This window comes from Solea senegalensis, linkage group LG1 (genome assembly GCF_019176455.1).
Source record: "Solea senegalensis isolate Sse05_10M linkage group LG1, IFAPA_SoseM_1, whole genome shotgun sequence".
Taxonomy (NCBI): Eukaryota; Metazoa; Chordata; class Actinopteri; order Pleuronectiformes; family Soleidae; genus Solea; species Solea senegalensis.
The window spans coordinates 15,276,413-15,334,910 of NC_058021.1; the positions used below are offsets into that span (position 1 = coordinate 15,276,413).

The 58,498-nt window shown below is 40.2% G+C and overlaps 3 protein-coding genes across 3 annotated transcripts; 2 read left to right on the forward strand and 1 right to left on the reverse strand.

Annotated features, from left to right (window-relative positions):
* The first annotated feature begins 1,198 nt into the window (after positions 1-1,198).
* Positions 1,199-10,991, forward strand: mcm4 (minichromosome maintenance complex component 4). Its single transcript, XM_044042822.1, has 17 exons — positions 1,199-1,279; positions 3,043-3,120; positions 3,268-3,426; positions 3,543-3,706; positions 3,858-3,959; positions 4,060-4,155; positions 4,926-5,021; positions 5,880-6,018; positions 6,182-6,402; positions 6,546-6,666; positions 7,198-7,457; positions 7,896-8,261; positions 8,354-8,481; positions 8,672-8,879; positions 8,962-9,190; positions 9,901-10,034; positions 10,425-10,991. The coding sequence occupies exons 2-17, from the start codon at positions 3,057-3,059 to the stop codon at positions 10,518-10,520; spliced, it is 2,583 nt and encodes an 860-aa protein (XP_043898757.1). The 5' UTR covers positions 1,199-1,279; positions 3,043-3,056; the 3' UTR covers positions 10,521-10,991.
* A 958-nt stretch (positions 10,992-11,949) lies between these two features.
* On the forward strand, positions 11,950-20,450 carry ube2v2 (ubiquitin-conjugating enzyme E2 variant 2). The gene is made up of 4 exons (XM_044044230.1): positions 11,950-12,098; positions 19,056-19,204; positions 19,330-19,455; positions 19,610-20,450. The coding sequence occupies exons 1-4, from the start codon at positions 12,083-12,085 to the stop codon at positions 19,754-19,756; spliced, it is 438 nt and encodes a 145-aa protein (XP_043900165.1). The 5' UTR covers positions 11,950-12,082; the 3' UTR covers positions 19,757-20,450.
* Positions 20,451-32,823: 12,373 nt separating this feature from the next.
* wnt3a (wingless-type MMTV integration site family, member 3A) lies at positions 32,824-46,622 on the reverse strand. Its single transcript, XM_044052882.1, has 4 exons — positions 46,283-46,622; positions 41,427-41,668; positions 36,707-36,972; positions 32,824-36,617 (listed from the first exon to the last, which is right to left on the reverse strand). Exons 1-4 carry the CDS (start codon positions 46,351-46,353, stop codon positions 36,138-36,140), a joined length of 1,059 nt encoding a protein of 352 aa, XP_043908817.1. The 5' UTR covers positions 46,354-46,622; the 3' UTR covers positions 32,824-36,137.
* Between the last annotated feature and the right edge of the window lie 11,876 nt (positions 46,623-58,498).

Below are 58,498 nucleotides of genomic sequence, written 5' to 3' on the forward strand. Positions count from 1 at the left end.
TTAAGTACAATAAATGTCATAAACTTTAAGACTTTTACTTACATATTATTATTATTTTTTAAAGTGACTTCAAAGATACTTGTGCTTTCAAGTATCCATTTAAGGTACTTTATGCACTGAATCTTTATAGAACAAAATACATATATGGTCTGACATCACATTGAAAGTGGTTAAAATCTCCCCACAGTCATAACATTTTTGGTGCTGGTGATTGTTTCCCAAAATATTGTCCATTAGAAAACTCCCACCCTATAAGACACATGATGTACTGACATGTACTGACACACTTCTCGGAAATACTTGAAATTTTCCTCTTGGAATGCGAGCTGTACTTTTCCTCTTCACAGCCACGTCTTGAAGGGAAACTGCGTCACCTAGTGGCCAATTATCATACCTGCTGGCTGAAATCATAACACACTTGTCAATGACAATGTGGTCCTCTTATTCAGTTACATAATAACTATTATTGTTATTATTAAAGTTCCACTTTCCGATGGGAATAACTAAAGATGTAATTACCACAGTTGTATTTTGTGATATTAGATGTATATGAATGTACTGTTTTGATTGATTCCACAGTTAAGGCACACAACACAATATTTAAAAAACGTAATTAATATTAATATTAATAATATCGTAATTATTCAAAACAATAAGGGATGTATGTATATAAACAACAATAATCATAATAAAAACATTAGATATACTGAGGATTTGCCGATTTATTTATAATAATTTGCTAATCATTGAATTTAATTGAATTGAATGACTTTATTCATAATCATATAAAAACACCTAAGACATCAATAAAGATGTTGCAATTCAATATTAACGCTCATTCTCTATCTAAATATGCTGGTTGACTGGTTTATATCACATGAGGTTTCCTACGTTTTTGTTTTGTCAACTGTTACTGTTGTCAATAAAGACAGGAGGTGATGGGGAAACAACAGTTGGGCCAAACCAAATCAGCTGAGGGTAAAAGTGAATCTGAGATGGCGCAAAGCAAATACATATTTATTTAAATTATCATACAGAGAAACGTATATAGCTTTTTCTATTGTTTTAAAGTAATTACGCTCATTGAAAGACGTCATTATGTTAAATTAAAGTCGCATTGTTACAAATGCAACATGAATCTCCCCCTCTGCAGTCAACGAGTCACCGGGAAAGAGAGGCGACATTCTGGACTCCAATTGGTCCAACTTTCCCCGCGAAAATAACGTCACTCGCAGTTTCGCGCCAGATCTGCAGTTTTCGGACGCGTACCCAAGAAGAGGTAAGAGCATACTGACGTTAGGGACTTAAATTCTCATTAAACTGCGGCATATATGGTTGAATGTACGCGTAGGTTGAAGAACACGTTTACTCGCTTGTGTCTAAGCGTGTTGTTTTGGTATTCTGCTCAGCTGTTGGTGTTAAACCAGTGCTGGGAAGTCTGAGTCTGTTGTTTCCTTCTGCAGCCACATGTCAAATGGTGGAAAAGTTATTGTTAACTGACCGGCGGTTTTTGACAAAAGAAACACATGCGCTGTCGATCGATTGCGTAGAAGTAAACTGAGTTAAGTAAAAGCCAGGATAAACATAATTATGTAAATATTCTTATATAAACACGATTACACCTTTTGATATTGTTATAAATATTTGAGTGTTGATTTATGGCAGACAACCAGCATGTAATGAACTATAAGTATCTACAACTATAAACTACAGGTACAGACTAATGAAACTACTTACAATAAAAAGCTCTGAAGAAGGAAAACTAAATTGAATGTTTGTTTTGCATATTTATCAACATCCATAGACTCTGGGACTCTAGTATAAATCCTAACTCATCCTTTTCACATTTACTGAAGGGGTTTGCACTTTATATAGCCTACAGTGAGGAAGAGAATTAACATTAATATCATCTTATGCAGCAAAGTAGTAAATATCCCAATGCCCTTTTCATCTACAGGCCATATGAGCCACTAACCATGTAAAGGAAACAAACTCAGAAGCAGGACCAGTTTAACTGTCAGGAAACATACCATGAAACAAACTGTAATGGTTACAATTAAGTTGCTTCTATTAGTGTATGCAGATGCAATAATAAACTTTGTTTGTGCAGCACCTTTCATGCAAGGAGTGCCTCACAATAAAAGGAAAATCAAATTTAAAAAGCAAATACAACAGTAAAACACAACACAGGGTAGAATGAAAAGGAGCTAGTTGAAGGCGAGAGTAAAACAATAAGTTTTAAGTAACTCGTACATGTTAATATTGAGCGGCTAATGCAGTGAATCTGTTGGAAAGTCGAAATTGAACTGAACCTTGTCTTTGTATCACAAACCATCATAATGATATTAATAATACACTTGTAGAGCATATTTAAAAGTGAAACAAATCTTAGGCAAGTCAGTGTCAAATCAACATTATCTCAAGGCACTTTACATAGTAAGGTAGAGATGTTACAGTATTACAGAGGAGAGAAACCCACCAACTCACACAGTGAGCAAGCCCTTGGCATCACTGGAGTGAAACAACTTCCTTTTAACAGGAACACATCTCTGGCACAACCAGACTCAAAGATGTGCAGCAAATGATGTCAAATTATACTCAAGCAACTTTAATCATAGCATAATAATTATATCCATACTACTACTAATAATAATCGCCTCACAACTGGACCTGGATCCTCAGCCCGGCCATGTGTCATGGGTACTTATTAGGACTTGAGAGAGAGAGAGAGACCAAAGTGCTTGACATCAAGAGATACAACAAATAAGTCCTTAAAATCAGTGGAATAAATAAATAAAAATCTTCAGTTTTAAAAGAAACAGGTTAAAAGAATTTGGCACATAGAGTCAATATAGTGTCCAGGGGTATAAATGCAGACGTGAACTGTTGGCTTTTTGATAAAATGATCAAGTCTTTTCCACCAAGACAAGCAGCTAAATTCCTATAAATGTAGGGGAAACACTCGTACAGGGCAGTTTTACTTTAACCCTCAACAGCCTTCACTTTTGACAGCAGTTGATTTGAATCCCTTTGCTGTTTTAGGTATTTTGGCAACAATGTCTTCTCCAACGTCGACTCCTGGTGGCCGCAAGCGCGGCAGAAACACTAACCCCTCCACACGTAAGCTCATTGTGTTTTTATGAATTTAACATTTTGCTCCGTTTCCTTTTGATTTTCAACTGTTATACACCTGAGACGACTGTAATATTGTAATAGCTGTCTTTCTCTAATACTTGGATTAACTTGCGATGCGTTGTCTAACCTCAGCCAGCAGCGAGGGTCCCATCTCGCCTCCCTCTCAAAAGCGCAGAGGTCAGGACTCCTCTACCGGAGACCTAATGCAGATGCCCACGTCTCCTGCCACAGATGTCCTCAGTCCTTCAGCACCACAAGACACTTCTCTGTTCTCCAGCCCAAGACCATCAGGTACTAAAGACTGCAAATGTCTCCACCTTAACTTATTTCTACTTGTTTTATCTTAATCCAGCACAGGTGTAGGTGCATTTCAATCATCTACTTTAACATCTCCTCTTTTCAAACAGTCCCACCCAATGAAGTGGACATGAGCTCCCCTCTGATGTATGGAACTCCCAGCTCCAGAGTGGAAGGGACTCCTCGCAGTGGAGTGCGCGGCACCCCAGCAAGACAGCGCCCTGATCTAGGATCAGTGCGGAAGGCTCCACAAGTCGATCTTCAGTCTGAGCCGGTCAGTGAAGTAATCTCTGTTTATAACAATGTTTAGTCTCATTATTTTCGCACAAGCTAGGATAAATAAACCAGAACTGAACCGATGTCACTATAAAGAAATAGCAAGTCAAAGAAACAAACCACAGAAACTGTTCATGTTTGTTTTTCAGCCAAGTGCCGAGGGAGCAGCTGCCAGTGAAGCAAACGCCGGCCAGAGGCTGGTGATCTGGGGGACCGATGTCAATGTCGGCACCTGCAAGGAGAAGTTTCAGGTAAGAACGTAATTGCAGATTTAAGCTTTTACAAAACATTCCCTAGTCTTAGTCCACCAGACCTCATGTTTTGTTTTGTTTTGTTTTGTTTTGCTTGTAGAGGTTCCTGCAGAGGTTCATCGACCCATCCTCCACTGAAGACGAGAACGCTGGTCTGGATCTGAATGAGCCGCTGTACATGCAGAAGCTGGAAGAGGTAGTTTACTGACACAAGTGTTCTGTGTGACCTGTGACCTGGCCCACGGGTAGATGGGTTTTTATTGAAAACAGAGATTTTCTTTCTCCGGTTTTAAACACGCCAAGTTCTCAATAACATCTTTGTCCAAATGAAAACACCAAACCCCATGTTTAGTGCTGTCAGATGCAAGCATGCCAAGTGGTGGCGATATAACCATAATTGCGTTGCCTTGTGGGCCAATCACAAGACACAAAACATGTCTCTGTTTGTTCTGGCCGGCAAACAACAATAGCGCACCGCAGGAAAGGAGATTCGCTTGTTTGGACAGACGGTGAACTTGAGCTATTCCTCAACATCACGCGGGTAAATAAAGTTGATGGAGCGTGTGATGCCATGACACAACTCGCCTCATGTAAACAAAATGTGATAATGTTCCGCAGTGGTGTCAAACAGAGGAGACGCAGGAGACGCAGAGATACAAACCAGAAAACCTGTCTAAACGTTAACCCTGGTGTTGTGTTTTTTCCAAAATATGCATTTATTCCTCACTTTGCATGTGGATGAAAGGCTAAAACTCAAAGAATAAAGCTATGTTTTCCCAAATACCAAATAAGACGATTCCAGTCAAAACACTGGTTTATATCTGGATTCAGATCGTTTATTTATTTCACCTACTTTTTGGGCACTTGCCTTTTATTAGACAGAGCTGACAGGAAATAGTAGTGGAGAGGTATTTTAATATTTAGCTCCATTTTAACAAACAATGTTGCCTGTTTTGTGTCTCACAGATCAGTGTTGTTGGTGATCCAGTGCTGAATGTGAGCTGCCTGCATGTGCAGGCTTTCGATGCAGAACTTTACAGGCAGCTCATCAGTTACCCACAGGTAAGTCACATACGGTGCTTGAAAGTGTTGTTGCGTCACGGGAATTCATGCATTTTAGATCCAGTGTTCCTGTAGCACGTGTGTAGCATATACTGTGTCTCTGGCACGTCCACGGTGCGACTTTTTTCACTGCCGTGAAGGTCACAGGAACGTAAATAACGTTTCGTAAATAGCCACTGAATTGATGGAGCTTAAAATAATGTTCCTTTGTCCTCATACATGCATGAAATGTTGCAGTAAACCTTATCTACAGCATGATGCACGCATCAGTTTGAAGTAGGGGTGGGGGAAAAACATCAATTCTTAGATCCATTCACAAATGTCCAAATTTATTTGAATGTTAAATAATGTAAAACAGACAGTATGAAAAGGTGGACACTTTACGGGGAGCGCATAACAAAGAAGCAGGGAGCCAAGATACAGCAGCGCTATTTCACTGACACGGCGATCCCGACACTCGACAACAACACCAAATGTGGTGCTTGGACATCTGTTGCCACAGTATCGTACGTCACTATAACTGCGCTTAACAACACGATTCAGTTTATATTTGCTCTTAAATATGTGAATTGTTTTTCATGTTGTTTAACAGATGATAATGGAAATGAGTTAAACTCTTGTTTCTCATTACAAAAATTACAACTGGGTGAGTGATCTGAGGGAGACGAAGACTTTCGAAGGACTGATTGAAAGTGCATCGATATTTGTTTTCTAATCGAATCGTGAGGCACCTAAAGATTCCCATCCGTAGTTTAAAGCATCATTTGTCAATTTTGGAAAAGTTGAAATTAAACTCGTTCTTCAGTGACTTGTGTGACACACTGTTGCTGATAATCGACTCCTCCGTTTCCTTCGCAGGAAGTCATCCCGACCTTCGACATGGCAGTCAACGAGCTTTTCTTTGAACGTTTCCCAGACTCAATCCTGGAATTCCAGATCCAAGTCCGCCCCTACAACGCCCTAAAAACCAGGAACATGAGGAGCTTGAACCCAGAAGGTGTGTGGATACATTCACCTTCTCCATGTGACCAGATGCCTGCAAAGTCAAATCACACGTATTAGGGCCATGCTTCACATGTTATTCACACGTTCTTCGTTTTGATAAAATGTGAGGTATCGGCTTCAGGCTAACACTTGGATGTCTCGTGTCATCTCCACAGACATCGATCAGCTGATCACTATCAGTGGCATGGTGATCCGCACTTCTCAGCTCATCCCGGAGATGCAGGAGGCGTTCTTCCAGTGCCAGGTGTGCGCCTACAGCACACGTGTGGAGGTGGATCGTGGGCGCATCGCTGAGCCGGCTGTGTGTCGCCACTGCAACACCACCCACAGCTTGGCGCTCATTCACAATCGCTCCCTCTTTTCAGACAAGCAGATGGTGAGAGTTTGGCGGCGTTGGTAATGGGGCAGATTGCTTACTGTAGCTGACACCTAATGTCAGAATATGTCAAATGGTAATTGGTCACATGTTGCCGTTGAAGTCATGACATCAGCTCATTTGTGGATCCTCTTGTGCAACAGATCAAAATTCAGGAGTCTCCAGAAGACATGCCGGCTGGTCAGACACCTCACACAACTATTGTTTATGGTCATAATGACCTGGTTGACAAAGTGCAGCCGGGAGACAGAATAAACATCACCGGTAAGCTCTCCTTAATAACTGTGCTATGATGGCAACTCATCACTTTACCCTCACAATTTTCCAGAACCTAATGTTTTTGCTTTTATCTTGTCCAATCAAGTTTCCCCCAAATTAAATATTTGACACTTAATGACAGAAAAGGCTTCTTACAAATTAGGGGATAATTGTGTTTTCTTTATATATTGAAAGATTGCTGTAAAATAAAAAGTTATATTATTTTTAAATAAATTGTCAAAAATTCTATTTTTATTTTTTTTAACTACCTCCATCCTCCCTCTCTAATATTTCCTCCTTCAGTGTGGTTGTGGAACAATGGCTGTAACATGTTGGTGCCATTCACTTTTGTCACGCTTTTACATTATTTAGAAAGAAAAATGTATGTGGGTTTATTGTGAGTGCATAGCTTAGTTTAAGTATTTAAACATAAGTTATTTCTGATTTAATTGTTTGTACTGTTTGAACAACAAGTCAAGTGAGGTTGTTTTTAAAAGTACTGTAGAAATAAAAAAAATTCCTTCAAATGGACTGCAGGTATCTACAGAGCCGTCCCCATGCGCGCCAACCCGCGCCAGAGCAACGTCAAGTCCGTGTACAAGACGCACATAGACGCCATCCACTTCCGCAAGACGGACGAGAAGCGTCTCCACGGCCTGGACGAGGAGACCGAGCAGAAGCTCTTCACTGAAGACAGAGTGCAGACCCTGAAGGAGCTGGCGGCCAAGCCGGACGTCTACGAGCGCCTCTCCTCGGCCCTCGCGCCGAGCATCTATGAGCACGAGGACATCAAGAAGGTGTGTGAGAATGGACACGAGCCAAACTGTGTGTTGGTACATTAGATGTAGGGTATATACAGGAAGTTAGTAACAGGAACTGCTCCATTCATTAGGGTTTAATTTCACGTCCCTGGTACTGTACATGCACATTTCTTGGGCCAGTTTAATGTGATGTCACGAGGTTATTATGTAAATCTGTGTTGTCTGCCACAGCAAGTCAAAATAAAGTTGTCAAGTAGAAAATGTCACCTCATTTAGGTGAGAATGATCAAAAAAGGGTGATTTAAAATACAGCTTTTTAAAAACCCAAGAATTCCTCAAACATCTGCTCTTTATGATAACACTGCATTTTCATGTAAATCAAAGAATCTCAAATGACATAGAATAACACTCAATATCTTCAGTGTTGGCATTTAATCAGCATCTCTCATAATTCTTTCTCTGTCTTCCTCCCAGGGGATCTTGCTGCAGTTGTTCGGCGGCACCCGCAAGGACTTCAGTCAGACTGGCCGCGGTCACTTCCGTGCTGAGGTGAACATCTTGCTCTGTGGAGACCCTGGCACCAGCAAGTCCCAGCTGCTGCAGTACGTGTTCAACCTGGTGCCCCGCGGCCAGTACACGTCGGGGAAGGGCTCCAGCGCCGTGGGTCTCACCGCCTATGTGATGAAGGACCCGGAGACCAGGCAGCTGGTCCTGCAGACTGGAGCTCTGGTACTGAGCGACAACGGCATCTGCTGCATCGACGAGTTTGACAAGATGAGCGACAGCACGCGCTCGGTGCTGCACGAGGTCATGGAGCAGCAGACCCTCTCCATCGCTAAGGTACGTTTTGACACCTTTTTTTTTGTTAGGTGTGGAGAAAACCTCAACATGTGAATGCTGAATCTCAATCTGTTACATTTTTCTGTCTGTAGGCCGGAATTATTTGTCAGCTGAACGCACGCACTGCAGTGTTGGCCGCCGCCAACCCCGTCGAGTCTCAGTGGAACCCGAAGAAGACGACCATTGAGAACATCCAGCTGCCTCACACGCTGCTGTCCAGGTGAGTACGGTTACTCGGGACAATAACTAGTTTGTTAACAAGTTAATTTGTCGTCAAGAGAGACGTCACTATCCCCATGTAGCATCTACAGAATTATCTAATTGATCTAAAGACTTACTTGGACATCCTCATGTCGACCTGCTATCCCAATTTCCATGACCTTTAACCTCATGTTTTTGTGTTCTACTAGATTCGATCTAATCTTCCTGATGCTGGATCCCCAAGATGAGGCTTACGACCGCAGGCTGGCCCACCACCTGGTGTCCCTGTACTACCAGAGTGAGGAGCAGATGGAGGAGGAGTTCCTTGACATGGCAGTGCTGAGGGACTACATTGCATATGCGCGAACATACATTAATCCAAGATTGAGTGAGGAAGCCAGCCAGGCCCTCATTGAGGTTTGTTAGTTCTCCTCCTCCTTTTCCACACTTGATAAACATTATGTCAAACATTGCTGACCTCATACTTGTTGGTCCGCAGGCCTATGTGGACATGAGGAAGATAGGCAGTGGTCGAGGCATGGTGTCCGCCTACCCCAGACAACTGGAGTCCCTGATCCGTCTGGCAGAGGCCCACGCCAAAGTGCGCTTCTCTGAGAAGGTGGAGACCATCGATGTCGAGGAGGCCAAGCGGCTCCACCGCGAGGCCCTCAAACAGTCTGCAACAGACCCCAGGACAGGATTTGTTGACATCTCAATTCTCACAACAGGTATGTATATCAGGCAAAAGGGCCTACCTTCTGTGGAAAATATTTTGTTGTTCTCCAAACCTTGTGTGCTCGAAAAATATTAGTAGCTTTTATTGCTTGTTGTTATTAAGTCTGCAAATGACCATTTGTATTAATTGAGACGTGAAGCCCACGAAGCAGGACAGAAGTAGCAATAAGCCACCAGGGGGCGATTACGCTCTTTGAAAACCCAGTTTGAATGGGCCTGTGGGAAAATTAGCCTACTTCTCACTTGATTTCAGTAAATGGTCTCAATCAATAGTTTCAGGTCTGCACAGGATGTCAATTTTGTAAATAATGTTCCCATTTAGATAAAGATGGATGTACAGCATATAGTACAAAGGATATCACTGTGATTGTCAACTGCATTGTCCAATAGGAGCCTGGTTGTGGGTGTTGCTTGAATTTCTGGGTGAAAAGCTGTCATAGAGCCAGTCAAATTGCAAATCTCCTGGCTACAGAACAGGATTTTCTTTTTTTTTCATCCGGAATACTATTAACTTAATTTAGTCTATGGTTGTAGGAAAACAAGTCTGACAGTGGAGAAGTTAAAAGACATTAAATGGCTGCTAGTTGTGTTTACAAAATCCCTTGAATGATAACTTGATTTGTCGATTGATTATTCTATAGATTATCAACTCGTGTTGTCAGGTCTCGCTGGATCATGTCAGTGTGTTGATTTCTGTTCACAGGTATGAGCGCTACTGCCCGCAAGCGTAAAGAGGACGTTGCCCAAGCCTTGAAGAAACTGATCCAGGCCAAGGGAAAGACGCCTGCTATGAAGTACCAGCAGCTCCTCGATGATCTCAGAGGACAGTCTGAAACTGTGAGTATTTATGTAGCATTCCGTTGTACTGATCAAGAGAAATGATGACAATTTTTGACAAACAAAAGCAGAGTTGTTAAATGTTTTTTTCTATGACATTAATATAAAATACATGACTAAATCATGACATAACGGCTAGTTAACAGAAGTTCACATACACTATAAATGTATTAAATCTATTTAGCCCATGTGTAGAAAATAGAATAGATTTGGATGTTTTTGTATTAGTGGAAAATTAATTTACCACAACTGCTGTACAATTTAATTTAGTCTAACAAAAAAGGCTGTGAAAGTACTTGAACTTTTCAGCAGATGTTTTTTTTTAGCATTGCATGTTTCCATCGTCGTCACCACTTCCTCTAACGACTTCTTCTGTCACGTTGCTTTCAGGCAATCACTAAGGAGCTGTTTGATGAGGCTCTCCGAGCCTTAGCTGACGAGGATTACTTGACAGTTACTGGAAAGACTGTTCGTCTCCTTGCCTAAAGCCACACCCTGCAATTATGTACAGTCCTTAATTTTAAATACTGTCCTGAACTTTTTTTTTTCTTTGCTGTAAAAAGAAAAATTGTATTATTGAACCACCAAATGTTTTCTGGGTTTGTAAGACATTTAAACATCCTGGATGATTCAGTTACCACCAGATGACTCATTCAAACTTGACTGTTGGTTTGATTGGGGGAAAAAAAGATGGAAAAATTGAAACTTGCCTTGCTGTTAACTGAGGTGATATTTAACAGTGATTGTATGTCTGTTGTTGTTTTCAAATTAATGCTCTTGATGTTTTGTTGTCTGTGGAGGTAAAAAGCTCTTGTCATCTAAATTGTTTGTTTTCTGTGATGTGTTTAAAGAAAGCCTTTGTTTTTGTACCATATTTCTATGACCAGATTAGAAATGTCCTTATAGCTTGTATTGGCCATTTGTTTATAGAGAGAAAATAAAATGTTGCTCACTCAAGCTTGTTAAGTTTTTTTTTTTTTTTTTTTGTGTGTGTAAGTTGACTTGAAATCGGGTTCCTGTATCATTTCATGTCGTAACTTGTTGAAATCTAAATAATCTGCAGGATGGCACATCATATGGTTCTTCAAGCAGGTCATGGGTTTTGGCTTTGTCTGTTTACTCGTTTCAATAAGGGACTGATTTTTAATCGCAGATTTTGGTGATGAGGATGTCGGGAAACTGCAGCCTTGGTGGAAATTTATGCTCACCATGTTTCTCTGGTTGGAGCAATGTGGTGCTTTGACATGACTATTCTCAGTCTTTCATTCAGATTAATACATTTGTAGTGCCTTTGGATGTTACCCAATCTTCCATGGCCTATTCTGCAAGTTTTGTGTTTTCACAAAGGTCATTTTAATGTATTATTACTTCCCAGCAAGAAGACCTTCTTGCTGGGAAGGCAAGAGTGCTCATAATTCCAGAATTTAACTACACAGTAACATAGATTACTATTACATTTTAACTGAGTTGTTAATGTCAAAAAACAAAGTAAATCTAAAACCACCAATATCTAATAATTTCTTAATTGGGGCATTATCACATCCAAAGAAAATTTAGTCAAAGTCTGTCCTTTACTTTAAGTTATGCTGCTCATAGGCAGACGAAACAAAACAAGCAAAAAAAAAAAACATTCCCTGAGAAACGTTGCTGATTATGGAAATATATGATTTGTGTTTTGATAAAATAAAATTAGCAAATTGCGAATGAAGAAACTAGTACCGAAAAGGATTGATTAGAGCCACATTAAACGTTTTTGGAAACAATAAAATGCTACAATTCTGAGATTAAAGTCAGAATTCTTAGGAAAACAAAAGTCAGGGTTCTTAGGTTGAAGTTAGAATTCTGAGATTAAAGTCAGAAGGTTGGCACTTTCTGGGGAGGCAACTCAATTCCGCAAATTCGCAAAAAAAACATCTTTTTGCCATCATTAATTAAGGGTGTCGAGTGCAGCACCAGGCAGCTCGCAGTGCAGTGATCCGCAGCTTTGGTATCCACGTCTGTGACGTCACACCCGTGTGTGCTTCTTCTGGACTTGACTGAAGAAGAAGATGGCGGCCTCCTCAGGTTTGTGTGCCTCCAAACTAACATGTACCGAAACACGAAGCGCGAGCGAAGTCGAGGCCTCGTTTGCATCAGAACCGACGAGGGTGCCCGTTAACCCAAGTCAATGCGTTCACACAATTGCTCGGAGTTCTTTCATTTGTCGCAAATACGTGCTTTCGCTGCAGTGGCGATGGTCACAGGGAACGTGTTGTTGGCTAAGGCGTTGTGACTGCTAGCTTGTCTTTGTGAGCTAGCTGAAATACCTCAGTGTGTGTGCACAATAACATCTGCGCTGTTAGAGTCGCATTCGGCTTTGTGTTTTATAGCTAATCATGTGATCCTCTCAAAGCGACACGAACGTGTAATTAGCCGTTTAATAATGTTATTTGTATACTACTGAATGCGGTACTAGCTTTCTTTGCTACCAAAGCAAGTAGGCTAGTTGCTAGAATATTCCAGTGCGGCGCGGCAGCCACTGTCGATCACGCTGAAGCCCCGTATAGTTACTCATGTCTAAATAATATTTGAATCGGCATAAAAAATGTTTGTGCTTACTCTCAAGCTAATATGATAATAATAATAAAAATAATAGTAAAATGGCTTCTCTGTGGTGGCCACAACGATCGTGTTGAAATTGTCTCAATAGCACTAGAGCCCGCTGCTCTCATTAGCAACCAACTTGCTACGGCAATTTTCTAAACGCAGCTGAGTTTTGTCTCTTGTAATTGTAGAGTTGTACGTGTGCGAACTCGTCTTCTTTGTCCGAGGCAGGTGTCTGACATTGTTGGGCAGGGAACGGAGGAACGCACTCAACTGCTATAATGTTACAGCCAGAGTAATGTAGTTGCCATGCTTTGCTCAGCATATAGTACGAACTCGTGTCAGTCTAACTGCTCTGCAGGAAGCGTTGATATCTCAAATTAAACTTTAAGAAAAACATGTAAATGTATATTTCCGTCCGTATGAGTTAACAATACACGTCAGAGGATGTAACTGCACGAGCAAAAACGGGAAGTGTTTTTTCATCACAATCGAATCTCAGGACGGGTTGGTACGACCTGCTGCTGATTCATTTTTAACCTAGCATGGTTTAAGTTACTAGTACCACAGATAACATGAAGTGAAAGTAGGACCAGGAACTAAAAACAGTATGGCCCTGTAAATCTTGTGCATGTCAATATGTAATTCAATTTAACTTGCACTGTATGCCTCGTTCTGATGGAAATCCCAATTTGTACATGTTGTGCTCTTTTTAGTTCACTGTAGTAAGTAGAGAAAGGGCTTAGAGAGTGCAAAACTCTGCCAATGATGCTCAGTTTACCACACTGTCATCGATCATAACCTGCATCTCCTAAAAATGTAATCAAAATCCATCTTTTACTTTTTGAGTAATAATAAAACGCCAGTCCTTTGCATCTGAAACGGACATGTTTAACTTAAATGAAATGAAGAAAGGTAACTAACGTCAATTTTCTCAATCAAGTAATTGTTTGGTCCAGTAAATTCCAGGAAATGTATAAAAATAAAGAAGGAAACTTGACTGGTGTTTGCCAAATCTCAGATTGCCAGATAAAACACACCTTAAATTGCTCAAGAAAATGTCAAACTAAAATTTTAACTTGTACATATGTTCATTCAATAAGTTAGCCAGATTTAGTTTTCTTGGGTGAACCATAATAGTGGATGAATATATTAAAAAGCAGGAGTCAGCAATGATTTGGTCCAAAGGGAAACAAATGAAACCCCACAGGAAATGGGGACTCTTGATCACCGACAGACAATAGTACACAGCTGGTTCCTATGAATAGTAGACAGTAATTACATAGGCTGTGTTAGGCAGCGAATCCAACATGCTTTGGTTCATGTAAAATTCATATTTTAAAGCTTTTGTTATAGTTTTTATTTGTAACGTAGCTCAGTGTTAACAATGAACAATGGTACTCATAACACTCAGTCATAAAATATGTGCACTGTAATTAGATTATTAAATGCAATATTTTGGTTATCAAAGCAACAACAGTTAAAAGGAAGTCAAGGAAATATTATTATTTCCTTATCTCTTAGGAAACTGAATGATCAAATGAGAAAACTAAGCTGTTTATTTGATAATGTTAACAATTAGGGCTAAACAATTCATTATTTTCAAAACAAACTCGATTTGGAAAAGCATGCAATTAGTTAATTACAAAGGCTGCAATTTAATTCTATTTTTGACTGTTCTATCTTCTATGCAAATTTAAAATGTAATTCATTCATGCAGGAAACACTTCATATCTTTATCATCCTTGCAATACAATTTAGAATATTTAATTTTTTGGTGGTGACGTGTGTTAAAAGAATATTGCAAATAAATGAACTACTTAAATATATATATATATATATATATATATATATATATGACACAATTTCCTCAAAACATTCAGCCTCTTAAGAATTATTTGAGCTCCAGCATTACTAGCTTTCTTCACTACAGTTTTGCTGATTTTTTTTTTTTTTCTTCACAGATCATGCATATACTACAATGTGCTGAGCTAAACGAAATTGATAATCACTGTCTTTCTGTAGCGTTTGCATGAGAGGTCAAACTGAAAATTTAACACGCACACCAGATCATCTGAGAGGATTTTTGAGGGTTTTTGGATGTCAAGTTTGATTTAATGTTATGTGAAACTGGAAAATGTTAAATTAATACCCCACTGGCAAGGAAATGTGGCTTCAGGCAGCTTCAGGCAGCTTCAGGCGTGTGGCCTTCTTAAAATGCTCCCATCACTTCCCTCCCTGTGAATTTGACGGCATGATCATTATTACGAATAGCAGTAGCCTTAACTTAAGTGCTGTCCCCTCAGCTGCCACCACTCCTTCAGAGATGAGCTATAAGTGGTTCATCACTTAAACCACCGTGAGTGCCTGCCAAGCTGTGTCTTTATGCAACATTTGAATCATCTTCCATGAACATTTTTCCATTAGCTGAACATTTTAACTAGTTAAGAATTATGTCATTATCAACTCAGCTGTTACGACATTGGTCATAAGACAACTGGATCATTTGTTAAAAATCAGCAGTACGGGCCCATGTGCTTCAAATCTCATGACTGTTTTCAACCTGCTGTCAAGAGTGCAGAATTTCATTAAGCTGCAACATTCAGCAGCATCAGATGTCTTAAGGAAAGAATGTCCTGTGAGCAATATATCAAATTAGTCTTACAGCAGGTAGGTGAGAAGCTGATATATGCTGTTGCCACTAGTATATAATGCATTAATCCAGTTCATTGTTCCTGTCCTTTTTTTTTTTTGTTGCATAGATCATGATGTTGGTTGTTTGGATGCATTGGTTTTCTATGAATAGATAGATGAATGCGTGTCTGCATCAGTTTTCATGAAAGGGTGCACAGTTGGAGCACCAACAATGCCCGAAGGCCTGGATAATTATGCTGCAGTCCTGTTTCATGTAAAAAAAAAGAAAGAAAAAAAAGGCAATTTCATGCACAGTTGATGCGTGTACAAAGATGACGTCTAAGGCTATTGATTATTAATCAACTATTAAATTAATTGTCTACCATTTTGATAATCAATTTGATCATTTTTTAATCAGGCATTCTAGTTTTCTGGTTTTCTAATTTCTAGTAGTTCCATACAACAAATAACTCATTAAAACTGGTAATTTTTGGTTTGTAGACAAAACAAGACATTTGGGAACATAATTTGAGGTTTGGAAAACACTGATCAACATTTTCCAAAATGTTGTGACATTTTGTGGAATCAACAAGTACTCGAGTAATTAATTATGAAAACAGTTGTTGCTCCTGTTTACTGTCCTTTTCAATGTATTACATCACAGTCATTTACCCCACCTGTAATGACTCTTTCACTAAACAAGGATGGATTCTTTGTTCCAGAATCCCTAAATCATGAAGCCAGTGAATCTATGACTTTTTTTACAGTAGCAAAACAAGCTATATAACCAATTTTAAATGACTAAGGCACATACCTACTTGTTTATGGAAGAGGCAGATGAATAAGATGCACAGTATCAGGCCTGTAGGCCTCTGGTCAGCAGTCTAACCAGAAAATTGTTGGTTTTACACTTGAGGAATTTTAAATTTGCTGACAGATAAGTTTGGGTCCACCTCATCAAAACACTCTATAATCATTTAAGAGAGAAGAACATGATCTGATCTCTTGAAAGCATACAAGTTGAAACTGTTAGTAGTCAATAGTCTGCAGCTTTATAAATACCCTCACTCTGCCAACAGTGTGTCATTAATCGGCCTCTTTTAAAATTAAAATGACTGATTCCCAGATAGCTGGTTCCAGTTTATAATGTAATTAAAATGGCAGTTAACAGAAATGGTGGTGGACACGTTAAAGCCCTAAAAACCCAAGAAGACTTCTAAGGAAACTGCTCCATTTGAAAGAAAACCATAAACTGCATTTGATTACAGAAACCTTCAGAAAGATTAGCAGACTGCAGTGTTATCAGCTCACCTGTATGGACATGACCCTCATGGTAGAGTCTTTAAAATAATCCTCTGTTCTTGCTACATGTATTTGCTGGGGAAGCTTTAAACAAGCCTGACGTGTTAGAGAAACAAGTCCTGTGGACTAGTGAAGATATGTAAAGAACACTTGTTCTTATGTTAAAGGATATTACAGGTTTTTTCAATTGTAGTTGTATGAAGTATTAGCCCATCATGGACTCTTGACTCCACTGAGCTTGCCACGAATAACATGGCCGTGAGCAGAAAGGTTGGAGAAACAGATTTTAGCTGCTTTGCAAAGTGTTCACTGGAGAAAATCTGCACACAATAGGAGTTATTTTTGCACACACACACTAGTGATAGTGAATTAGTATAACCCATCCTTATATACCCAGGGAGCAATGGGGATTTGATACTTTGCTCAGGGCCACCCCCATCCTTGGCTTGACTCACTCCTGGGCTTGAACCGACAACCCCATGGTTACAAGCGCGATTATTTTCCTCTTGTGCACAGGCTACCCATCAATGTTTATGATACATTAAGAATACGCTGCTCTGTCTCACACATAGACAGCCTCCAATTGGAAACAAAAGATTCTAAACCACACTTTCCCTGCAACAAAGTCCATAGAGAAAATCTATCATTTTACATCACAGTACGCAGCAGTTGTTACTCCACTGCTTCCATTAGTAAGTTCAAATGTGTTATGTTTGGACTTGGGTGTTAAAAATGTACTGCTACAGATGAACCTAAAAGACACAAACTGACCAAACAAGGCAAGAGTAGACCAACAGTTCCAGTGTTTCCAGTGATTTTCTCCGTGGAGTTTGGTGCAGGAGAGTGAGCAAAATCGACCTTGATAATGTCTCATGCTTCAAAAAATTTAGAACATAAGCTTTGGGGGGTGAACCAATGTGTTTGTGGAGGTGCCAGGAGCTGGAACATTTCACTGGCAGAGAAGATAATGAATTCAGTTAAATACAAACTGAAGAAGCACACAAAGTATGAATCATCCATGTTAGGCTTAACGATCCTGAACACAGCTTAAGATAATTCATGACTGTACCAAAATCTGTTCGGGATCTTGCTGCTCTCAGTTCAGCGGAACCAAAGTTCCACCTGCCTTTGTCATCAACAGTGGGCATTACTCAATGAACTTGTAGAATTGTCTTGAGACCACTGCATGTGTTCCATTTCCTCCTCCTTCCCTTCTTCATTGATGTAATGGTTATTTTCTGTGTATACTGGCCTGTTCCAATCTTGATTGATTAAAGAATCAAAACTGTGAAGGAGCCATGCTACTCGCCACGGCACGCTTAGGTTGCATCGCCACTACAAAAAAGTACCTACTTAACGTGGCCGGAGTCATCACTGCACGGCTAAGTGAAACGTGTGTGCCGTTTTATACGTGTGACTAGACTTCTGTAGTTGTTGGAGATTAACCCACGTTTTTAGGATTGTTAAGTAGTTTTAACTTATCTACAGTTCGGCTTGATTTCTGTCCACATGTCTCCGGAGTACAGCCTCCTACTCCACAGACTACAGCGGCAGCAGTCGGTGATGCCGCTCGCGATCGCCGGCACTGTCCCTAAATACACCACTCCTGTTAAATATAGATGTTTCCCTGGTAGTTGTTGGAGATTAACCCACGTTTTTTAGGATTGTTAAGTAGTTTTAAGTGATCTACAGTTCGGCGCTGTTCGGCTTGATTTGTGTGTGGGACGTCTCTTCCTGTGACGGGACTCTGGCCAGTCAGCGGCCAGCAGTCTGACCAATCATCGCATAGTACAGGGGTGTCAAACTCATTTTTGTTCAGGGGCCACATACAGCACAATTTGATCTCAAGTGGGCCGGACTGGTAAAAATAGTAAAATAATAGCATAATAACCTATGAACAACAAGAACTCCTTGCTTTTTTTCTCCTTTGTTTTACAATTAATGAAGGATATTTTTACAAAACATTTTTACACATCACACTGGATCTAAAAAGGCACAAACATTTAGTCACAGGTATCTGGAAGAGATTTAGATTGTAATCGTAGTGTGAAATTTTTAACAAATTCATCCTGTGGGCCGGATTGGACCCTCTGACGGGCCGGTTCTGGCCCCCGGGCCGTACGTTTGACACCCCTGGCATAGTACCTACTTAGCACGGTTGGAACCTCACCAGAGCAGGTACTAAAACTAGTACCTGGTACCAGGTACTATTCTAGTGGAAACGCTACTTAAACCGTCCCGTCGCGTGGCGTGGCGAGGCAAGTACAGGTGGAAATGCGGCATAAGATAATCACTAACCTCAAAAAAGCAGTGCACCCCAGACAGCCAAAATATCTCAGAGAACTAGATTTATAGAAAGGACAAAACACTGAATTGAGTACGACACAAAGGCTTTACAAGTGTTTCCAAATGCCACGACCTATTTCATTTTCATTCTTTCTTTTTTTAGGTAATCATAGTTACATAGTGATCAATGTTTCTGGTTTGTTGTTTTAATTTTAGGAGTTAAAGTTCCACGCAATTTTCGCTTGTTGGAAGAGCTTGAGGAAGGGCAAAAGGGCGATGGTGATGGCACAGTCAGCTGGGGCCTGGAGGATGACGATGACATGACTCTCACACGGTGGACAGGCATGATCATTGGACCAGCAAGAGTAAGCAGAAATAACTGTGGTTTCGCCTTCCAGTACATGCATAGAATACTGTCACACCAATGTAGACGAACAGATACTAAAACTAATTTAAATGTGTTCCTCTGTTTCTCTTCTTGTGTTTTCAGTCCAATTACGAGAACAGGATATACAGTCTGAAAATGGAATGTGGACCTAAATACCCAGAGACAGCCCCGACTGTTAAATTTGTTACAAAGATTAGCATGAATGGGATAAATAATTCCAACGGGATGGTGAGTGTCAACCGCACAAACTGACAAGGTTGAATGTCGAGTTCAAAAATAGATTTGCACCGCAGTTCCCTGACATGTGCAATATGTCACTGTCAGTGGTCCTGTCACAGTGACTGATATGGTGACTCTGTTTTCTTCTCGTTTTGTCTCACAGGTGGATTCACGTAGCATACCAGTATTAGCAAAATGGCAGAATTCTTATAGCATTAAAATTGTTCTTCAAGAGTTAAGGCGTCTTATGATGTCCAAAGACAATTTCAAGCTTCCACAACCACCAGAAGGACTAAACTACAGCACTTAATCATAATGGATTGTGTCGACCCTCTGTCTTAAACCTTACTCTCTTAGAAATATTGTGTAAAATCATCAAGAGGCTCACTTCGCACATCAACAATATCATCTGCAAGAGCAAGATTGGACTTTCGTATTGCATAGCTCATTCAAAATTATGTCCCTGCAGTTAAGCACTGTAGGGTCCACAGTTATCTGCCTTTAATAAAGTTACTTTGACAATGACTTTTATGTTTGACCTGTTTCAGCTTTGAGTGGGCTTGAAGAAGGAAGCATGACACCACACTGAGGTTGTCCCAATAGTTTTTTGTCCAAACAACTGATCACTGAAGTAAATGGCAAGATGTGCATACGGAGGCATGTTCTGTAACTAATACCTAGTCAAAGAGAAGCCACTTTTTTGAGTTGTTCGTTAAATTTAGCAGGTTCATCGAAATACCACGCAGATTGCTGATCATTAAACTGTGGCTGTAGTCTAAAAGTAGTGTCACGGGGCGAGAAAGTTTTTTTTTTATAAATATAAAAATATATATATCTGTATTTGACACAATACCAATATGTTTCTGTTCTGCAGCTCTTTGACATGTAACAGACGTTGAAGCCTGTTCTGTTCTGAAACCCTTGCATTTAACTTCTAGTGAAAATGGCAGGTGTATGAACTTGTGATTTTCTGAAATTAAAATCACTGTCTGCGACAAAAGTAACCCAGCCGTTGGAAGTTTCTTTGACTCTAGCTGCACCTTCAGTTTCCTGCTTTCCCCACAGCAGGGCTTTAGCTGACAACTGAACGCACAACTCCTGCATCATGTCGTAGGGGAAAGCTGTCACAGAAACCAGGTTAATGACAATTCTGGCTGAAACCACAGTGCAGGTATTTGATGCAACATATAGTGCTGTTTATTGAACACTTCTGTTATTATATATTATTCAGAGTTATATTTTATAGTAGATGAACAAGCCCATTTCAGTCTGATTGATGGTTAACTCCGATCCATAAGCACTGATTCTTGATTTAGTTGTGATAAATGTTCAGCTCTTTGACATGTCATTAGTTTATTGGAGGGAAGAATGGATTCAATTTAATACAAGCAGATTAAAATGAATGGAAAGTTTAATTAACCAAATTGTTTTTAACTTGACTCCATTGAAGACGGCAGTGTTACCTCATCAGGTTTAAAGTGATGTCACAGAAGCACCTTTAAATTAAAGGTTTTTCCCATTTGGTACAATTATTGAGCATCACTGTTTTTTAATCAATACTATTCCATACATTTGAAGAGCAAACCCAACTGTACAAGACATGTTAGGTTTACATGGTTGTTCATTAATATTGCAACATCAGGCAGAATTTTTGAGTCGACATTTCAGTTAATCATCATTTTTCCGCCTACACAGAAGCTTGTGACATTGATCTGATAATGTGAATAACTTAACGATGGATGTTTGTGTTTGAAAGCCACTGGCTCTTAATAAGGAGGTCTATCACTTTACATCCTCAGTCCTAAAAAACAGTCAAGCCTCCAATGCTCACTATACAGTGAGTCAGTGTGTGGTGTGTAAAAAATGATGAACGGTGGTGGCATCTGCATTTGACCCATGTAACCTTTTGGGCAGTAGATCTGCCTCACTGCAGCAGAGCCCGTGTCCTAGCAACCCCGACGTCTGGGGGTCTGGGATATGCATATGACTGCCGGCCAATCTGTAACCTGAACTGTGACACCGTCACAGTGACATGGCAACAGTTCAGTGTGGTGATCGTTCAAACATGATCCCCGCCCCCCTTTTTTGACTGGGGTCACGTAATGTGCAACAGTCTCGAGGCAGCTGATAAACATAGAAATAACCACAAAGGCCTATTGTCCCATTATTTTTGACGTATTAAGGCAACATAGTTTAATTTATAGAGGTGCTGTATGCAAATATTTCAAAACAAAGTTATCAAAACTGAGGTAAGAAATACAATCAATAATCTATAGCTAAAAGTAAAAATGGTTGAAAACAAAATCATAAATAGTAAATGAAACAATTTAGCCAAAATTTGAATTAAATATTTAAAGGTTTTCTGTTGATTTAAAAATATACATTAAACAAATATGCCATATACTTTTATTTTGCTTACTATTTTCAAGCTGCATTTGCTAAATGTGGTCTTTTATGTATGTGTGTTCCCTGACACATCCTTTACTGCTCCTCATACACGATCAACTCATCCCTGCATCCCCTAGAGGGCGCTCCACGCTCACGTATGCCCTCGTCACTAATGTGTGCAGGGGCTGCTGTTTAGAGGACATGACTTGTCTGAAAAGGCAGTGCCACTGTGTCGCTTCCGGTGCTCTTGTGTTCGTGCTTGCTGTCATTACTGCTTCAGGAAAGTGACGTGCTTGGCAGTCAGCTGCAGGGAACTACAGCCTGTCTGTTTAGTAGGCCACTGTTCAGCTGGTGTCCCCGTGTGTCCTTAAACAAGACACAGAGGTTGTAGGTGTCTAGTGAGCACTACAGAGTTGTTGGATCTGTGGTAGATTTCCTATAAGAATTTCAGCGTGTGGGTGTGAGATGAGTCAGTGTGGCGCTGCCTTGGCGATGACCTCGATCTTCTTCACTTTGTGCATGACATGGTTCCACTTTGCTCATGTGACAGTTAGTGAATGGTCCAATCTCCTATCTGCCACTCTCTGCTTGCTTATTCTGCTCGTTTTCTTTACTCTCCAACTCTATTGGGATGTCATGAATATGAAATTAGATTTGCCTTGTGTTGCATCCAGTTCACTCGGCACACAGCAAAGTCATCCCCAAGTATGAAAGACACAGCTCCAGGTTACGCAGACATATTCTGTTATTTAGCACATGTACCTGCTGAGTTGTCTGCTCTGAACCTCTGCTCATGATGACTACACTTTTAAAATCTCATTTGAATTGAAGTAGGAAAGGTCACTTGTCTATTTAAAGGCCCAGTGCATAACATTTAGGAGAAATTGAAGGTAAAATCACCTGATTGTATGAATTGTTGTTTTGCCATTACCATAGAGTGAACCTTTTATGTTTATATCAAGTGTTGGGTCCACTCCATGGAGGCTTTGACCGCCCTTCTTGTGGACAAACTGGACATCCGTTGGGATTTTGATGCTAAATGAATGCTACATAGATTCTCCAACACACTTGGAATGGAAGCGCAAGGTGAATGCTGCTAAACTGTACACACTGTACCTTTAACATGCAGCTCCATTTGGCTAATATGAGTTTCAAACTCAGGTACCTGCATCAAAAAAGAAACAAAAAGCACCAGCTGAAGCCACGCTGAAAGCTCTATAACATACTACCCAGTCTATTTGTATGTGTTTTTTTGTATACGAGTAACACTGCTTTACGTTGGAGACAAATGTGGACAGAAAGCCAGAGAGAGGAATCTAAGAAGGGAAGGAATGTGGTGAGGGGGACATACGTCTGGACTGCCGGCAGACTGCTGGAACCAGGCTTCTGCTCCCAGACGCTCACCTTTTGCCCCGAGAGGCCAAAAGGCCATGCCACGCGTCTGTTGATACTGTAAAAGGCTTTGTCTTCCTTTATGGTCCCCGAGGGGAGAACTCGTGTGTCTTCCTGAGAAACTCCATTTGTTCCCATTCTCTAACCCTATAGTGTAACTTCCATTTTGAGAAGAGGATGCAACTATGGTTTCATTTTCTGAATCTTTTGGATACTTTTTATACCAAAAAATATGTGATGATGGTCCAGGGGACAGGATGACCTCAAACTAATGTCAACCCAACGTCATCTCCCACAAAAACTTTTAGAAGTCAAACAACCAAATCCACCACTATTATAAACTACAACTAGGACAACAACAAGTACACCTAGACTGTGCAGATTTTGGCTTATTTCATATGAACTCCATCAGTGTAGTATGATGCCAGTAACAAAAATATATGTATATTTATTTTTCAATTCACAAGTTCTTCGTGCTTTTATCCACTTTTCAAAATGAAACGTTCCTTAATCTAATCCAAAATATAAATCAGTCCAATGTAATTTTGACAGCCTGTAAACCAGGGACCTCAAACTCAACAGTGAACTTCTAGTCTGCCTGGAGGGGGCCGGCCAAAGTGGAAATAGTCACTGAACTGTTTAGTGATTTGAAATTAAAATGATATTTTGATAACCCATCATTCAGGATGATTTAAAAGTCTTTGTTTTGATATGTAGTTCACAAAAATGGCGACGATTCAAAAATACATTTGTAACAAAAAAACAGACCGGAATATAAAATAGAATCAAAAAAATAATGAATTTAATAATGTGATAATGTCTTATTGTAATTATAAAAATGCTGTTTGGTAAAGTTTTCATTCTGACTTTATAGTAAATTTAGGGCTGCAGGACATCGACTGGGGGCCCGAGATCCCTGTTGTAAACGGTAACATGAACTTCTTGCAGTAACTGAACGTAAATACACATGTTCCCATGTTGGTATTCGTTAGAGCTCCAGTCTGGCAGACATGACATTTTCTGATTCTGTGAAGGTCTTTGAGATCCTCATGGCCTTTTATACACATGTATAATTATATACAGGGCAAGAACTTGATCTGTCACTGATAGTGTACGTTTTTGCTTAATAGTCACACAAACCACAAGTACATTGTAAAAAAAAAGAAAAGGATGAAGAATCATTCAGCAATTCAACTTATTTAATCAATTAACCTAAATTACATTTTTGTCTAGCATTAAGACTAAATCATGTCCCAGATTATGTCAACAAGATTTTCTTTTCATATGTCATTGAGAAAGAAAATGTTTGAAATAACCTCAATTAGCCACACAGACAGTTTTGAGATAAATACAGCCGTGTTCCTGTATTTACAGTGAGATAAATGAATGGGCTCCCCTCTCTCTCTCTCTCTCTCTCTCTCTCTCTCTCTCTGTGTGTGAGAAAGGACACAGATTGGAACCACATGTCTGTTGCACCGCTGGCTCCCTGGGCTATTGACATGCTCTTCACAGAGCCATCCACATTAGGGTGTGTGGCTGCTGCTGCTGCTGCTGCTGCAGCAAGTGCTTGACTTCATTTTTATGCTCACTGATGTTGACAGACTATAAGATTCGCAAAGCGACAGACTGGAGTTATAGGAATGCCTTTGACTTGAATCTGCTGCTGGACGGCATATGATGTATGGATCCTTTTATCTGGGGCATGAATTTAAAAGTCAGCATGGCGCTTGTAACAGCACAGCCTCGTCCTGGGTTTAAGTGACACAGAGCGGTTCTTCTTACTAAATGTTGCACACAAAAAAAAAGGAAGAAGAAGGAAGAAGAAAAAAGTCAAAATCGCCTGTGTGTGTGTACTCACTACATTCCAGGTTATTTATATAGAGTGAAGAAAAAAAACTGTATAGACTTCATGTCTCTGCTTGGTGAGAACTATTAAATTACTGCTGGATGTTTTTAATTACTTCACATAAATGTTTGAGCACAACACTTCTCCAGTGTTTGGAGGAGGAGGGGGGGTCTATAATGTCTCACATGTTAAGGGAAGCACTGGCTTGCACTTAATCATGGTGGTCCCTGTGTAATTCTGGCGTTGGAAATGTGGCTTTGTGAGAGAAAAGTGAGCATTCCTTCTGCTGGCGCAAGGGAGAGGAAATGGGTAATAAAACCAGGAGAAAAAAAAAACCTCGGCGGCGTGCTGGAGCCACTGATTCTGGGATCCACTTAATTGCTCTTAAATGAAAAAGATTTTTGGCTTCCCAGTTGCTGTGTTTAAAGAAAAGTCAAGTCAAATCCCACATGTATACCAGCCAAGCAGTGACTTCTCATCCAGCACTATAAGCAGTAATCCCTCTCTTTCACTGGTGCCATTGGCGATATTATTATTAATATCGGGGAAGCTGCTGTTCACAAGCAGTAAATGCCAGAGGAGGTGGATGTTCAGCTCTTCTGCTCATTTACGAAGGCCAGAGAAGTCACTGGGGAAAGAAGATATCAATACTAGTGGGCTGAATGTTTTTATCTCTGTGGATTCTTTCTGATTAATGCTTTGCTTAGAAGAAGAGGCAAAAGTTAATTCTTGTCTTTGACACGTACACTTTCTGTCATATTAAAAAATGCTCCATATAGCCATGATCTGTGGTGGACGTGTCGTCAGCAAAACACACCGCACGCGCTCATTAGGCAGGAGAGTGGCCTCTGCAAGTGCCATAGTATTGGATCATTATTACTGATGTATTACTGCAGTATTGTTCAGCCGGTTGAGGTGAGACTTTAATTAAATAGTGAGTATATACTGCCGCACAGTTTAAGAGAACTGCTTCATATTTTATTAACGCCTCGTATATTTTGCTAATCGGCAAAGTAACCGCGAGCCGTAGCAGTCGTACGGGCTTAATGTAGTGGAGTCAAACAAATACATTATTTGCCCTTGACGTGTGGAGAGTTGCACAAATGAAATGTCAATAAATACCCTCAACACACACACCGACCGTGTGCTCTGAATGCACAGTACGAGGCTGGTGCGTCTCATCAGTCCTTCATTCGATTGTTGAATGTGTCTCACGATAGAGCGAGCAATTTTATGCTGCCATCATCGGCCATTTCATTTTTTGGGTGAGAAGATGCCACTCAGGGAGCCATTAAGGCCTGAAGTGCCATGTCGTGTCAGCCGTTCCTTTTGTACTCATTAATTGTCGAGAGAAGCGTGTCACATCCTGTCAGGCTGACTGCTGCTGTCCCTCCAGTCACCCCTCAGTGCCCAGTGCCCGCCGATGCTATTGTGGCAGCGGTGGCTGCAGAGGAGAGAAGAGCCGGGCCCTGCAGGATGTGAGACAATACTGGGAAGGAAGAGGAGGGAATCCCGGAGCTGTGTGCAGAAGCTGGGTCGACCGAGTGTCTCTGAGAGCGTTCCCCTGTGACCCTCCTCCCCCATTTTCCCCCTGAGGATAGACTTTATCATCCTTCTCACCTACAGTGTGTCGCCTATGTGACAGGAATGACAATAACTCTTCTTCAGAGGCTGTGTTATTTGTTTTGTGCTGTTTAACCCCGCTCTAACTTTAGAATCTGTACAGGAACATACACTCACAGGCCACTTAAGGTACACCTGTTTAACTGCATGTGAACAAGGTTTACGTGGTGGAGTTCCAACTGTTCATCAGAATTGGGAAAAAGGGGGTTTTCTGTTAAGTAGTTGGTTGTTGGTGCCAGACGGGCTGGCTGGTCTGAGTATTTCAGAAATTGATGATCTACTGGGTTTTTTACACACAACCGTCTCTAGAATTTACAAAGAAGAAAGAAGATATCCAGTGAGTGCCAAGATGATGTCAGATGATGAGGTCAGAGATGGTTCAGAATGATAAAACACAACAGTAGCAACAACAACAAAAAACTCATTACAACCAAGGTATGCAGAAGACCATCTTCTGAACACCAAACACATTGAACCTTGAAGCAGATGTGGACACTCTGTTGGCCAGGGAGTGTAAATAGTTCATAAATGTATTCTAAGAGCAGAGGTAAACATGTATATACATAATGCATGGTATAGAAAATAGCTGGATGGATTACAATATTTCAACAAAATATGTCTTTTCATAACTGGGTCAGCGAGGACCCATAATTGCATCAGTGCTTTTAGTGAAATAATCTTAATCATAAATATTAGTCTGAATAATGCTTCATTGCTATGAAGCTACTGAATAATGAAAACAGATTATCCGTGACCACAAGTATCTGTTATGGCTAGAAAGATGAACCCGCCCCATGATGGAGAATAAATAGATTTATCCACACAAAAATAAGCCCACAAAGGCTATGTAATATTATGTGTATATTAAATGTAGTAGGGGGATTGAATATTGTTGTAAATATTGCGACTTTCAGTCACATTCAACAGAGGAAAGCACAAAAACTATTTTCATCTCGCATGTCTCCGGCTGCCTCTGCCCCACATCCTACCATCACATGTGTCTTGTCCAATAATTTTGCTGTTCTCAATAGTTTTCTAATGTTAGAAAGCAAACATTAGCTAAATATACAGTATATGACACAAACATTGGTCATCAATATACTGATTTTAATCTTTAATCTGGCAAAATAGTTTCCTTTGTGTTTTTGCTTCCTGTGTATGGAGAGTGAAACAAAAAGAGAATTCACTTGTTCGTTAAAAGACACAAGTTTACCCCTTCAGGGATCACACATAATCCAAATGAACAATTTTATGACACCTCTGTGAACTCTGTAAGCTGCTTGACTGTCAAAAAAAGAGAGAGACCCAGACCTCATGTGCTCATGTTAAAGAAAAAGCAATTACATGAGATCTTTCCTCATGTTTCCACAAGCAGTTTCACCACACATAACACTGCTGCAGGATACTCGCAGTGACCATTTCTGTCTGCCTGAAAACAGGCCATTACAGGGGCCGTGTTATTATGGACCACTGCGCATGAATCAATGCTCCAGCAGTGATAGACTACATGGCACGGATGGAGAATTAATGAAGAAGAATCTGCGGTGTCGGGGATGTGGTTGCAATTTGCTCCTGCTGAGTGGCTGAAATGCAGTCACACAATAAAAAATTGCAAGACCAACCTTTTAAGGTTCTGCCTCTGGCCACTTGAAAACATGTCTCTCAACCACAGAAGATGATGCACTGGGTTGTACTATAGACAAGTGGGAGAGCAAGAAAGATGTCCAAATATTTCCATGGCTCCTGTGGCCTTCTGCTTGCATAGTCCTGGCATGAGCTCATCGTTGTGTGGCTAGTTTGTGCTCCCTCAGCACTGTTCTTTCCCAGTCTGTAAGTATCAGTGTCAATGCTAACTAGGCATCGACAAAGTCCTCCGAGCTCGCTTTCCCACTACCCCTCCGACTTTGGCTCCACTTGGAATTGAGGGTTTTTCATAAAGGCACATTACGTGTGTGTGCCACCTAATATTGAGAGAGTGCAGTTCAGGCTCTCACATTTGACTCAGTCACTGGAGCTCTGAGCCGGCGTATGGATAATAGCACAATTTATCACCAGTTATATGTGTTCTCTGTGGTCTGTAATGTCTTTTTAGGTGAGCTTACCGCACAAAACAATCATTTCTTTAATTCCCCCACCCCAGTTGTTGTTTTTGTAAGCTCATGTCCAAATGGAAAAAGCTGCCACACAAAATGTTGAGAGGACCTTCTTTTGAGGGATAGGCATTCTTTTCAGCTGCAAAGAGTGACTCTCTTGTGGTATTTAACCAATGAATAAATTGACATGAAATGTATTCCTGATAATGCAAACATCAGGAACAGAGGAGCCAGAAATAACTCTCCCAGGCAAGATGTGGAAGAGATTAAGGCTGAAGCAACGAATAAGTGAGTGGAGGCGGGAGGTTGGAAAATGAGATGGGGGGGTAAGAGGAGGTGAGGAGATGGTGTCTGTAAGGGTGAGTGTATGTATGTGTGTGTGAGTGTGTGTGTGTGCTAGTGGGGGACTTAGTCCACAGAGGGTTCGCAGAGTGAGTTGCAAGGCGAGAACTTCGCTGAGAGGAGGGGTGGCCCTGTGAAAAGGAACTCATAAAAGTCACATTTGTTGGTGATGCATGAGGAAGTGAAGCCAGCTTTGGCACATGTGTCTGTGGTGCTAAATTAACTGTTAACACAAATAATCAAAGTGCAGGGCCCATTGAGCACTGGCGCCAGTGAAATGAGGGGGAGAGGCTGGCCCAAGCCTCTCTCTGAGAAGTTACAGCAGGCTCACAGTGAGCGAGCAGGTGGAGGTCTACCAGGGGCTTTCACAGGATGGAAGTGCTTACAAAACAGGCTGACCAGCCCACTGACAGAGGAAAGCACCGCCGCACTCCTGCTTTCCAGCTATTGTGTGGAAGCGTGCTTCTCTTTTTAGATCTTTCTTTGTAAAGCTCGACATCTCAGAGCAGCGAAGGACGTGGCACCAGCAATTACCTCCACGACTGGCTGATGGCGATTAAAATGCCACGACTGTGACCTTGAGAGCTTTCTGGGTTGCTGACAGGATTTCCAAATAATTGTACATCCACGTCACAAACATTAGCCTTGCTGTGAAGTATATATGAGCCGAATAAGTGACACTGCTTTGATAAACGTTTAAAACAAACACTTGAAAACTCCGTGAAGAAATTTCGAGCTTGCCTGCTGTTTTTTGCATTACTTGTGCTTTTGTCAAATCTTGGACGACATATTACTTTTGGATGATATACTAAACTATGACATTTTGGTCAAATTTTGAACGTCATACTAAACTATGACATTTTGGTCAAATTTTGAACGTCATACTAAATTATGACATTTTGGTCAAATTTTGGACGTCATACTAAATTATGACATTTTGGTCACGTATACTAAATTATGACATTTTGGTCAAATTATAATTATGACATTTTGGTCAAATTAACGTCATACTAAATTATGACATTTGGTACTTGACATCATACTAAATTATGACATTTTGGTCAAATTTTGGACGACATACTATATAATGACATTTTTGTACAATTTTTGACGACGTACTAAACTATGACATTTTGGTAACTTTTTGGACGACATACTTAACTATGAATTTTTTGTCAAATTTTGGACCAAATACTATACTATGACTTTTATGTCACATTTTGGACGACTTACTAAACTATGACTTTTCTGAGTAATTTTGGATGACACACTAAACTATTTTTTGTCAAATTTTGGACAACATACTATACTATGACTTTTTTGAGTAATTTTGGACGACATACTATACTATGACTTTTAAGTCCCATTTTTGACAACATACTATGCTATGACTTTTTTGTCACATTTTGGACGACATACTATACTTTGACATTTTTGTCAAATTTTTGACCACGTACTAAACTATGACATTTTGGTGCCTTTTTGGACCACATACTAAACTATGACATTTTGCCCCTTTTTGGACGACATACTATACTATGACTTTTTTGTAAAATTTAGAACGACACATTAAACTATGACTTTTTTGGGTGATTTTGGACGACATGTTATACTATGACTTTTTGTCACATTTTGGTCGACATACTATACTATGACTTTTTTGAGTTACTTTTGGGCGATATACCACAACATGACTTTTTTGTCACATTTTGGACGTCATACTAAATTATGACATTTTGGTCAAATTTTGGACGACATACTAAATTATGACATTTTGGTCAAAATTTGGACGACATACTATGAAATTTTGGTTAGAATTTTGGGCCGACATACTAAACTATGACATTTTTGTCAAATTTTGGATGACATTTTGGTGACTTTTGGACCTCATAATTAACTATGACATTTTTGTCAAATTTTGGATGACATAACATACTATGACTTTTTTGAGTCATTTTGGACGACCTACTATACTATGATTATTTTGAGTGATTTTGGACGACATACTATACCTTGACTTTTTTGTCACATTTTGGACAACACACCATGCCATGACGTTTTTGTCACATTTTGGACGACATACTAAACTATGACATTTTGGTGACTTTTGGACGTCATTCTAAATTATGACATTTTTGTAAAATTTTGGACGACATACTAAACTATGACATTTTGGTAACTTTTTGGACGACACACTAAACTATGACATATTAGTAAAATTTTGGACAACATACTGAACTATTTTTGTTAAATTTTTGACAACAGTCTGACATTTTGGTGCCTTTTTGAACCACATACTATACTATGACTTTTTTTGCCCCTTTATGGATGACATACTGTACTATGAAATTTTTTGTCAAATTTTGGATGACAAATTGAACTATGATTTTTCGGGTGATTTTGGACGACTTACTATACGATTACTTTTTTGTCACATTTTGGACGACATACTAAATTATGGCGTTTTTGTCATATTTCGGACAACATATTATACTATGACTTTTTATAATATAGTATGTCGTCCAAAATCACTAAAAAATGTCATACTATAGTATGTCGTCAAAAATCACTAAAAGAAGTCATACTATAGTATGTCATCCAAAATTACTCAAAAAAGTCATACTATAGTATGTCGTCCAAAATGAGACAAAAAAGTCAGACTATAGTATGTCGTCCAAAATCACTAAAAAAAGTCATACTATAGTATGGCGTCCAAAATCACTCAAAAAAGTCATACTATAGTATGTCATCGAAATTCAGTAAAAAAAAGTCATACTATAATATGTCTTCCAAAATCAATGTTATTCATAAAAAATGTTTTATAAATAAAAGGGGCAAAAGCACTAACTCAAAGGACATTTTCTGGCCTTTTTATGGTTAAAATAAGCAAAAAGGTCTAGACGGACATTTTGAGGCTTAGTTATTTAAGAGTTAAGCAATTAAGACACATATTTGTGTCACGTCAACATCCATTTTTAGACTTCAATTCAAGATGCCACTAAATCCTACACAGGACTTCTTCAATCTGAAGGGAAATTACTTTTCAATGTAACTCACCTATATCTTATTGTGACATGAGCTTAGTTTAGTTTCATATTTAAGAAATACAAGTGTGCACACACTTTTGTACGGATGACACTCAAGTCTTTACAATCATGAGTCACAAGAGTTTTCAAGATTCAGTCATAGATAATAGAACAACAGTTTGTTTGTTTATGTTGTTTTATTTTGTTGTTAGAGAATTAACTTTAGAGATCAACAATACCTGTGTGGAGTCAGTGAAAAAAAACAGATATGAGGTAAAAAAGGCTACAGTGTTAAACATCAAAACACTGTTTTAAAAAGTTTTTTTTCTGCAAACATACATATATATATATATATATATATATACATATATACACATACATATATATGTATGTGTATATATATAATATATGTATATATTTGCAAAGTTAAGCAAATATATATTATATATATTATATATATATATATTTACTAACATGTACATGGCATGAAATAAATAATTATAAAAACATAACATTTTAGAAACCCATGAAAAAACTAGTTTTACTAAAAACTTTGGATTTAAAAAAAACTTGACAAAGAATTAGAACAAAGTGTCCACACAAGCAAATCATTCGAACGCACATACAGTAATAAACAGTAATAAATGCAAGATAGCAGATCTTGTACTGATAGTGGTTGCTGTGTAGTTTATTGAACATGACTTACATGAGAAACTGGTTATGACTGTTCATTAATATTTTCAGTCATGATGTAAAGTAATCATGGGTGGGCAATTTTGATTAGAGCCTGAAAATAACACATGCCTGAGACATGGCTTTACAACAAGAATTCATCAGTGACTTGACACATCTTTCCACAGTATCAGTTACATAATACACCAACTTTTTTCCTCTTTTTTTTTATTTAATAAACATGACATGGTTTCATCTCAGCTTTCAGTAGTTGTTCACTTTCCAAATAAATAAACACAGTGTAGTATTTCACCCTGGGGAAAGAAACGTGGATTATTTTTGCCCTGATGTTTGGCATGTCTACAAAATCCACAGACAACTACAACAACACAAACTCTATTTTGGACTATTTGGTTAAATGGGGATTACTGAATGTAAAAAAAAATTAGTCAGGACTTCACATTTTTTTTCCGAAACTATACATATATATATATATAATATTTTTCTTTCACAGAAAGAATCAACAAAAGCAAGAATATACAAACAACGGAAATAGACATATTGTATGTAAAGACCTAAACACACAAACACATATAATCTTTACTTAGCAGCATTAAAATTGGGAAGTGTTGATAGTTTCAGTGATGCTGCTTGTTGATTAGTTGATAAGCCACAACTGAGAATCATCAAATGCACAGATTTTGGTCATCAATTCACTGCCATTGCAAATTATACTGCATTATACAGAGCTTAAATGATACAGCTTAGTTGTTATTCATGTCGTTTTTCTCCTAAGGGAACACAGGCTTTTACTTCTATCTTATCAAATATCAAAATAAACAAATATATTCACAGAAATGTAACAAAAAGTGGGAATATCCCTTTTCATAAATAACAGTTTTTCCCCCACACCCACTCACACAAGACAATGCTAATACTGATAAAAACAAGAACATGCTTCATATTTCTCAACAGGACACAAGTGCTGAGCTTTAAGATTCGTTTACAGCTCTCTGACCACAGCAGACTCACAGGGGTTTTCTTTTCTTGTCTTTGGTCATTCAAAGCATTGTTACAAGACAAACCTTTCAGCAATTCCAGGTGTATTATGAAATGTGCTGACAGTGGGCAGTATATTCTTATTCTGCTAATGTTCAAAGGATGTGACCAGGGGTGTTCCAAGGGACTTTGGAGGCCCCAGGCATAATGGACCAGGGGGCCCTACATTGAATAGACTCTGAATCATTTTTTTTTTCTTTTTTATCCTCGTCTGGAAAGCAAAACCTCGTCTGGTTTTGCTTTCTTTCTTTCTTTCTTTTTGACTAACAGAAGCATAAGTGTGATTCATATTCAATATTCAATATTGCCGTTGTGAAATTCCACAGCAATTGGGACGGGACTTTGTTCAGAGTATTCCGACAATGACGCTGTTGCAGTCTTCCTGTACATCATCAATTACAGACTCATTCACACTGAAATTAGTGGGTTATACCAGTGATTTTTCTTAACCCAGGTGACCCCACGAAAAACATCACAAATGAGCAAATGAGTTGGACGAAAAAAAAAAACAACAGCAAAACAATGCGTGACAGTGTTACAGTCATTGCTATTTTGTATCTTTTATTTACCTGTTCAAACTTAAGGGTAAGTGACCAATTTTAAGGGGCTAATAATATGAAATATGATTCATAAAGAATATTCACCACATTTCCTAGTTGTAAAAAGTAAGGTCATGGCTATAGGCCACGGTATACTTCTGTGCACAACGCACGCTGACCCAAAGCTAAATTGCGTCATCAACAGGCAACGCGCATGTTGCGTGTGCAGCCCAGATTTTGGAACTGCCCGCAAAGAGCGTGTTGGGTGGACAGCGCTTGCGCAAACTGAATTTCCGCCCCGCCGGGGTATTAAGCCCCGCTACCAAGCAGAAAAACCATTTCGACAACAGAAGAAATAGTTTTTCTGCTCGACTCCCCTGCTCGACAAGCCTTTCAGCTGTGAGCCGCTCGTACCAGATGTGTCCGAGGCAGCTCTAGCATTGCTCTCTTCTTCTTTGGTAGGAACGTGTCCTATTCCCTGCGTCCAGACTTGTACCGCCACCCGATGGTGAAGTGGGATACTGCAGGACCCTGATGCACGAGTATACCAGGGTCCACGATATGTGACACGCACTTCAGTGAAGTATACCAGGGCCTTAAGGGCTATGCTAACGGCTGGGAGAAGATTGCACATCTTAGCACTGTGTTGGAGATTACACTGGAATCCACATTGCTGCCAAAAATGAAGTTGACAAAGACGAAATTACCGTATTTACCCGGTCTTACCCCTGCTAATGCAGACCGGAGCCATAGCTGATACAAATCTAGAGTCATTTGACCCGTGAATGAATGCCAATTAAACACATTCCTACTGCTCAAAAAACAGTTTAAGCCCAGAATTAAATAGTACTTCAACCAGTGGAAATGGGATGTTACTGTCATTGCTGTGAACTCAAGTAATGAGCTGCTCTGCAGTTGCCTGCTTTGCCTGTTGCAACACCCCTGGATGTGGCTCACGTCTACTCTCAGATAAAGTTAGTCATTTAAAGCAGATATTAACTTGTTAGCTTAAGACTTTGTGAACATGTAAACACAATACAGCACAATACTACATTCACTCAGGTGCAAGTGCATTCTTACCCAAAGATCAGTAACTTATTAAGACTAAAAATCAAATACTCACTCAGACATCGGTAATGTTAGTTTTCAAATAGACTCTACATGTACATACTAATAATGTTGAGGAAGTGGATGCATGCTGTTGAGTGTGTGATTGTGTCAATTTGTCATAAATGTGGTCAAAGAGATATTTTAACATATTTAACAAATTACATTTCCATTGTTTGCCCCTTAGACATGAAAGCATTGGCAGTGCTGCACTATTCTCAACAAAAGTAACTACTTGGCACACAGAAAAGAAAAAAAAAAACAACAAAAAAAAACACCAATATGGTGTTTGTCATTTAGCTGACTCCTTTCCTACGTCAGTACACAAAAATTGTTTTGCCATTGCTATAGATACCAACATTGTTGTCATTATTGCCACCGTCGCAGTTCATGTGAGTGAAATGCTTTGTGATGTCAGCATCTACTGAACTGTTCCAGTTAATAAAGTCAGAGATTGGCTCTTCATGTCTGCCGCTGGAGTCCACGGACAGGTCAGACATGTTTACAGTCTCTTATAGCTTGTGGAAAAGTTAGTATAATTACTCTTGTGCCAATTAAAGAGTGTCAAATTTGGTGAATAAAAAAGGGGTGAGAAGACGAAACATCATTTGCAGGTGTGGACGTCATAGACTCGCACACACTCCTGACAGCTCACGTAGCAGCACCAGTGAAAAATACAGTGGCACTTCTCCTTCCTCTTCTCAGTCCGAGTATTGTGACCCCGCCCACAGCACAGAAGGTCGCACCCGTCTATGCCGTGGGATGTCAGGTTGCAGATGCGATCTCGAGTGCCAAAGGAGCCAGTCTCAGGATTAGGGTCACAAAAATTGGGCGAGCTTTCATAATATACCAGGTCACGCTCTGTGGGGGGTTTGAAGTAGTTGTACTTGGGTCTCAGCGTCTCCACCCATCCACGGGACTCCTTGTGTTTCTCCACAACCATCTCAGATGCGCTGTCATACTTATCCTTCATGTAGTCACCGATGACTCGGAAGTCTGGCTGAGACCACCAGCACGTCTTGACCTCACAGCTCCCCGAAAGACCATGGCACTTACATTTCAGGAACATGTTCTCATTGAGGGACTTTGGAGGAAAAGGAAAAAAAAAAAAAAACACTGTTAATTAAAAGTAGCAGAAAAACTGCAACAATATCTTCAACAAAAAAAACGAACCATTCTTCCTGCCTCGTTGTTATGGCGGTTCATCGCTGAGCGTGCATCAGGGCGATTCTCTCTCGCATCAGCAAACTCCCGGGACACCATGCTCCCAAACTCCACATCCTCACTACAACCGCCCCATTTCCATCCCTCACCAGGGGGGCCCTTGTGGCGTGTGTCACACCCGCAGATGGTGGCTGAACCATCAGCGCAGGCACGGGTCACTGCAAATGCCACTCCCGCTGAGGCAATGGCATGAACAAATGCTGACTCTCGAGTGGCTGAAAGGGAAATTACAAATCTGTTGGAAATACATCATTTGAATTCGGTGGAAGCTCAGTCGCTTCTATCTAACCTGCTGAAGATACAATGGTGTGGATGACTGAAAACCATCACAAACATATATCATTTGAAACACTCTAAAAGGCTCTACCCCACTTAGAAACATGCAAACAGAAATATAGCTTGATGCCAAGTATTATTTGCTAGATTACTTCCAGTTCATATAGATATCAGCTTGTGTTTGCTATAATTATATGAGCAAATAAAACCAAGCCACACAAAATATAGAGTGCAATTGCTGTGGTGGGCTACATGTGTTGAGGTCCAATCTACCAAGGTGTACCAGTGTGTAGGTTCAGTCAACCCATACATCAATCGTCCTGTCTCTGAATAAGACCTGAAAGGCCTCTGTGTCTCTGTCTGACATAGCTAAGTGATGACTCAGAGGGATCAGGATCTTCCAGAGAGATGAGAGGAAGAGACGGGGCTGACAGGCCTATAATTAAGAGACTCAATTAAGCTTTTGAAAGGTTAGGAAAGGCCTCACACTCATGGGACACAAGTCATAGACACTAAACAGAAATAGGACTGTAGTGTCCAGATATGCAATCCCAAACAACTGGTACAGAAGGAAAGGCCCTGCATGCTTCAGCATATACCTCTCTCTAACAGCGCTCATTATTGCAAGTAGGCTGCCTTGAATATATGTACTTGTATGGTCTTGCACATTCATAAGAAGACACAGCAATCAAGAAAGTGGAAACACCAGGAGTAAACATGAAACAATGACTCGCGTGGAAGACAGTTATAAAGATGTAAACAGAGATAGTTTAGTTTAGATAGATCAAGTATATGTAATTAGTGTTGACATTTTCTGTACAAAAAAAAGGATTGAAATAGTGAAAGACAGAAAGGAGAGGGAAAGGGAGGGGTATATAAAGCTAGAGGGAGTAGGAGCGCCTCCCTTGTAGCAGGTTCCAACCAGTTTGAGGACTAAAGGGCATTAGAAACAATGATGCAAGAGAAAAGGTCTACTGGCATCCTCCACCACCCACTTAATACTACAAGCATACACACAAGTTTACTAATGTGTACACTAATAAACACATAAACCTCTGCTTTGCTTCCATATTGTTTCACATGAACATTGAAGTGTGGGAACTGAAAGCCGTTTGATTTAATGCTGCTTGACTGTCTCAGGTAATTAAGCTTCAAATTTAGAGCGACGAGTGAACTGAAGCACAATTCTGAGGTGATAGAAGTGCATCAATCTGAGATGTTGGGTAATGACAAAATGGAGTGTATTCCATGTTCTGTTAAGTTATTATTCTGCTGCTAGATGTTGTATATCCCTGTGTATTACTCATTCAAACTAGTGCATAAATAAATAAATAAATATAGTAGACCTAAGATAATGCCTTGGGGAACACCAATGGAAATATAACCTCACCAATGACTGGCTACGATGTTGCAGAGTATAAGTGGTAAGAGATGAAAACTAAAGAGGAAAAGAAGATTAAGTTGTGGTGCTATGAACAAAGGAAATGGTTTAAGGCAAATTAAATATGTCCTGATCATATAATAGGCTTTTAATACGGATGGGGACTTTCCCATGCTCGTGATTCAAGTGAATGGTAAAGTGGTGTCAGGCTTTAGCTCATGAAGCTAAGACTTCTAGTAACTTACAGAATCTTTCACTGTTGAACTGAAAGCTTTTGTTTTTTCTTTCCCTAAAACTCAATGCCTGGAAAAAAAAAAATATTTGGCACATGACTGGTTTTCTCTATATTTACCTTACCATTCCAAATAAATATTTTACCTAGGTGGGTGGTATATACCTATATAGTGTAAAAAACCCTGCTGATATTACATGTTATGTTTGGTATTTCATTGGCATTAAAAACCTTTATAGCATTTACTTCACCTGGGAACACCAGCTCTTACAAAAGGCCTCTGCTTTTCTTAGCTTTATGACCAATTTATGGTATTTAGGGACACTTGCCCTCTAACAATGCTTCTCCACCAAACCTTTCCAGATCCTGGCAGACCAAGTGGTCCCTACAACCTGCTGGGGGGCTGAATCCCCTATTGTGCAGCCACTGTCACGCTGTGTTAGTTCCACAATGGCTGCAGATATTTTATATGAAATTTGCCCTGGCCAGTGATTAGTGGAGACCAAGTTAAGTCATAGCAACAGAGAACTATGCAGTGGCCGGACCCCGCTTGTCGGCAGACGGGGAAATCCCTATTCAAATGGTTTAATAAAACAATCTAAAGGGCGTGTGAATGGGGAAAAGCACTTTTTCTCCTGCTTAATCTCATGGTTGCGAAGATATTGTGCTCTGAGCAGTGCCCAGCGGGAAGTGGGCCTAAGGTCCCCCCATCAACTCCATTTAACACACCCCTTCTTTCTTTCTTGCCCAGAGTTAATGATAAACAGGAGTGCTAGTTTCCCTCCCCCAGCATGGAGAGACATACGTCCCGTGAAAAGCAAAGACCTCTTAGCTCATCCTAAATAGTTACACTTTCTCATCCTCAGGTCGTAGGTCATAACCCACATAGCCTGACCTTCCTGCAGTTAGTTTAGATGAACCTTAATCATTAAGGTCGATCTGTTGTTTGGATACCACGGCATTAAACTTTAGCCACTTACACACACACTTTACATATTATGTAATAGTAATTTCATGTGACCTTCGTTTTAATTTAATGGTTTCAAGTGGAATAGTGATGATGCATGTCTCTACCTGTATGGGTGGTAACACCTGTGAAATAGAGACTGTCCACTTTTTTATAGCAATGGTGACCTTAATAATGGTATCATGACTCATAAAGAGGAGGCTGATTACACCCATATAGTAGGTAGCTGTTCTGTAAATACCAAGAATGCCAAAAACAGTTCTGGGATTGGCTCTGCAGACTAAGAACACCTGTGCAGATTTTTACCTTTCATCACAGGCAGATTCCAGCAGAGCATGTTTTGACACTTTAGTTAATGTAAATTAATGAGTGCTGACGCAGACTTAGCCTAGAGGTAGGGCTCGTGGTTTGAGGTGTGGAGTGAGAGAGAGAGAGAGAGAGAGAGAGAGAGAGAGAGCGGGGATCACACCATGTGTACAGGAGCAGGAACACACACAAGAGAAAGCACATGTCCGTTTGTAAAGACTGGAGTAATTCAAATCTTTGTTTTTCATAAACAATGTTGGGTTCTGTGTATTTAGAAATCTTTCACTCCAGTCATCTATATAACATAACTGCTTCTCCCCTATGCTTTTCATTCTTCTACTACTCTGAAAAACAGAGATTGTGGGTGATTGTGAGGAGGGGACTACATGATAGGAACTAATCTGCTGAAGCCAATAAAGGTACCTACTCTTCCTTTTAGCTTTGCCTTCCAAAAAAGGCAGGAGGAAACTGACATACAACAGTCTGAATCACAGACAAACAGACACCGGTGAGGACAATAGCCCAGTTGCACAGATAAACACCAGCATCAATCAAATCCAATGAAATGGAAGCCCTCTACTACTAAGCCCTATCAAAGGGCCCTGAGCCCTCGAGTCACTCTCCTTGGCCTCTGACAAAGGCACTTAATCCAGCCACTTTGACCTCTCACATTATTAAGAACCTCAGTGACCTTAATCCAATCAAAATGATTTACTAAAGCCCAGTAGCTGCCTCCTCTTTCCTCTCACTGCCCCTGCAATTTAGACTCAGGAGGGGAGGCAACGGGAGAGATGTGATGGCATTTTGCACCACAAAAGGACTTGGATTGAGAACCCCCATCGTTAGCTACCTAGCCTCTTCTATCAACTGGCTCCAGAGTTTATTAAAAGCAATTGCCCCAACTAACCTTCAACGCCCTGTGTTCACATCAGTCTCCCGCTAAGTAAGTGACAGGTTTAGATCTCTTCCCTCAAACCTTGTGTTCTGAACTTGAATAAAGCAACAATGCAGGAAAACACAAAACTGGCACCTTATCTATCATGCAGGATACATCAAAGTGTACTGAACCAAAATTGTCACTTTAATACACTTAAAGAAAACCTAAGCAGAAAAATATATTTTGGAAAACTCCATAACTTTGTTGAAAAATATTTTGGAAAGGGTATGTACCTCATGGGGAAAGTACAGAAGAGCAATCACAGGGGATTTCCTCCTGAAGAAAACTCCAACAAGACAGAACTTACTCGTCTTAATTGTGTACATTATTCCACGCACACAGCTCACTTCAGTCCTGTATATTTAAACAAGGATTTGAAGGAGCATAATGGATCATTTAAATAGGGAAGGCTTGTTTGCTTATTTTTGCTAAGTAAGCACTATTACAAATGCCAAGAAATTTAATTTACCCTTGAAAGTATGGATCTGATGCACTGACAGAAGCATAGCAGCAAAGGAAGGTTTTAAATGTGTCAAAACTTGAGAAACCCTTGTTTGCTGTGCATGTTACCTTTATCTAACACAGGGCCAAAAATAGCCAGGTTGTCAGTGACTGTGGTGCAGTTCCAGCGTCGGCCTCTGAACTGGTGCTGACACTCCTGGATGCCAATCTTAACGCCTTCTGCCACACTGGGCATGATTTCCACGTAGTTCCGGCAGAAACGCAGCTGTTTGGGCACCAGACCTGGGATGCTGCCACACAGAATAGGCTGAGTACCCAGTGATGAGTACTGGTGGCCCACTGCTAGTGACCTGAAAGAGAAGAGAGGTCACAATGTAAGTGTTTTTCATGATGGCAACTTGTCTCGTTTCATGTCTGTGTCTGTATCTATTGATTTACTACCGCTTAAGTCAAAGTCTGATTTGAAGCCTTCTAAGGGGGATGGTAATTTCATGTCTGTTTGATTGTGTTTATTTGCTGTATCTGATGCTACCATTAGGAGTCCATCCTTTATCCCTTCAACTACCCTCTCTGCAGACACCTGGCCTTTGTGTGCATTGAAATTGCAGCCTTGCTGCCAAAGATGCAGGCAGTGTCTCTGTCTAAGATGAAAGTCTACAATGCATCTAGAGGTCTTCATAGACCTTAAGCTGACAACTTGGAAAACTACACCTTGTTATTAACTGTCCACACACTTAACAGGCCTTCAGCTTAGGTTAATAAGAGTGCAAACGTTACACTGAGACTTCAGAGAGTTTATTAAGTGTAACACTGAACCATCCCACCCCACACCCCCTTTCCTTTGAGGAAGGTATTCTGGGATACAACAAGTGCAAACTTGGTTTACTGATTACATCTCCCAGTGTCACTCCTTGCATTGCTTTCTCTTTGCCTTTCTGTCTTTCTCTTTATTTCAATTATGAATTTTAGTAACTACTAGAATCTATCTATCTATCTATCTATCTATCTATCTATCTATCTATCTATCTATCTATCTATCTATCTATCTATCTATCTATCTATCCATCCATCCATCCATCCATCCATCCATCCATCCATCCTCTTTGGAATATTTGATTGTTTAATAACACACCTACAATTGCTGTCTTTGGCAAATGCCCCACAGAGAAGCTACAAAGTCGTCGTCATTCATTTTACATCCACTGTCTGTTAAATAAATACTGGCAGCAGAGGTCTGATGATTCTGCCCTGAGTGATATGGACTCAACGGCAGTAAATGTTGTGCGTTTGCACAAAGTCAGGGGCAGCAGGTGTGCAGGACTTTTAGCTCAGTCTCTGTTGACCTGAGTGTTGTTCAGGTACTAATCACAAGAAGATTACCCAAAACTCCAGACACTGACCTGAGGCTGACTTCTTTAAAACCTCAAGACAAGATCTACTAAGCAAAGTGAACCTTGGCTCATGGCTCCTAATGACCTCCACCACGTTGACCTCCAAACACCTCAAGTTATGTACCGAAACATTTGTTTTTAAGATCATGTTTTAGTTATGTCAGCCAGGTGTTTACCGTAAGTGTGAATCAATCTTCCAGTATTCTTGTAAATGTGTCACACTGGTTCCAACGGAACTTCATGTCTAATTTCTACACACGAGATCCACACTAATTAATCATGAATGAGACATCTAGTAAGCAAGCAATGACAAGCTGAAAATGATTCCAGGGGAAAATTACTTTGATTTGTAGTCTGTCTGCAGCATCCGTCAGCATAAACAGGAACTCCTGTTACAAACTGACCTCAGTTTGGACCTCGTTAGTCCATCATTCCCCAAAGAAACCACATCCAAATCTAGTGAAGACTAAGTTGCTCTTAATGGCAACATCAGACAGTGCAGGACTGTAATAGAAGTGCATTGACACTCTTGAGGATGTTGATTTACAGTATATTTATCAAAATAATTTCACAGTTAGAAGTACTGAAGTGCTGAATCTAACGTTAAAGCAAACTCAGACGTCTTGCCAAGGACGTTGGCAGATCACACTTTCTTCTATTTTGTCCTTCTTGTGATGAATTAAGATCACCTTTTCTGAATGACATGTCTTCTCAAAACCCAGAAATGCTCTGGTGCACTGACAACAAATGGTTGTCCAGGTTTAATGATGTGATGCAAGTTTGCTGCTTATTTGTCTAACGCTTGAACCCCTGTGTCTTGTAAGCCCAATTTGGCTGGGCATATTTTCTGCATATGACAGAAAATAAATGGTAATCAATCAAGCAATCAATCAATCATGCATAATGATTGTTTATGAAGACTGATGGGAGGTGAAAACACTTGCTGTCAGTCTAATCGTGAACATCCTGTGCTTCCTTTTTCCTCTGCAGCAGGTAATGGCGCCTGCCTCATGGCATATTTGTCAACTTGATTTGAAGGAAAGACCTTTGTGTTCGCGAATGACCAAATGTGTCACAACAGCAGAGACCGACTTATCCCGAGGCAGGAAAAAGCTGAAAGGCATGTCTGTAGTGCGTCTGATAGAGTACTCAGGAGTACTACACTTTTTGCATACATTTCTGGTGGGTCATCCTGGTGTTTCACAGACCCATCATGAGTCAGTGTGCTAAAGTTGCTTCACTCGTGCTCGTTTCTGTGTCTGTCTCAGTGGGGCTGAGTAATCCATGCCACATCTTCCTGTGTTAAGAAATGGCCCGGTAGAGAAGGCAGGGCATGTTCCAGGGATGATTTATGATTTTTTAAGAAGCTACTGCATTAAGAGCAGTGTTGTTAGAAACCAACTCCAACAAATATTCAAACACAGCAATTAGACGTTTATGTGTTCTGAGGATTTTAGACATCCATTCAGCTTGCGCAGCCTCAATCTCCCTAATTCCTTTCTGAGAAACTCATTTCTCATCCGACCAGCTGCCGTCCTTTGTGAAGGAGCAGGATTCACTACGTTTGTAAAGATCCGTGTTTTCAAGTGAACAATCAAGTGAAAACTGTTAGAAATAAATACTTAGGAAAAACATATATCATATAATTTTTTTTGCCTCAGCACAGACTTTCCCCCCTGTCATCTAAGTGCATCCCGTGCAGGTTTAATGCATATTTCAGCAAGCCCAAGCAGGGTACCTTAGAATTACCACTTTACTTGTGGGCCCTCGGGCCTTGGAGCCGACTTTGACATCAAGAGACTATGTTTGGGAAAAGGAATGTGCGGCAAGCTTTCACCTCCAGGTATTTATCTTCTAAGGTGGGGTGGACTAGGGAAGGGGGTGGTGGGGTGGCGTCTGCAGCCAGGCTATGTTATGGCAGGTTCGAAAAGAGACAGACATGAATGCGTCTTGGAGCAGATCTGGTACCCCCGACAACTGCTGTGGCACACGGGTTGTGCGTGATGCTGCTCCAGTGGCCACTTGAAGCCAAATTTGGCAGCTTCCCTCAGAAAACCGATCCCAGTTGCATTTACACAGGAGCCGTGTTTAAGGGAGTGACAATGCAGGCACATTGAGCTCAGCCCAGAAGGAACCAGGTTATTTGCTTTTGGATGAGTTGCCATGTAACAAAGATTACATTATCAGTCTTGCATGGAAAAAGAAAAACGAAAACACTCCAGCGACCGATGACTTCAAAAATGAGAGCTGAAATGTGCACGAGCTGCAGTATACCTTCAGTTATGTACAGGGATGATGCGGCCACCTTACTCCTGTCATATTTACCTGCCACTTTCTGCGCCGCTACACTGTTCAAACAGTGACCTGACCCACCCTCCAAAGACCCAAGCATCAGCACAGAAAATAGTTGTTGACTGTTATGACTGAATGGAAATCTGCTTTCCATCATGCCATTCATAACTGGCTGCACACAAAGGGAAATAAAACTAAAACGACATGCTCTACATATACTGAATAATAAACCGTGGATCAAACAATTTGGGCACGCATTCATTCCCTGTGTCCATTAAACCCAGGAGTGAACTGATTTGGGTCTTTCATTTTTTTTTTTGGCCAATGAGAGCCCCGCTGTTACATCAGGATTTCCTTCCAGCTGAGCATGTAATTAGTTTCAAATCAGTAATACCACCAGGGGACCCATTAAGAGAAGCACATTAGGGTACACTCAAAGTCTATGCAAACCCAAATAGTGAAGGATTTGTCGAAAGCAAAAACGCTAAAATTAAGCAATAAAAAAGAAACTCACCAAAGAAGCTGCAAGCCAAACTCTGCCTTTGTGTTAAATATAAGGTTTTTGCAGCAGTTTATTTCAAAAAGCTCATTCGTGTGGTGAATTCTAAATTAAGCATACAGTAATAATGCAAAAAGGGTCTGCAGCAGAAAATAAATCAGCTGATTCATTTGCTGCAAGTATTCAATTATGTTTAGTTGCAAGTGAACGTGTTAATAATGATTCTAGTGGAAAATATTAGAATATTAAGATGAGCATAGAGATTAAATAAACAAAAAAATCAATACGTTTCCATCCAGGATCTAGACTCCAACACACGCCATTCACAGAGCAGTGTATGTGCACACTGGCACACACACAAGCACACAAACTTTGCACCTGTTGCACTCTGAATGTGAAATTGTCGCAACTCTCATGATTTTTCCTACACATGTCCTAAAAGTAAGATAGAAGCGTTTTTCTTCAAACACTCAGCTCAATTATAAAAATGAATCACTGACTTTTCTTTACCATTCACCAGAGTTTACAAAACACCAAAAGCACTCCATATATCATATTGGACACACATCCACAATTGAAACCCCTGGCCGGATCAGTTTCAGCATCAGTTCACCTCAAAGTCCCGCTGCTGTGCTGTCACAAACCAAATCATCACGAAAATCCCGACTCCAAGTGACGCACAACAGGCGGACCATCATGACACTTTCCGCTGTTTTAACATAAAACACAACATGTGTCGCCTTTCGTCAGGCGGGCAGCGGTAGAATGGAAATGAAACTTACCACCAGATGGGATAACTAGCCATGACACGCGTGAGCCCGCAGAGCAACAGGAAACATCCAAGGTATATCATCCTTAAAGTTTCGCAAAACGTCTCCACGCAGAATGTCTACATGCGCGCTCACGGGCGCGCACAGGGATTTGAACTGAAGAGCAAAAAAAAAAAAAACAAGAAGAAAAAAAGAAGGCGAACAAATACTAAAAAATAAATAAACAAACAAATAAACAAACAAAACAAAACAAAAAAGCCGATTCGGCACTGGATGGTTATCTTTTATTCCTATCTATCTTTCGCGATGTCTCGTGGCAGAAGTGTGGAGGGAAACATTAAAAGTTAAAAGGTGCTGCTGCTGCTGCTGCTCCTTTAGGACCCAATCAGCAGGTATTGCCACAGGGTGAATTCTGATGATATGTTCCCTCTGTTGCTCAGCCAGAGCAGTTTGAACTCAAGACAATTTAAAGATGTGTTTTAGTGCTCATTGGGAATTGGTCCGCATTAGCATGCAGTGTGTGTGTGATATATAATGTTGTTTAAAGGAGAGAGAGGGAGGGTCCGAGAGGTTTTAAATAGACATCGGAACCCCCGTGGATTGCGTAGCTATAACAACCTGTCCGGATTTCACTCCCTGGCTTGAAGCTTCTAAAATGCAGAAATAAATATGTGTGAATTGCTTGAGACCATTATTAACGTCTCCCCTCCTTTATTCTCCACCAATGTCAAATTAGAAGTTTGGAATTCCCTTGATTGACTGATGAACTCACAGTGAATTGTTTTTTTTTTTTTTAAAGTATTTAATGCGAATGAAAATAACTTTCCTTCAATACACTATATGCTATATAGTGTATTGAAGGTAGTATGAATATAGTGAATATAGTATGAATATAGTGTATATTCATAGTTTGTGAATATAGTGTAAAATTCACAAATTCAACAGCAACATAACATAACTTGACTTATTACGGCTTAATTATTATTTTTTTGCATTCATCAATACAACTTTTAACTCGTCTCTCTTTTCCAACTAGAATATCCCGTTTAAATTGTCCACATCACTGAGTTTAAAATGACAGACTGACTGTTTGGTTTTCTCAATGTCAAGTGGCTGCTGAAAGCTGCTCCAGAGAGAACTCTGCATTTACAGGAACTGATGCTCATCTAAATAAAAAAAAAGTCCTGGTTGTGCAACATGAGTGACTAACAGCGCGAGAATTATATAAAGATAATTAAAGTTTAAGGATTAATTCAGGAGGATTATTTTTACTCGGGACAACTTTGTTTTCTTCTCAAATACAGCTTGTGTAATGTTTATAAGATAACGCTAATAAAGGGCTAAACTTATAATTCATTAGTTATTAAATTGACAGTTAGAAAGGGAAAAAAGTCAGATAAATTAAATGAGGATACTGAAAGATATCATGTATTTTTCCAAAACCTAATTTCAATTTCTTTTGTTGAATAGATGATTTACTTAATCTGCCCCCAACGAATCTGAGAAAGTGCAGAGATTAGGATTTTTCATTCAACCTTCACGCACTTAATCATCTCTAGATAAGCCGTCGAATCGTCATCAGGCTTTTGGTGTTTGATTGTCTTGTACCTGGATGTCTAATTTACAGATGTGCATTCATATGTCAGTCAGGTCAGACACTGTCATATGATTTATAAAAATGTATGTGCTGCTGAGCTATTTAATTTTTGTTAACTCGCCTGGAGGAGGCAAAAAAAACACACACAAGTCACACAGATATCACGTAGTCTCACAGGATATCAGCGCCATCTACTGGGCATAGCTGTGTACTGCAAACCTGGCAACGTCTGAAAATAGTATTTTCAATTAAAACACATTAGCTACCACTAACTGTCTTTATATCCATATTTTCATCCATATTCGTACTTTATTCCTTCACATTCTGCTACTTGAAAAACATTCTCATCTTCCTAATAATTTTAAACTGTTTTGGAACTCTATTCTGGAAACTATATATTTGCTTATTTCCAAGGACCAAGTACAAAGACCAGCTACAACAAGAAAGCATATGGAATCGAAAACATCAGTGACTATTATGTGATGAGTTGAGACTGTAATTCATATTGATGAAGTTGCTACCCCTAAAAAAAATATTTATTTTACCATATATTTTATTTATTTTCAGGAAAACAAGACATCTGACAACAGACAAAACAAACAACAGAAGGGCTCAAAAGAAAAGGAATAAAAATAGGGTAAACAAATAAATGAATAAAGTGACAGCAATAAGAGAAATAACTGCTTTACACACATTAATCATTATATGCATTTAGAGGCTGTTTGTTTTGCAGGGTAGTAAAGAGCACCGTGCATTAGAGCTGCAACTAACGATTATTTTCATAACTGATTAATGAAAAAACATGAAATGAAGAAAAAAATTCATATTCAAGAAGCTGAAACAATCAGAAAATCTTGTTTTAATAATGAAAAAAGTATCAAACTGATTAATCGATTATCAAAATAGTTGACAATAAATTTAGTAATCGATGAATCGAGTAATTGTTTCAGCTCCACAGTGCATTCTATTTCAAGGTCAAAACATTACACATGAAAAGGGAGAGACATTCAACTGCCACAGCTGCACTCAAGTGAGTGAGGAGAGGCATCCTTATACACAAAAACATTTTAACTGTTGTAAAATGTAAAAATCGGAGTTATTTGTATCAATGAAATCATGACGCTTTCATCTGGCTTTAACAGTCTGTACATATGCAGCGTATAATGGGATTGTGACTGTGCAGTCACAGCACAGAAAAGAGTGGGAGATTTGAAATATGGAAGCATGAAAAGTAGAGAAGTTAGATCATTTATGAAGTATTCCCTTTTTTCCCCTCCCCAGAAGCTTTCAGCACAGGCAAAGAGGCCAAGTCCACCAAGAGAGTTAAATCCACGAGAAAAATGGGATGCTTGTGAAGCTTATGGTACATGAATGTGTACGTGGAAAGTGATAGAAAGTGACGATAAGGCAATTCAGTGAGCTTCTTAGAAATGTAAACCAGTCAACACACTCTCAAGACCTCTGGAGAGGTTAATTAATCACCCACGTCATAAACTGTAGCAGTTTCATGTCAATCTCATCTACCCACACATTTGCCACCGCTGCGCCACTGTGCTCCATCCATTCATGTTTTCCCTCCAAGCAAACAGGAGGGGAATCATGGCACCTCTGTGTGCCCACGCTGACCTCACTGTGGCGATGATGTCACTTCGTAAAAATGCCATTAGCGCGGAGTCATGCTCAACAAGTGAGTCTTGTCATTCCCCTACACCACGGGCCCCAGTCAGACTCCCTCTGTTTGACGCTACACAGCCACACTAACATCACGCTACACACAAATATTGTCCTAATCACATTTCATTACTTCACTCATTTTTCCACGACTGTTCGCCTCGTGTGCCATAAAGCCGTCAATGCTCAAGTGTAGATTTACAGCGACTGTCTTAATAAATGGCAACAAATACACACACACACACACACACACACACACACACAGAGGGTGTGATAAAAACACCTGTACAATTTAACAGACCTGTGCTGTGCATGAATGTGACAGCACCACTAGATGTCAGCATTGCAGTGGGATTACAATACACAATCTCTTATTAATGCTGAACAATAATAATAGACAAAAAAAGGGGTTCACACCTACTTTTTTGCTTTAAGTTATTTTTGAAGAAATATATTAAAGACATCAACCTAAAGTGGAATATTAGCTTGTGATACTTGCTTCTTCTTTTCATTAGTGTGCAGTTGAACAATGTTTTATGCAATGATGAGGGAAATGCCTTTCTTATTATATATTATAGAGCCAGAGCCCTGTTCTGGGACACGCCAGGCTCCCAACAGGTCTTTTATGGATGACCTGACCTCACCACAGAGCCAGTACCAGGATGCAGGTGGATCCTGCGGGGGCTGGAGAAACTTATCGGGTGGGCCCATATGTCAAGATCACTTATGCTGAAGAAGGGCCAAGTCATGGACAGGTTCCATTTCAGTCTTGGAGGAGTACCAATCCTAACCATCTCAGAGAGGCCTGTTAAGAGCCATGGTAAAGTTTTGACAGCGGCCTCAAAGCCTTAGCATCGTTCAGGTAGCCTACCAGAATTTGGAGAGCTGGTTAAGAACATTCGACCAATCAGATGTAAGGCGTGGGTATACGAACATGGTATAAATCAAAGATACTTAGTGGCTAAAACTTATCTATGAAGTCCCCATCTCCATGGTAAGGTAAGTGGCTGTCTTAGAAGATGGCTGGGGTTGCCCAGAAGTCTCAGCATTACCATTCTCTATGGTAACAACACAAAGCTACAGCTGTCACTGAAGTCTTTGGAAGAAGACCTTTAGTTGCTGCTAGTCCATTGGGTGACCAATCCTGACTCTGCCATAAAGATCCGGTGGAAAAGAAATGGAAGAGCTGGCTTGGGAATGCTCCCCACAACTCGGTTCAAGGTAGGAAGGCTGATCTAGGAGAAGGTGAGAGTGACAGTGGGAGAAGAGAGACCATAGATAGCAGCTGGTATGGGACAGCAGGGGGCGATGAGGTGGGAGCAAGCCATGAACCTTGCAGAATCCAAGCTGCCCATTGTGCAAAGTGTGAGGGACTATGGAACGCATTACGAGTTCGTGCCCAAAAGCACTTGGCGAGTGCCGATATACTTGGCGGCACAAGCAGGTGCTGAAACCCATTGCACAAGTTATCAGCAAGTGGATCAGCAGCTGCAGCCGACCACAGAACACCACCTACACGATCGCTTTCATCAAGGCAGAGGCAAAGGGCCGGACAAAAGAAGGCAGCATGGGTTCTAGGGACTGCCCAGGACTGTCAGCTCTCTGTGGACCTGGAAAAATAGCTGTGATTCCCCCAGCACATGGTCAACACTGACCTGAGACCACACATTCTCCTGGTCTTAGCGAGCACCAAGAACATCATCACCATGGAGCTAACACTGCAGTGGCAAGATAACATAGAGGGGGCCCACAAAAGAAAGGCATTCACTCCACAAAACCAAAAGCGCATTAGGTATTACATGAGTGGCAAGAACCAGCACCATCAAGAACATCACAGGAGCAGCTGAGAAAGCTTCAAGATGGCTCTAGATCTGGAGAGACAAGCAAGTACCACTGGAACACAAGCGTTGGCCTGATCAACTGTGTCTGAAGACACAAAAAGACCTGATGAAATAATACACAACACAATAAAATAATTAAATTAAGCCTGCAATATGACCATGTGCTAATAAAGATGTGTTTTCAGAAGGGATCACATATCTTGATTTTGCATTATAGACATATTAATGATTGATTATCTAAACAGTGGCAAAATTCTGACCATAACACTGTTTAGTTCAAGCATGAAAAGGGAGTAAAAATGAATTGAGTTTTTGCGAATCTACAATTATTTTGTTCATCATTTGCTGTTCCACTGAACCATTTCTGCTATGTGTTATTTGCTACTGTAAATGATCACTGGAAACAAAAGAGAAGCTGGACTTCTTGTGGAGCTGTTATCTTTTCAAGAGAAAGGGAGGACGGTTGTGCCGTAATGAGCTGCAACACACCCCACAAGCTCACACCTGGAAACAGCTCATCACTTTCCCCCGTGTGTGCCCGTCTGTTTCCAGACATGGGAAACAAAGCAATGGGGCCTGTCTCCACTTTGACGTTATCTTCAGGATGGGCATTACCACAAGCGTTGACGTCGCTATCTTGCTTGCACACCTCTTGGTAATACAGGGTGTAAAAAGGCTTCTGATAAGAGAAATCATGGGAAACAACTTGCAAATCTTAATGTAAACCGTCTGAGGTCAAATTTGTTTGAGCTCATGACGGGTCACTGCACAGTATGTTGGCTACGAGTATGGCTAGATGTTATGAATAGCCAGGGGCATTGTAACAGAACAGGCAAAGCAGGCAATGTGCCAAGGCCCCAAGCTGAGGGTGGGCCCCTCTAGAACAACTGATTACTTCAGTCCACAGCAAAAACAATGAGAAAACCCTTAAATTCTCTGACTATCCATGTCTACATTGAATATAAAAATGCCCTTAAAATCAATAAGACAACAGAAAGACTGAGACTTATGGGGTTTAAGTAGGGATGTCTGGCCTTTTTCTTACCTGCAGTCCCATGAATTAAAGGGATAGAGGTCAAGGACATTTAAAGGACGCTTTAAAGCGGACACAGACCGGAAGCTCCAATTAACGCTGCTTTTGTGTGTGTATCTGTGTCATTACCTCATTTACGAAACCCTAAAATTTCAGAACAAACAGTTCTCAGCCACTGCTGAGAAAATAGGGTTTTATTGTTTTCCTGGGCTCTGCAAAGCGAAAAGGCACTTCCGTTTGTTGATGATGTCATCAGTAAACCTCACCACTCCTCTCAGCACTGTAGCTCCTCCTGGTGCGGGCACTAGTCCAGGCACATCCGGTTGCGCACATTCAACCGCAGAAGAAGAAGAAGAACTACTCTTGTTGTAGCTGATGAGATGCAGAGCATCCATCGTGCCAGAGAGGGAGCCGCGTATCTGAGAGCGGACGTGCTAATTACTTCACTTGTGCCAGTGGGAAAGTTCTCGTTGGCTGGCCAATCACAACACAGTCCACGTTCTGGGGGTGTGATTTTGGTGTGAAACAGCGTGGCTGACGAGAGTGTCACTGAGGAGATATTTCGATCGGCTCGTTTGCAGCGACTAGGATTTTGACCAAGTTAAAATATGTAAGTAGACCTCCATAACTAACATATATGTGCATTCGTTGTCACCTTTAAAACTGACTGACTGACTAATATTTGTAAAACGGTTGGAATTGACTTCTTTACATAGTAACATTTTTATTTACAGGAGTTTAAATTAAATACAAAATTAGATCACTTGAATCACTTGAGGACTGATTCTTGCAGCCCTCCAGCAATCCATGTTTTCCGGGAGGTTTTCTGTCTCCTTTAGCCACACAAATGTGGCTAAAGCTAAGAAAGAGAATTTTAAAAAGTTGCAACTGATACCTACACCCTAGAATCAAGATATACCAGTAGGTCTAAAAATTGTGTATTCTGTAAAGTCTAATTTTGTCTGTAACTAAAGTCTTTAAGAGTCTGTGGTGGTAGTCTTTGGTCACAAGGGTTTTCCTTGGGGAGACTCAGATTGTTGCGATAGTGCTGAGGTCATACATTTTGTGAGCATGATGAAGCCAAAAAACAAGAAGAGGCGATGCAGCATTCATTACAGGAACAGCCATGTATGTCATATCAGGGTGCAATGCTTTTTATCAAGTGCTGAGACGGAGCGAAAGTCTTCACTTCTCCACCTCCCTCCCCTCTGTCCTCCTCCTCCTCCTCTTCTTCTCTGGTCTTTTCCCCTTAGTGACACTTTCCTTTAGGGTCATCCCAGGCTGTGATCAGCTGAGCGAGAGGCTGCATTGGCTGCAGTTGCTAAACTGGACTCCGTCTTGTTTCATTGACGCTAAGCAAAGCAGATCATATCATTCAACACCACCTGTTGGTCAAGAGCATGACCTATTCACTGTACACGTTCCATATCTTCTGTCTGTGTAAAAGCAACCTGTACTTTCCTGGCGCCGACTCTTCTCGTGTCACTCCTTTCAACTGTTGAGACTGTGCTGTCATTGTAGATGCTTTCTCCAATGAAATGAAGCCAACCTGGATGAATGGCCATGTTTGTTCAAGGGCAAATAGAAAATTGCGATTCTATAAACACCATTCAAGCAGAGTGTTTTACCAGTTGCCGGGAAACCCAAAGAGTGGATTGTACCATGTAGCCCTTGGAAACAAAAGGCTCGTAGTTTTGATATTAACGTCAGATCTTAATGCTGCAGCAGCAGCAGCAGCAGCAGCAGCAGCAGCAGCAGCAGCTTAGATGTGCCTACTTTAACCCCCAAGAACAGACAAGCCACAACATGCTCACAGGCAATTTGGCTCAAGTGTGTCATAACACTTCACTAGAAAATGTACATGGACTTCATCTAACATGCCACATATGAAGCACTGGGATTAAGCTCCACTGTGATTCTTTTTATTGCAAGGTGCTTCTCCCTCTGACCGAAACAACTGTTTTGGTTTCAGGACGAGGTGAATCGAGGAGACACAACCAGGCAGGAGTTGTGTAATCTTCTGTGACGACTGCTTTATCATTCCATTGTTTCTTGTAATATTTACTTTATGTGGGAACTTTATTTGAATTTTCTTCCTCTCTCCCTTTTTACCTCATTTAATCTCTATTCAGTGACAACGTCAGATTTGTTGTTCCCGATAAACCCAGTAGAAGAGGTTGACAGCGCTTGTAGTAAGCTTTTACAAACAATAGCTTCCTCTCCGGCCCCTGAAAACAGACTTTTCCTGAATCCTGAGAACTGTTGCAAATGGTGCACCCGACGCCTGAAACAGCAGAGTGGCGCAGACGCACCGTCAGCCTCCAAACCCAAGCCACAAATTATGTCTGGTACATGGAAAAGATCATGTGGCCCTGCAGTGGAGTAGGGGTGATGAGAACGAAGAGTTTGGTGGTAAGTCGGGTTAAGATTGGACGGATACGATTTACATTCCTCTCCAGGGATGTGATATCAAGACAAGGTCAGACCAAGGCTAATATTTAAGACTATATGAGGAGAAATCTACTTTACTCTTTACTCAAAATTGCCCTTTTTTTTTTTTATAAAAAAAAAGAAAAATATATAACATGTTTGTGTGTGTAACACTCACTGAGGTACAATCTGTCTTGCATTACGTTAATTATCTACATCTTTGTGTTAACTGAAATGTATCAAATGCAATTCAGGAGATTGCTCCTTTTAAGGAAATACCTCCAACTTCTTCAACATCCTTCAGCACATTCCAGCTCATTTGAATAGTCAGTGCTCAGACTAACCTCAATGCCCAGAGGAACCTCATTGTAATTGCAAAGAAATGTAACACTGCAGGCTTAAGCCTCTAATCTGAACTGAGTATTCTAGTCACACATGGAGTTGACACAAAGTTGACTTTTCTACACCCCTTTCTGAAGTTGATGTTCCCTGGGACACCTGATATGTCTGTATTCAAAACAATGCATAATATTTACATCTTTGTTGACTTATATTTGTATGGTAGCTTCTGAGAAAGAATCCAAGAGGAAACTCTCCTGACAGCAAAACAGAGATTAGTGTCCATTACCAAGCAAATTTCTGCTACCACCTATTACACTCATGACAGCCTTCCGAGGAGCCCCAGTAGAGCAAAAAAAACAAAACATGCTTTTGTCATCATGACCATGCTCCCTCAACACTACAATGAAACAAGCTCTGTTCTCCCGGTTGTCGGGTATGAGGAGAGGGGGGCGAGTGTGTTTCTAGAAGGGTGTGGGAATCAATTATCCCACTCGAGAGACACGCAGGACCAGTGGGTATTGCTTGGGATTAGCGTCCATTCTTGTCATGTACTGACAAACCCTCCCGCTGATCTCCTTAAGACCAGGTGTTATTAAGAAGCAAGGCCCTCACTGGGGGCCTGTGAGCTTTTGAATTGCTGCCCTTTAATAGTGACTGACAAGCTTATAATGTTGTAGAAGTACATTCCTGCGCTTTCATGTGTTCACCTGTGTTCTTACTTAAATGATATTATGCATGACTGTGAAATCACGCATGAAGCAAATTTGTAAGAATTACTGTACAACCTTAGTTGTGAATGCTTTGACTAATCCTTTAAACAAATATGTATCAATAAGCTTGCATGGAAACAGCTAAGATATGGGTTTTTTTAATGTTCAAATCTTAAAAAAATATTTTTGGGCCAACCAAAACAGGTTAGGAACACAAGGGAGAAAACGTCCATATGAAGATAGTGGGAAAATCAGTAGCCCAAAAGCTTGAGTCATATCCTCTTGTTTAATCTACATGAAAATGATGGTTTTCATTATAACTGTTCTCCATTGGTTGTCTGGTATGAACTCAGCCAAAAGTATAATCCTGCATAAAACTATTATACTATACATAAAACTAGGATATTTTTTTCTTGTATGAATGTGCAATTTATAATTTAGGGCGCATTACATGTTAGTGTTGTAAAAAACAACAACAAAAACACTGCATTTAAATTCAAAACTACACTAAACGTTATGTTTATATATGCTCTATATATGTGCCATCTTTATTTGCCACAATGATCTCTGGATTATTTGTTGAGAAATTCACAGAGAAAAAAAATCTTGTATCCATCCCATTAATTGGATGCCCTCCAAAATGTAAAAGGTTCTTCCTCGGGTCATGGCCACCCCTACACAAAATTCCACAAAACAACAAAAGCTTCTTGGTGGAGGTAAAAACAACACACACACACACACACACACACACAAAAACACATCTGCAAGTCAATCATCAAGTCGTATTCACTCACACTGTTTACACTGTTGATCAGAGATCCAGAAACATGCAACCCTAATTATAAAGCTTTCTCACTATAATCTCCAATTTAAGACTACAACTGTTTACATACAGTAAGTAGAAACTTGGCTCTGTGAGGCCACTTGGCCCATCTGTGGCTGTTTGTGATCTGCGGTGAATGGACAGATTATTGTTTGAGTACAGAGTGGGAATGAATAGATTTTATCCCTTATTTTGGCAGGAGTGCTCCGCAGGTGAGAATATCTGGGCTTTTCCCAAGTTCAGATCATGTGCTTGGAACCAAGGTTTTGACAAATGTCAAATGTTACATAGTCAGTGTCCTGGCTAAAGATATGTCAGTTTTAGAAACCAAACCTGTTGGCTTTACAAAAAGAAAAAAAAAACTGTAAACATTACTGTCATACCAAGAATTTAACTACAGGTTGACCATCGTTTAAGTCAAACAAAGTTAAATAATGTTTTGCACCATCCAAGTGTTCATGTACGGACCTTATTTTTCAAACATTTTACAAGGATCTCAATGCTTTGATAATCTCCAAATCTTATGCAATCAAATTTGGAGGAAGAGTAAATAGTTTTTCAAGAGCAGGCCTGCCACCTGGCTCAGATTACTCACCAGAATTACTAATAGTTTGCCACTTGATTTACGGTATCCAATATAATATTTTGCAAACCGATTAAAGGTTTTGTCTCCGGGTCTCGTGAAGTCGCTCGCAGTTATTATTTGCAGACTCGTTCTCTTTCTTCACTGTGAACTGTGGATGAACTCACCTCAGCACATGTGGTTGAAAACTGATCACTGTGTCTCACAAAAGGCAAGATCAGACTGATATTTCACTTAACACACAATCTTCCACCAAGATCAGCAACAGTGGAAGATGTTTCTGTGGCGTGTGACGCGTTATTGACAGATTAAATCAACGGTGACACAACAAGATATGAACGTAATGCAGCAGTGGTGGAGTTATTTCGAGTAAATGAATTGATAATGAAAATGATATTACAAATGAAAAAAACAACAAAATGAGTGAAAATACACTAATGTGTTGCCTTGATAAGTTAAAACATTGTGCTGTAGACAAATTTGGAATGATTTTACTCTCATCTAGGATTGATTTATAATGACAAACATTCAGTCACTTGGAGCGAGGCAGAGGTTAATCGTGAGGAAGAATCACATACATTCATTCACATTAAGCTTTGCTTGTGAACATGCAGCAGAATTTGAGATAACGTTCCAATGTCACGGGTATTATCGGCCAATCCAATCACGTGCTGCAAATATTCCACCACAGTTCTATTACATTATTTCACTTCTAGCTCTACTCAATTTGGTATCAGGCACATCGTTTTCCATTACTTCAGTATCTCCTCAATGTGGGTGGGGTCGTTAGAATCAGAATAATTAAACAGACTCACACACTCACTGAACTAAAAAACAGCGGAACAGGTTGTGATGGGGCTTACAATTGCCGGCTTTTGGCAGTGTTGGATTTTTTGAGTCTTTTTAACTGATCTACAGTTTGATTACTGTGTCCGACGTCACGCTCATGACTCTTCCAGTGACGACACTCTCTGACCAATCAGTGGCCGGTAGTTTGTTGATGTCACATTTTAGATTCGGCTCAGCTCGCTTGGAACCTCGCCAGAGCAGGTACTTAAAAAAAGCACCAGGTACTCCATATCAATTTTAATTGCAGCTTCAACAGTAGCCTTACTAGTTCTATTTTCACTGTGCCGTAAAACCATTGAGATATAAATGTCCCATATTATTCAAATTATTATTGAATAATATCATTATT

Coding starts and splice junctions, on each gene's coding strand:
- mcm4 (XM_044042822.1), top strand. CDS start 3,057: ATGTCTTCTCCAACGTCGACTCCTGGTGGCCGCAAGCGCGGCAGAAAC. Junction 3,707..3,857: donor TCGATCTTCAGTCTGAGCCG/GTCAGTGAAGTA, acceptor TTTGTTTTTCAG/CCAAGTGCCGAGGGAGCAGC. Junction 6,403..6,545: donor TCTTTTCAGACAAGCAGATG/GTGAGAGTTTGG, acceptor CTTGTGCAACAG/ATCAAAATTCAGGAGTCTCC.
- ube2v2 (XM_044044230.1), top strand. Junction 19,205..19,329: donor TGATCATTGGACCAGCAAGA/GTAAGCAGAAAT, acceptor TTGTGTTTTCAG/TCCAATTACGAGAACAGGAT. Junction 19,456..19,609: donor TAAATAATTCCAACGGGATG/GTGAGTGTCAAC, acceptor TTTGTCTCACAG/GTGGATTCACGTAGCATACC.
- wnt3a (XM_044052882.1), bottom strand. CDS start 46,353: ATGATATACCTTGGATGTTTCCTGTTGCTCTGCGGGCTCACGCGTGTC. Junction 41,669..46,282: donor GCTAGTTATCCCATCTGGTG/GTAAGTTTCATT, acceptor CTTCTCTTTCAG/GTCACTAGCAGTGGGCCACC. Junction 36,618..36,706: donor ACAACGAGGCAGGAAGAATG/GTTCGTTTTTTT, acceptor TTTCCTCCAAAG/TCCCTCAATGAGAACATGTT.